The following is a 72,089-nucleotide window of genomic DNA, read 5'->3' as shown; positions in this document are numbered from 1 at the left end:
TCTTCCTAAGATTGAATCCAAAACACAAATCAGTTGTGTTAATTACTATTTTTCAAAAGAAAGTGTATTTCAGATATCCAATGCCTGCTCATGGATAATATTTACCATGCACATGTAGAAAGGGAACAAATATTCATTTCTAGACACGCTTTATAACATCATTAAATTAAATGATGGCAAGTTGCAGACTCAAGGTAAAGGCTACCCTTGCTCATATGTGCTAGTTGTTCCCGACCCTAGGGGGCATTGCTCATCTCCATTTCAAAGCCGAAGAGCCAGCACTGTCCGAAGAAGTCTCCATAGTCATGTGGCCAGCATGACTAAACACCAAAGTGCATGGAATGCTGTTACCTTCCCACCAAAGGTGGTTCCTATTTTTCTACTTGCATTTTATGTGCTTTCGAACAACAAGCTCAGTGTCTTAGCCACTGAGACACCATGTCCCTGTCCGCCCACCCAGACTGAACCTTAAACTTCTATAGCAACTAATACCCAAATACAAGAGATCTGCTGTGTAAGATTAAGGTGACCAGACGTCCCGATTTCAGCGGGATGGTCACGCTTTATAACAATTTGTCCCGTGTCCTGGAGCGTTTTTAAAAAGTCCCGATTTTCTGGCTTCATGTTGAAAGCCCAGTGGATTTGCTTAAGAAATCCTAACCGGGCAAGACAAAAGACACCCTGTCTAACTTCTCTCTCTCAGGCTCAGTACTTTCACTGAAGATATTAAAACTTTAAAGCAAGAAAACAGACACACACACCCGCGCCCCTTTTACCTCATTTTATAAGAAAAAATGACCTAGTACCATAGAGTACATAGGAAATACGTGGCTAGAGAGGTCACGAGTGTTACTTCCTGGATTTTCCAGAGGGGAGGGGAACGGAGGTTGGAGGTCGGCTCATGTGAAAAAAATGGTGGCAAAGTTTCTTTGAAAAATATTTCCCTGACTAATTTCACCATTTCAATTTGCTCAGTTCTTTGTATTAACATCTGCATCATTCTTGGTTGACTTGGAGTGCAAGCCTGCTGGTAAGTGAGCTGGGTTTTTTCCTTTTATTTTTTTAATGTATTTTAAAATAATATTTTATTTATTGGGCATAGGATTTTTTAAAATTCTGTGTGGATTCTTTTTTTAAATTGCCTTAGACTATTTAAAAAAAGATTCTATCCAAAATAAATTGAAGTGAAACCATGTTTAAAAATTCTATGCAGAATACTTTGAAATATATTCTGCATAGAAAGAATAGTTTGAAATGTTTTACTTCAATTTATTCTGTGTGGATTCTTCTTTTAAATTGTCTTAGGCTATTTAAAAAAAGATTCTATCCAAAATACCAAATACCAGCTGCAGTTATTCACTTAAGAACTGTGGCAAGAAAGGTGGTATAATGGGCTTAGTGACCAAAGTTACAATGGCATTGAAAAAGTGACTGATGATCATTTTTCACACTTAGCGATAATTTTCACACTTAGCAACCGTTGCAGCATCCTCATGGTCACGCGATCAAAATTTTGATGTTTGGCAACAGATTCGTATTTATGATGGTTTCAGTGTCCTGGGGTCATATAATCACCTTTTGACAAAGTCAAATGGGGAAACCAGATTCACTTATGTTACTAACTTATCAGCTGCAGTTATTCACTTAAGAACTGTGGCAAGAAAGGTGGTATAATGGGCTTAGTGACTAAAGTTACAATGGCATTGAAAAAAGTGACTGATGACTGTTTTTCACACTTAGCGGCCATTTTCACACTTAGCGACCATTGCAGCATCCTCATGGTCAAGTGATCAAAATTTTGATGTTTGGCAACAGTTACAATTTATATTTGTAAATTGTAGTTATGTTGAAATTAAAAAATAATTACAATACTATTTTTGCGTTATATGAAAATTTTTGTTGCTCCGTATAACATTTTTAATCAAGCCCCCCCCCCCGGGCCGGTCAAAGGTGTCCCTCTTTACCAATCTGAAAATCTGGTCACCTTATGTAAGATCCATCAGCAACAGAGCAAAAAACACCTTGCAGCTCACCAGCTCTTATAAAAGCAGAATTCAAGTCCATCTCCACCTCAGCAATTCATCAAAAAAATGAACCAGGAAACAAAATAAGACTTCCCAAGTCACCAGACATCACACTCTTGAAAAACCAGAGACTACACTCTCTGCCAACATCACACAGAGATTCAATTGTCTGGCTTGCAGCCAGTGCTATAGACAGGGCACCATTTATACTGAAGAATCACAGAATACATACCTGCAACAATGATCCAAAATCAAAAAGACCTAAAGTCACATCAGAATAGCCAGAGAATTCCTGGAATTCTGGCACTCAAATGAAGGAATTATCTAGAAATCAATAGAAATGATTCAATCTACAATCCAGTCAACCAACCAATTCAAACCATACACAAAAGACTAACATGAAGGATTAGTCAAAATAAGAGCTAACACCATACCATCAGCTGCAGTTATTCACTTAAGAACTGTGGCAAGAAAGGTGGTATAATGGGCTTAGTGACCAAAGTTACAATGGCATTGAAAAAGTGACTGATGACCATTTTTCACACTTAGCGACCATTTTCACACTTAGCGACCGTTGCAGCATCCCCCCGCCCCCCTGGTCAAAGGTGTCCCTCTTTACCAATCTGAAAATCTAGTCACCTTAGCCATGGCCAAATTGCTTTGCTTTCCCTTAGTGGGTTGAAACGTCATCAGAGCAGGAATGATTACCTTCAAATCCTTTAAATGTCCCATTTAAGCTTGTGGTTGTCATAAACTTGGGGCCTGGATTAAGATACGTTGTGGGTCAAAAAGGGTGCACTTTCGGCAAGCAATAGGAGGTCGTTGGATGCTTGTTAAGGTAATTTGTTCTTAATGGCGAACCCGTTGCTGCTTTGGATTTGCTGCTAATTTCCCTTGAATAGTTGTGAGTGGAAAGTGCTTTCTCCCTGCCACTTTGAATATTAAAGTTTTCCTTCCTTAACTGCTTTTTTTAATCTCTTGATAGTAACACTTCCTTTGCTGAATAGTGTTTTCTCTGCTTAGTTAATGGTTTCCCCTAAGTTATAATTCAGACCAATTTCTGTAGGAAAATTGTTTCAGCCTATTGACCAGGGTTAATGCCTGCCTAATTTCAACACAATCATGTATTCCTAATAGATCTTTTTTATAAATGTGTTTTTATTTTCCATTTTCATTTCGTACAGTCACATATACTGTGCATAACCGGGGCCATATAACATTAAACAATAAACACAACCATTCCTCTTGTCAACAATACCCCCAATAGAAACCCAATGTACCTCTTCGACCCTCCATACACCCGTTCTTTCCCCCCGCTCCAACTTTCCATCTTCCCTCCAACATTCCCCTCTACCTTACTTCCCCTCCCCCTCTACCACTCCTCTCTCCCAGTACACTCCCTCCCTTCCTTCTCACCCTCCCTCCCATCCTCTCCTCTCTCCCAACCTTCTCTACCCCTCTTTCTTCTATCCCTCTACTCCTCCCTTCGGTGTATTTCTACTATCTATTAATATATTCAGCTTGTCCTATTTTTACAGTGAAATTAAAGAGCAACAGTATACAAGTGCAGTTGCGTTACTTTAAAATCTAACACATACTATATATCCCCCCTCCCCCCCTCCCCCCTAACACCCCACCTCCCCCCCCCCGACTTCCCAGAGCCCGTACACGGTATAGGTTTTTAACAAATACAGTCTAAAATATATTAAGACAAAGGAAATAAAAAAAGAAGTTAATAACATCTCTGCATTAAACTCAGCTTCTTCCTGTTGCACTAACTTTAAACAGTTTAGATTATTCCTAATCTTAAGCATAGTCCCATATTTGTTTTGTATATAGTCAATCCATTTTTTCCAGTCTCGTTTATATTTCTCATTTGAATGGTCTTTAAGATATGCCGATATTTTAGCCATCTTGGCTAGGTTTGTAACTTTCAATGTCCATTCTTGAGTTGTAGGCAAGTCTTCCTTCTTCCAGTATTGCGCCACCAACAGTCTTGTTGCCGTTATTAAGTGCAGAACCAAATTAGTCTCTACCGCTGTAAAGTCAGTACATATACCTAATAAAAATAACTGAGGAGTAAACTTTATCCTTCTTTTAAAAATATTTTGCATAATCCACCACATTTTTATCCAAAATGCCTTAACCTTTTGACAAGTCCACCATATATGAAAATATGTAGCATCGAGAGAACCACATCTCCAACATTTAGGCTGTACATTCGAGTACATAGAAGCCAGCTTTTTAGGATCTAAATGCCATCTATAAAACATCTTATAAAAATTTTCTCTCAGGTTTTGTGCTTGTGTGAATTTCACATTTCTTACCCATATTCTTTCCCATGTGTCCAACTTTATTGGTTCTTCAATATTTTGAGCCCACTTTATCATACAATCTTTAACTAGTTCTGTTTCCGAATCCATCTGTATTAGTACATTATATATCCTCTTTATATGCATTAAACTTTGATCTCTTATTTGTTTAAACAAATTATCCTCAACTTGGATAAAACCAATTTTTTGATCTATTTTCCACCTGGCCTGTAATTGGCCATACTGGAACCATGTTTGAACTACCTTCTCCTCTTTCAATACCTCTAAAGATTTTAGTTGTAGAACCCCCCTTTCCAAAGTGAGAAGTTGTCTGTAGGTGGTTCTATCCTGTTTTTGTGCTATATTCATATTTTCAATTGCATGTCTAGGAATTGCCCACATGGGTAACTTGTCATTTAGTTTATATTGATATTTTTTCCAAACCCGCAGTAAAGCATTTCTTAAGATATGAGTTTTAAAATTCTTATCCAATTTTTTGTTGAATAACAAGTAAGCATGCCAACCATATACCAGATCGTGTCCCTCGATATTCAGTATTCTATCGTTGGTTAAACGGGTCCAATCACTAATTGCGGATAGCACCACTGCATCATAATATAATTTTAGGTTATGTAATTTCAAGCCTCCTCTCTCGCGTACATTTTGCATTATTTTCATCTTTACCCTCAGCTTCTTTCCTGCCCATACAAATTTGTTGATACCCTTCTGCCATTCTAAAAGATTCGCATCTTTTTTAAGTATAGGTAACATTTGAAAAAGAAATAAAATTTTTGGTAAGATGTTCATTTTCACTGCCGCTATCCTACCCAGCAAGGATAAGTGCAATTTCTCCCATTTTTTCATCTCTGTCTGTATACTCCGCCAAAGCGGTTCATAATTGTGCTTATATAATTTCCCGTTTGAGGCTAAAATATTAACCCCAAGATATTTGACTTTTTTGAGCACCTCACATCCTAGCATCCCTCCTAGTTCTTCCTTTTGTTTAGTATTCATATTTATAGCTAATATTTTTGTTTTTCCTAAATTTATTTTAAAACCAGACACTTGACCATATTGATTAATCGTATTCATTAAAACCATACTAGATTCCTGCGGTTGTCCAATATTATGACCAAATCATCCGCAAAAGCGCGGACTCTGTATTCTTGCTGCCTAATCTTGATCCCTTTTAGACCATCCAAGCCCCGTATTTTATTCAGCAATACTTCCAGTTATAATGAACAATAGTGGGGACAAAGGACAGCCCTGTCTTGTACCTTTTCCGATTTGAAAAGGGTCTGTTAAACTTCCATTGATGATGATTTGAGCTGTTTGCTGTTGGTATATTGCTTTGATTGACTCCTATCTGCATTTTTTGCAATATCTTCAACAGAAATTGCCAATTAACTCCATCAAAGGCCTTCTCAGCATCCAGAAATATGAACGCAGCAGGAATTTGGTTGTTCTTTCCCAAATATTCTAATGCATTAATAATTAGTCTAACATTACTCTTCATCTGTCTCCCTTGTATAAAACCTGTTTGGTAGGTATGTATCAATTGTTGAATAACCACCATTAACCTATTTGCTAGTATTTTAGTAAAAAATTTATAATCTACATTAAGTAATGAGATAGGTCTATAATTTTTTGGTTGGGTAGTATCTTGATCTTCTTTGGGTATCAAAGATATAAACACTGTCTTCCAAGATGGGGGCACTTTACCTTCCGTTTGAATTTTATTAAATAGTTCTCTAAGATGTTCTACCATTTCTAACTGTAAATTTTTATAGTAAACCGCTGTCAAGCCATCTGTGCCTGGCACTTTCCCTAACTTTAGTTGCTTAATTACCTGCAAGATTTCCCCTGAGGTTATTGGTTGGTTCAACTTTTGCCTGTACTCTTCTCTAACTAGGGGTATTTTCTCTTTATCTAAGTATTTGTCTATATCTAAACCCTTAATTTTATCCCCTTTATACAATTCTGTAAAAAATTCCCGAAATGCCTTTTGAATCTCCTCCTGTTGAAACACCTCCTTCCCTCTATAAATCAATTTGGTTACATTTCAAATTTTCCTTTTTTTCCTAATCTGATAAGCTAACCATCTGCCCGGTTTATTTGCGTTACAAAAAGTGTTGTGTTTTGCATATAATAAACTAGTGGCTACCTGGTCAGAGATCAACATATCAAATTGGGATTTTAATATGGTAATTGCTTCCTTAACCTTTGTATCGACTGGATTCAATGTTAACTCCAACTCTTTCCCTTTAATTTTCTCTTCCAATTCTTTTCGTTTTAGCCCTTGTTTTTGTCTATGTATTTTGTTTATATTCATCAGTACTCCTCTCATATATGCTTTGCTTGCATCCCATACAAATTCCATAGGTGTACCCTTATTCATATTCAAAACAAAGTATTCAGATAACAATTTTTTACAATCATTAATGTACTTTTCATATCTGAATAAGTTTTCATTCAGCATCCAAGACCTTCTTGCCTGCATTACCCTTCCCAATTCCATCCAAACTGGGTTATGATCTGAAAGGACCCTCGCCTCAATCTTTCTCTTCTTCACCCTAGAAAGTAAGTCATTAGTGATTAATATAAAGTCAATCCTCGAAAAGGATTGATGTCTATCAGAAAAGAAAGTGAAATCATATTCCTCTGCGTTTCTTTCTCACCAAATATCTCTCAATTCAAAGTCGTCCATCATGTCAAAAAAAGGTTTGGGTAACTCAGCTTGCATTTTAGTATTTGGGCGAGAGGCCTTCTTATCTCCTTTAGTGTCAAGCACGCCGTTCCAGTCACCCAATACTATACAAGACTTATAGTCCCACTGTACTAATTTAGCATGAAGATTTCTATAGAATCCGTCTTGCTGTTGATTAGGAGCATAAATTCCCAAAAGTAATGTCTTTTTCCCTTCTAGGATTAGGTCTAGCGTGATATATCTTCCAAAGGGATCTGCTGCAAATAGTTCAGCCTTAATGTCTTTTCTTAAGTATACAACTATACCATTTTTCTTTTCCGTAGCAGAGGTCACAAAATGTTGACCAAGTTTGGGGTTAAACAAATATTTTGATCAGTTGATTTGATATGAGTTTCTTGCAGACAAATTATATCATTCTTGAACTGTTTAAGATAGTGAAATATTTTCTTTCTCTTCTGTGGAGAATTCAGTCCATTGACATTCCATGTCAAAATCTTAGTTGTCATCTCTGGTTGCCTGAAGCTTTTTTAGAGCCTCCTGCATGGCCTGTTTAACCTTTGGCCTAGCTCCTCCCATGGCTTCTGAGCTTGTTGCTGTGACTCCTTGATCAATGGCCGGTGATTGTTGAGGTTGTTGCATTGTGGCTTGTTTTTCCATTCGTCTGGTAATCATACGGCTAGGTCTTTGTTTCATGACACCTTGCCCTTCCAGGAAGGGGAGGTGGTGCGTCTTGTCTGGTAGTTGTGTAGTTTGCTGTCTATCTTGTCCTTCTCGTGGTCTTTCTCCAGATCCAGATGGTGCAGGGTGTCCCACCTTCAGAATATGGTGATAGAAATCTCGAGCTTTCCATACAGAGTTGAGACGATATCTTTGCTTGTCAAATGTAATTATAATACCAAATGGCACATCCCATCTATACTGTATCTGACGGTTTCTGAGTTCTTCCACTAGAAAAGCATAATCTCTCCTGGCTCTTAGCATTTGAGGTGGTATTTCTTTCAAGACAATCAAATCCTGTCCGCCAATTTGAAGCCTGGTGTTATAGGACTCTTGTAGTATCATGTTTCTGAACTCTCTTGTGGCGAAGTATATAACTACATCTCGGGGGAGTTGCTTCTGTTTTGCCGCCCAAGAGTTAACGCGATAAATTTTATCAATCTGCCAGTCAAAGTTGGACCCCGGTCTTCCCACCAGACGGTCAAAAGCCTCTGAAAAAATCTGTTTCAAGTTCTCCTGTTTCATAATAATTTGTTTTTCAGCGTTTTCAACTTTTTGTTGCACCACCTCAGTTTTGGATGTCAAACTGGTGTTAGCTTCATTAAGAACCTCTAGATTATCTTCAATTCCAGAAACATGTTCTGTCAATACAGTTACAAGTCCCAGCATATCATCATTTATTTTGGCAATCCTAGTATCAAGTTTATCATATAAGTCCGCCTTAAACTCTTTTATCTCGTTCTTTATCTCCTCTCTGAATTCTCTAAAAGTTTCTAAATTCTGCTCTCTAAATTCTCTAAAAGTTTCCAAAAAAAGTTCTTTCGTTAGCAAATCTCCAGTAGGGAGCATAGAGGGTGGAAGCTGCAACTTTGTGCCAGGTATGGGGGATGTGCTTCTAGGAGGAAGTTTTGGCCCAAGATTTAATTTTGATGCCATTATGTCTTATCTTCAAGCAATTAATCAAACTCTACTGGCCCGCTGTGCAGCTTACGAGAAAAAAAAGTATTAAGTCACCCCTTTGTTAGTTCTTTAGGATTTTTCAAAAGGTTTCAGAAAGGGGCATTGTAACAAAGCAGCTCGGCATATTCAGCGCCATTTTGGATATATATTAGAAATATATATTAGCAAAGTTGGTAAGAGGAAAGTCTTGTAAACTCTTCAGAGAAGTGAAACGAATTAATAAGATACTGCTAGCCGACTGTTCCTCCCTTTTTGCAGAAAGTTTCAAAAAAATAGCATTGTAACGAAACAGTTCAGCATATTCACCTCTGTTTGGAATGTCTCTATATTAGCAAAGAGTCTTTTAAAACTTTGAAAGTGAAACTAATTAGTAAAGATCTGTTGGCCGACTGTGAGGCGAAATTCCCTCCCTTTCTTTGAAGTTTTGAGACTCCGTATAATTAGATAAACAATGTTAGTCAGCAATTCAACTGGCTCGTCGCCATTTTAGACACTTCTTTAAATAGGTAAAGTAACAGAAGAGGATTTTGTAACAAAGAAGCTAGATTTAAATAGACAATTAATGATCTCGCATACGAATTCTGCTCGTTTTGGAATCAGGTAATTCAATCTTTGAACTGAGTGGGAGGGAAGCTTACTTGGGGCTGCAAGGCAGCCGGAGATTTCCAGCGCGGAGCAGTTCTGCCTTCAGCTGGCCCCCCTTCTCTTCATAGACACAAAAGCTGCAAAGATCAGAAAGGCATTTGCTTGACAAAACTTCTCTCCTTTCCCTTCTTTTCCCGAAGAGGAAGGTGTCTGTCAGATGTCTGATGGATGATCATCTTAACAGGTAACGCCACTGGTAATACGGGAGCAGCTGTGTTTAGCTGCTACCATCAGTAAGTCCCACCCAGGAAGCCCCTAATAGATATTAAATTAATCCAGTAAGGCATGTTTTGTTACTAATACCAATCCCTGTTGTAAGGACAAACAGAAGTGAGAATATAACAGAATAATAGAGTTAGAAGGGACCTTAGAGGTCTTCTAGTCCAACCCCCTGCTCAAGTAGAAGACTTTATACTGTTCCAGACAAGTTGCTATCCAGTTTCTTCTTAAAAGTCTCTAGTGATGGAGCACCCACCACTTCTGAAGGCAAGCTTTTCCACTGGTAAATGTTCTCATTGTTAGGAAATTTCTCCTTAGTTTTAGATAGCTTCTCCTTCATTAGTTGATCAAGTGATCATGATCAAACTGATCTAAATACAAGGGAGAGCTTTACAAAGATAAGTTTAAAAAAATGCATTCTAGACTTGGCTTCTGTTCCTTTTTTACCTGACATTGGTGATAAAATATCCAATGTTTTGCACATCATACAAACCAAAGTGTGTGTGTATGTGTGTGTGTGTGTGTATCAGGGGTGGGTTCCTGCCAGTTCTAACCTCTTCTATAGAAGAGATTCCACAAATCTACAGTGCCATTTAGAACTGGTTCCAGCTCCCTCCCCTGCCCGTCCACACATCATCAAGATGAAGAGCGAGAGGAGGAATTCTGGGAGTTGAAGTCCACAGGTCTTAAAGCTATCAAGTTTGAACACCCCTGGGTTTTTTTTCTAAAGGGTTAGGGGTGCAAGGGTCTTGTAACTTGACAGCTTTAAGACTTGCATGCTTCAAATGCCAGAGTTTCTGAGCCAACATTTTGGTAAACAAGTTTCTGAGCCAACAAGTTGGTAAACAAGTTTCTGAGCCAACATTTTGGTAAACAAGAGCGTTAAGTGAGTTTCACCACATTTTACAAGTTGGCCATGCCCACCCAGTCACATGGCCGGCAAGCCACTCCCATCCGGTCACATGGCTGGCAAGCCACTCCCACAAAGCAGGCCACACAGAAGAGGTTCTAAAAATTTTTTAAACCCACCATTGGTGTGTATGTATGTGTGTGTATATATACACATACACACACACAATTATACTGATGGCAAATAAATTTGAACATGCAGTTACATGAATGCATTTCTGTAGAATACATTTGAAGATATTCTTGTTATGATTATGGCACTGGTACAGACACAGTTGGTACAACTGGTATGTGGAACTCACAGGTGGATTAACACTTTTTTGCAGGCCAAAAAGAACAATATATATTGAGATTGTTAAATACCTGCTGGATGAATAAAATGGAAAAGTGTTGGACAAAAAATCTTAAAGTTTTCATTCTATATACTAAGTCATAAAGGGCTACAATATCAGAGATGCAAAAATCCAGTTTATGGATCATAACGCAAAGGGATACAAATAATGTGAACACTCTTGTCATATAGACGTTATTAGGAATTATATAGCCTAGATACAGTAACCCTAGTTTTTCCAGGTTTATAACATACATTACATTAAACCAAAGCCATGCAAGCCACAATGGTGTAATGGGATTTTTGAACCCATTTGTACATCACAGAATTATTTTATAAACTTGGGATTTTGTAGGTGGATTTTAAGATTTTTGGTTTTGGTTTTGGTTTTATTGACATTTGTAGGCCGCCCTTTTCCCTGAGGGGACTCAGGGCGGCTCACAGAAAACCAAGGGAGGGGGAATACAACATTAAGACGACAACATATAATAAAATCAACACCATACATTCAATATTCGGGCGGGGTAACGGTCCTTATCCCCAGGCCTGACGGGCGAGCCAGCTCTTCAAGGCTATGCGGAAGGCTTGGACGGTGGAGAGGGTACGAATCTCCACGGGGAGCTCGTTCCAAAGGGTCGGGGCGACTGCTGAAAAGGCCCTCCTCCTTGTGGTTGCCAGCCGACACTGGCTGGCCGATGGAATGCGGAGGAGGCCCAGTCTATGCGATCTTATAGGTCGTAGGGAGGTAATCGGCAGAAGGCGGTCTCTCAAGTATCCAGATCCACTGCCATGTAGGGCTTTATGGGTGAGTAAAAGCACCTTGAAGCGCATCCGGAGATCGACAGGTAGCCAGCGCAGCTCGCGGAGGATAGGTGTTATGCGGGTGAATCGGGGTGCACCCGCGATCACTCGCGCGGCCGCGTTCTGCACTAACTGAAGTCGCCGGATGCTCCTCAAGGGCAGCCCCATGTAGGGCAGCCCCATGTAGAGCACATTGCAGTATTCCAGCCTAGAGATCACAAGGGCCCGAGTGACTGTTGTGAGTGCCTCCCGGTTCAGGTAGGGTCGCAACTGGCGCACCAGGCGTACCTGGGCGAATGCCCCCCAAAATTCGCAAGATGAGAATTTTGTGCAAATCTAGCCATTTGTGATTAACCATGATTGCGTAAATTGTATTAAGCTAGTTAGAACCCTCAAGTAAAACATTGTTGGTGCTAAAAAATTTACATTTTGTTACAGATTGTGCTACACACACACAAACATTTTGAACAACTGTACAAAGTTTTTCTTTGCAAGAGAGAGAGAGAGAGAGAGAGAGAGAGAGAGAGAGAGAGAGAGAGAGAGAGAGAGAGAGAGAAGTGGTGGCTAGTTTTTTCAACTGGAAAGATACAAAAGCATACATTTGTTCTTATGAATGGAAAGGTTTTGATAATTTTGTTTTTATTATGGATACTGTGCTTCCAAGTTCCTGTTCCCAGGTTATTAACCAGCTTCTGTCCCTATTGTCTTCTTCACTATGAATGGTGAGAAAGATTCAGAAAGAGAATCATCTGGTGTTGCAATTTAATGAAGGGGGTAGAATCATGTAGAGATTTGGGACCAGGGGTTCTAAGTGTGATGTGAAGTACAGAGCTGATCAAATGCCTTTTCGGGAACAATGTCTTGCACCAGAGAACACTGCTTAGTAACATGATTATGAATGAATCTATATTAAAGTCATTGTGGTAAAATTACAATGGCATCTAGATCAGGCTGCCCGATGTTCTTGGAGAGATGGAATGAAACATTATTTTGACAAGGGAGGGGAAGTCATATTTGAGTGATAGGCCTTGGTGGGGCTCCAGTTGCAGATGACAAATTGTTATCCAGATGTTATCTGTGGATGACAAATTGCAATATCATCCTGGTAGTCTAGACAAGGGAAATACAAAACAGCTTTTAACTTGCTCTTTGTAGATGTAATGTTATATCTACATACAGACTTACCTACAGTATATCAATGTCATATGTCTTTAAAATCAAGCTTAGGTCTTAATAACTAAGGTTTATTTGATAATGGCTAGGGGCTCAGTGTATGTGGACCTCTGCCCTCTATCTTATCCTTGAATGTAACATGTAACACCAAGATTGCGTGGGCCTTTTGTTTTGTGTGCTTTTTTTCCCAAATGTTTGTTAATTTTGTTTACAAAAATGAATTCTAAAATGTATTTTAAAAATAATTTTAAACATAACTATGTCCTTGCACCTTAATGAGTCAATGATAAAATCTAAAAATCTTTTGCACAATGATGAAGCCTAATTTTCCATTATCTATTGCCTCTCAACTAGAGGCTTAATGGTGAAGTCACACAGCTGAATATTGAAGAAGCAATTCTTACTTGTGAAACTTTCTCAGACTCCATTCACAAATTCCACTCCCAAGTTGAGTTGACTAAGCCAAAGACAACACATTAATCATGCATAGGCCTGTATATACAATTAACTCATTTACATGTTTGGGAAGATTCTACCTTGACTGAGTCATTTAGTATTTGATTCTGCTCAGTTTAAAATCAGGGATTACTTTGGGATAAAGTTCTAACTTGGTATATTTTGAAAGTTCTGCCTTCCTAGCTGATTAAGTTTTGGTCATTTTATCTTTTAACCACATTTAAATGCATTTAATTCTGCTTGCATTGTTTTGAAGGTTGCTTTGAGTCCTGAAAGCAAATGTACATGTCTTTATTTTCTCTGCAAAACAATGAAAGTAATCATACAGTGATTGATTGGTGATATAACCTATAAAGCATGGAGAAAGAGCATTTTTGGAAGCAGGGAGGCCACAGATATTTGCCATTGAAGGCCACATACAATAATGCCACTGAAGAGGGAAGGTCTAAAGTTTTTGACCCACTTGGAGCCAGAGGAGAAAACATTGAAAGGCAATTTCAAAGGCAAAAATAATGTTGCCTTTTAAATAGTACATAACAAAAATATCTAATAAATAACAAAACAAAGTTGAAAAGAAACTTAAAACAAAACTCAAGAATATTAACAAAATTATATATAATTCCTCCTCTCAGTTCTGTTTAATACTAAAGAGAGAAACACCAAAATTAAGCTAATGGCCTTTGAATTTTGGTGGCACAATCTTGAGTGGTGGGGAAAGGTTTGGGATGCCACAGTAATGTGAATTAGGCCTTATAGGAGACCTGCAGATTGCCTGGTCCTGTATAAAAGTGAAGCTTGAAAGCTTGCTATTATATATGAATTTCCTAATGTAAATAATGCAGCTATAAACATGCATAAAATATTGACAATATCATGACTGGTGATGCTTCATTATTTCTATTATGTTATGGAGTGTGTGTGTGTGTGTGTGCAGGATGAATTATGATGAGGAGCTCTGGTGGTGCAGTGGTTAGAATGTAGTATTGCAGGCAAATTCTGTCCACAGACTGGAGTTCAATCCTGATGGGGCTCAAGGTTGACTCAGCCTTCTTTCCTTCTGAGGTCAACGAAATGAGGACTCAGATTGATGGGAGCAATATGCTGATATTGTAAACTGCCCAGAGAGTGATGTAAAGTGCTATGGGGTGGTGTATAAGTCTAAGTGCTATTAGTATTGCTAGGATGAATCACCAGCCAAACTACTGTAATTGAATGTCTTTCAGTTGGGTTGGACCTCAGGTCCCATCTGAAGTTGGAGGAAGGTTCAGCAAATTTGGAGTGCCCCAGGGAAAGGCTGTCATTCCATTTTGAAAGGATAGGTTTATAAGGATTACCAAATACTATTCCATCAGAATCCTAGGTCAGCTAAAATCACTAAATATGAAAATTTATTTCATCATATTTATTTCCTAATTCCACTGTGTGTAATCAGTGAACTCATTACTTTTCCTTACTGGAAATTTAAAATATTATTTTAAAATACATTAAAAAAGAAAAGAAAAAAACCCAGCTCACTTACCAGCAGGCTTGCACTCCAAGTCAACCAAGAATGATGCAGATGTTAATACAAAGAACTGAGCAAATTGAAATGGTGAAATTAGTCAGGGAAATATTTTTCAAAGAAACTTTGCCACCATTTTTTTCACATGAGCCGACCTCCAACCTCCGTTCCCCTCCCCTCCGGAAAATCCAGGAAGTAACACTCGTGACCTCTCTAGCCACATATTTCCTGGAGCTCTATGGTACTAGGTCATTTTTTCTTATAAAATGAGATAAAAGGGGCGCAAGGGGGGTCCGTTTTCTTGCTTTTAAGTTTTAATATCTTCAATGAAAGTACTGAGACAGAGAGAGAGAAGTTAGACAGGGTGTCTTTTGTCTTGCCCCAGTTAGGATTTCTTAAGCAAATCCACTGGGCTTTCAACATGAAGCCAGAAAATCGGGACTTTTTAAAAACACTCCGGGACACGGGACAAATTGTTATAAAGTGTGACCGTCCCGCTGAAATCAGGACATCTGGTCACCTTAGCCATGGCCCACAAGTGTTAACCTTTGCAAGCTGCAGCTGGTACTAAAAACCATAATTTATAATCTATAATCTGAAAACGAAGCTGCCATGTTGTAAAAAAAGAAAAACTTTTATAATTCCCTTTCCTCTCTCCGTTTTCCCGGTTTGCGTGTTACACTGTTTTGAGTTCCCGACAAAGGGGAGAGGAGCATGCTTGTTTCTGGGTCAGCACCCTCTGGGCATATCATTTTCTGTGGGATCAACCGACAACACAGAGAGAGAGGGGCGGGATAGGAAAGTATGCTCAAGGCAAGCGGATAAACCTACATAAAGCAATAAGATGGCTCCAAACTCCCCATGGAGCTGAAATTCAAGGCGATTGAGGACAGGGAAGGGAAGCAATCGGGAATTCCGCCGGAACAAGAGTATAGCACAGTGGTCGCCAACGTGGGTCCCAGGCCCCACAGGGGGGCAATTCAATTTTTAATGCGGGCAATTTGAACCTTGTTTAACCAAGTTAATGGCCTTTTAGGCTTCCTCTACATGAGTACACATATTGAGTAAAGTAAGAATTATATGTCACAGGGCAGGCATCAGGATTTTAGACATGCTTAGGTGGGATATGGCCAAAAAAAAAAAGGTTGAGAACCACTGGATAGCAGGAGATCAATAGCATTTGGACTTCTTTACAGTCCTCTCTAAGCAGTTTACAGAGTGAGCATCTTGCCCCCAACAATCGAGGAAGAGTTGGCTACCGCCAAGCAGCAACAGGCCGTGCTGGAGCAAAAGGAACTCAGGTTGCATTGAAGCCTCGCACTTTATATCCAGAAAAAGGGCCGCTTTCTTTCTTTTCCCTTTCATCCTAAAAGACAAAAGTCAATCCCCACCCTCCCTCGCCCGCCCTTCTCAGTTCCGCAGAAACCTGACTCAAAGGGCGGGCGGGACTCCTGCATCCACCTGGTGTGCCCTTCCAGACCGGTATTCTCCGCCCCGCGGCTGTTCCTCTTCCTTCTCCCCCGCCCCACCTGCCGCTGGTAACCAGCCCTGTTTTCATTATTCCCCGCCAGCAGGAAAGGGGTTGGGTTAAGCCGCCACCCAGAGTCCAGGCGCTCCAAGCGGAGTCCCTTATTTCCCTTCCGGAGAGGTGAGCGGAAAGGGTTGCTGCAGTCGACCCGGAGTTCAGGACGCGAAAGTTCAGGACGCAGGGGCTGCACCATGGCTGGATACCTCGGCCTGTGGATACTCTCGGTGAGTTTGGAAGCCCACCTGTTGCTCCCGACGGTCAACTCGCTCCGGCTCTTGGGAAGGGGAGATGCCTCAGATGCCCGCCGAGGAAAGAAAAGGGGCGATAGGAAGACCCTGAGTTTGGAAAAGGAACCGCAGGAACCAGTGCGCTCTCCGCTGCGGGCGAATCGTAGGCTGAATGGGGGCGCCGGTCCGAACAGCCGCTCCTCTTTCAGCCGAGCAGCCGCGCCACGCCCTGCGAACCCAACGCCTGAACCTCAGGAGGTTCACTCGCGATGCTAATCTCGCTTATCGCAGTGTGCAAAGAGGATTTTTTAAAAGTGCCTTTCGGGGGAAAGAAACTCGCGCGAAGGTCTGGAGGTGTTTGGTATTGCGAGAAACTTGTTGAGGCTGCCATTTTATACATATATATATAATGCGCTTTCTTGGAAGCAGCTAACTTCAATCTGGACTGGCTTTTTAAGTGGTTTGGTTTGCAGGGGGAAATCTGGAAAGTTGTGCTCATAGGTTCAAGTTCTGCTTACATTTTAATAGTTTTGCTTTAGAAGATCAATTTGGATTCTAATAAGAAGGCAGGTATAATTCAGGAAGTTCTGGAGATCTGTTTCTCAATCTCAACAACTTTTAAGATATGTGGATTTTAATCCCAGAATTCCCCAGCTACCACATTGGTTGGGGAATTCTGGGAGTTGAAGTCCACCCAATTTAAAGATTCTGAGATTGAGAAACACTGCTCCAGAGAATGGTTGTTCCTTGCTCTGGGGATGACAAGAGAGATTGGCCACCAGACTTCCAGCCCTTGAATCGGCTGCTAGAACTCCCCCTTCTACCAAGACTGTCAGGCTGCACTGGGATCTGGTGCCCTCTAGATGACTGGGGAAGAGAATTCCCAGAATCTTTTGTGGTATGGTTGTTGGAGTAATATTTCAAATACACCCCAGTAATCCTAGGCTGACTTGTGATAAAACCATGCAAAATATGTCAAAGTAATAGTGGAAAGGGTGATAGATAGAATGTGACAATTGGCATGAAATTGTATTTATAAATAAGGTGAGATCATCCTGATAGGAAGGATATACACACACACATATTGAAAGCAGAATTAACTCTAGCCTTCTTCTTTATAGGGGACAGCTGTTTTTGATTCCTCTTGGCAGTTTTTGAAGGTTTCTATCCACCCTGGTTTGGCAGGGCTGCTATTGCGATTAAGAAACTTCTGTGTGGGATGGCAGCCAATAGAATTTTTGTAGAATTACCAGACAGTTGTAAAGATAATTGGTGACAAAACTTTCCGTGATAATAAGGTGCAGACAGGTTCATTACCTGTTATTTTCCATTGTGGTAACATCTCCATCCCCAGGGAAAGAGACATAATGCTTCATTTATATTGACAAGTAGAATTTTCCCAATCTTTCAAACAGCAGGCATTTTCAAAGAAATAGTATCCTTCCTTCAGCATTGTTTTGATCAACCTTCCCCCCCCCTGAGTGCCATTCAGATTTTGGCCTTCATGCCCAGCATATCTGTCCCAGAAAGATCAGTGTTTCTCAACCTTGGTAACTAAATTTTTTTAAAGTGTCCATGACATTAAAAGTTAAGAAAGAGAAAAATTTGTGGCAAGTCACCAATTTTTGTTCCCCCCTCCTTTTTTCTCTGTGACACTGCCTGTCCTTCTCTTCTAGCTAATAATTACCTTTTTTTCTTTAAAAAAAAGCTGATCAACGAAAGCTATTGTGGGCTTATTAGAGAAATTTTATCATCAGTCATTTTCATTTCCTTCTCATATTTTTATGCCATCATGAAGATCTGCAATTAAAATTTTTTATGAAACTCACAGCAATGAAAAAAGAATAATTCTATGTTAAATTCTATTGCAGAAGTTTAATTTCCAAAATGTAAAAGTTGCTGAGTTAAAAGCTAACACTTTATATTTAAATAGAAAGACCAAAATTTGACCAAAGGAAAATGTCTTATTGTTTCAGACTCTGAACGGAGTTGAGTAGATTTTCAGTTAGCTCACTGAGAGCATCCAATCTATGAGGATTGCCTACTGAGATTTGATTGTGTCTACTTGCATATACCTTGACTCGTAGTTATGGTGGGTTTTTTTTTCATTGTTGTGTTTTTAACTGTTGTAAGATGCCCAAAGTCACAATGATGAATTGGGCAGCCGTATAACTTGAATAAATATATGGAATTGCATTGTCTGTGAACAAAACAAGCAAATTTAATGCAAGTTACAAATAAAATTAAGAGAATTGTTTTCAGAGAATCTCAAAACAAAAGGAACAACAAAAGATTTAGAAAAAGAATAACTCCTTTATGAGGAAACTCACTTTATTAAGAAAAAGATCTGAGTAGTACCTCACAGTAGTCTGCCTAATTTTGAATCCTCCAAGACAGTCTAAAATATTTTTAGTATGCTAGCAGAGCTATACCAAAAATAATGGGATATATTATAATCCAATACAGTGAATGGAACAGATCAAGGAAGCTAATAATTTATTTAAGTTGCATGCCACCCAACTCTCAATAACTCTGGGAGGAATATATAAAAGCCATATACAATATGAAGAAAGATGGCTTCTTATCATTACTACAGCTCCTTCTCACGGTACTAGAATTTTCACTCTTTCCATGAAACTGACTGGTAGTAAATTCAGGAGAGACAGAAAGGAATGCTTCTTTACACAACATAGACATTTTGGAATGTGCTACTATGGGGTATGGTGTCAACTTTTCCCTTAAAAGGAATTTAAAGTGAATCAGTTGAATTAATGGAGAATCAGCTCTATCAGGGATATTCGTCATGGCAGCTAAATAAAATGCATTAAGGAGCAATGTTTCTCAAGGTTATTTGAGGGGCAACAAAAGCATTAGTGGACTAACGCAAAGCATCTGAGTAGCCACCTTTATAAAATAGTTATTAGACCAGATGGATGCTAAGTTTTGGAAGGTCTTCGAAAGTCCTGAAATGCAACTGACTTGAGTCCTATTCAGATATTTTCAGTCTAACTTCAGCATTAAGAAGTGAAGAGATAGAGTGATCATCCCATATTGGTTTCCTTGTTTGTTTTAATTTAGAGTAATATCTGAAATGGGGAACCAGTTGTGAAGGTATTTTGCAAAATGTTGAAATCCAGATTCAGCATTACACAGGGAGCCTTCTACATTCAGAAGAGGCTTCTAGCTTCATTTTGAACATGCAAGAGCCATTGAAATAGCTAGAAAGATAGAACCATTTTGCTAGTTCTTGTCCTCCTTGCATGTTTTTATGAGCAAAATTAATATCAACTGTAGATGATTTTTACCTAAAAGTTGAACTATATATTACTCAGTTATAACTTTTTGTTATTGAAAGTCCCTCCTTATAAGCAGCATTTAATCTTGTTGGGGGAAAAAGATAGAGCTAAAAGTATGTGTGTGCGCGCGTGCGCGTGTGAGAGAGAGAGAGAGAGAGAGAGAATGGGTAGGATTTTAATAGAAAAATGGCATAAGGGTTAAGCCCATTGTTTCCCCAGTACAAAATTCAGTTGCCTTTAAGATGTATTACCTCTTTATCAAGCATTTTCCTAATTCCTGAATAGATAAAGAAGCTAGTAGAAAACTTCTTTTAGATTCACCAATTCTTTACACATTGTTTGCTGATCAATATCTTTTGTTTCTAGAATATCTCAGGTTTTGGGGGTCTTACTGGTTGCTACTTTTCAACACCTAGTATACTAAAGGAACTCTTGGTTGGGAATTTGAAATGTTTTAACTTCATTTTTGCCTTCAGAAGTTGTGGGAGCTTTATCACTGGAGGCTTCTCACATCTGTTAATGTTAGAAATTGGAAAACAAAAAACAGAAGTCCAGATTTTTCTTCCCTGAGTTCAAAGGGTTGTTAATTTCATTATATTGTCTTTGCCAGCCTTGTTAGATCCAAGGATGATTAATTTTGTTTTGGATAAAGAATACTTTTCCATAATACTCCTGAAGGAATGAAACTCCGCCTTAATCTAATTATACTTCCTCCTCTCATGCTTGAGCCCCAGATTTTTCCACACTAAAGGTTATCACTGCATATAAATAAACAAGGCTTGTTTTTTCCTCATATTGCAAACTTTTTCTTCAGAACCAACTGAAATAGGAAAACCAAATGGTGTGACGAGTGGGGAATTTTAAACTGAGGGTGCAAATATATGATTTCTTTTTAGTCTCAGTTCCCCTCCTCTGACTTGTTTTGTTTTGTATTCTGCTTCCCATTCTTTCCATCTGTTCACTGCTATTAAATAATATATATAGTTGCCATAGGCAGTTTACACACTGATCTACATACTTATTCTCTCTGACTTAAATAGGACTTATTTCCAAAACAAGCATATGGAGAAATGCAATTTAAGCCATTTTTCAAATTCAGAGCTATAGGAGTAATTATCTAGAATTACAAAGGTATTCCTGTCTCTCGGAATGCTTGGAGATATTTTGAATCTTTTAGTGGTAATGACTGCCCATTGTAAAGAAGTGCCACCATGTATTTAGACTTAAATGAAAACACCTGCAAATGTGAATTAATTTCCTGAACTGCTGGGTCACTTAGGAACTATGGTCAAACAAGTTCTACCAGTCTCAGAAGCCTACCAGAGTATTTTTATTTTGCCTGCTTTTTGTCACAGAGGATAATATAGAATATCTGCACCGAACAGCTTTCACTCTCCATTGGAAGCTGTTCTTGGAAATGCCCACCCTGGAAGAGAGGGAAAGACACTCTTTATGCAAATACATGTAGAGACATGAACAAGATGACTGCAGAAAAAAATGATTGCACACTGCAGTGTGCTTCCTTGCTTCAAAGTGAAGTCACTGCGGATAACAAGGACTTCATGTATGTGACCCGTCAAAACCGCGGTCCACAAAAGCGCGATCGACGAAAGCGCGCATTTGACGTCATCACAGCGCGACGAAAAAAATTAAAAATTGAAATAACAATAAAATTAAAGCAAGCCGATTCACATAAAGGTAAGGTTTAGGGTTAGGGTTAGGGTTAAGTTAAGGGTTAGGGTTAGGTTTAGAGCGTTAGGGTTACGTTAAATTTTACGTTAAAGGTTAGCGTTAGGTTTAGCGTTAGGTTAAGGGTTAGGTTTAGGGTTAGATATAGGCTTAGGTTTAGGGTTAGGTTTGGGGGGGTTAGGGTAAGGTTTTCGCTTTATTTTTACATTTTTCCATCACAGCGCGATGTTTTCGTCGCGCTGTGATGACGTCAAATGCGCGCTTTCGTCGACCGCGATTTTGTCGTCCGCGGTTTTGTGGTGGAACCTTCATGTATCCTACCTTACATAAAGGAAATTGGGCTAAATAGATCTGTCCATATGCATAATACTTCAATATGCATTGAATTCAAGGACCTTGTCACAGCGTGACCATGCATAGGCTTATGGATCATTGGCCTGGATTTCTGGATCATTGTTTTCTCTATGTAAGTGTGTTTTGGACACATGTAAATAAATCGTTTGTGAAAAGAAAATGGTTTGTATCTATAAGTAGATGCGATCGTTTTCAGAATAGGCTAAATATTTCAGGAAATTAATTTTAATCATTCATTGTATCAAGTTTGTTTTTGAAAACAACATCTAGCCAATGAATGGATTGGTACATGGATGTACCAATGCAATTTGGCGTTCTAATTACCTTTCCTTTGAAGGTGGCTGTCTTTCATACGTGATTGTTTTCATTATGTTTAATTATGGTAGTACATGTTATTGTCTTGGTGAAGTATTAGAATTCTCTCCAAGCTGCAAAGAAATTATGAATATTTCTGTTATATTTTTAATCATTTTCACAATCATGCTATAAAGCATACGGTATTTGGTTGTGGAGCACCTTATATTTGTTCATCTGTGGAATTTATTGATTTTTTTGTAGTCATCTCATGTTGTTTTTTAATTGTACCTCCATAAACTTTTTTTTTTATTTGTAAGCCACTTAAAGCAATTTTTGGCAGAACTCTGAATGACCACTAGCTAATAGCAGATACAGAAACCTGAATCTTTCCCACTATTCTTTGGCAACCTGAAGTTTTTCAGCTCTACATTTTAGACAAACATTCTCAACCTGATGGCTTCTAACCAATGAAAACTAAGTTTTCCACACACTGTATTTGAAGAACACCACACTGAAGAAAGTTAGTTTAAGAGGTATTTGTGATGAGTCAGTTGACTGTGTTCAGTAAGATCTATGACTTCCATGCATTGCAGAAGTAATGATATCACTGTTTTCCAGCCTGGTGCCTTCTAGAAATATTGGGTGGTCAGTCCCAATGTAATAGTCTGCATGCCCAAAGGAATTTTAGTTGCAACATCAACTATAGGGAGTTCATTGGGTTCAGAGATGGATGGCTACATGATTCATTGCAAATACACACTTAAGCTTCAGAATTGAATATAACTAGGATGTATTAACAAGGGGAAAGTGCATACCTATTTCTACTTTTCCTTAAGTGGGAGCATCACATCTGCACATAGGAGGATGCTATTTTCATAGGGGATTGGAACTATATTTGCAACACAGAGAAAGATATTTCAGCTCTATTGATTCTATAAGGCACATACTGGGTGAATGCTTAGCTGGATGCACATCAAACTCTTAAGTAGAAGGACCTGGAGTATTAGGAGAATGAACATATATACATTGTTGTTTCTTATTTGATTGGAAAGCCTAAATAATGTGTTCATTTTTGGGAGCATCTTTCCTGCAGTATTTATCTAGCCAATTTATTTGGCAAGTTGTGCTCTGGGTTCTTTCATGTAAGCAGTGCCATCTATCAGAATGACCCCAGAAGTAAACCTTCTCTATCACGTAGCTGTACCCTGGAATGAAGTCTCCCCCCCCCCCCAAGTTCAAAATGGCCCCCAGCTTGCTGGTTGTTTCAAAGGGCCTGAAGTCGTTGCTCTTGATTGGCATTACTGAAGCTATATTAACCCCTATATCTTTCTAAACAAGTAATACCAACTGAGGTCATGCAAAATATGAATACATTTGGACAGTACATATGAGGAAATTTACCTTCCCCCCGCTCTCCTGCAACAATCCTTATATTCCTGTTAAGTGGGGTGGGGGTCCGTCTTCTAAAAGCCAGTAACAATTTAAGTCAGCGGTCCCCAACCTCCGATCTTTGGCCACCTACCGGTTCATTGGGAACTAGGTTGCACAAGCAGAAGAGAGGGCATGAAACTCCATTTGCACAAGCAGCAGGTGCACACATGAAATCATCATGCACATTCCGGTTTGGGCACTTGGTGCCAAAAAGGTTCACCATCACTGGGCTACTACATGCCCGGATCATCTTTGAAAATTTGTATTTGCTTTTCTATTCTATTAGCACTTACCTAAAAGGCAAACCCAACAACATTGACACATTAATGCCGATTTAATTGTTTTCATGTTTCGTTTGTATTCACATCTATGAAATTCCAGCGTTTACTCCATTTTCTGACCATATTAAATGTGAAAACCTAACGCTGATTTGGTTTTATACATGCATCCATTTCATTATTTTAAAAATAATTAAGTATGCTTAATGTTGTCTGGGTGGAGTAACGTGCACTATTTTAACCAAATTTCACTGATGCCAAAATACTGCTGTGTTTTAATTTTTTTAGTGCTTTATATTGGGAGGCTAGATATATTTTTAATTTTGTATCTGTTTATTGCAGAGTTATATAATCTTTGGAAACGGACTTCATTGGGAGGTAAGAGACTATCAATTTTAAGGGATTTTCTGTTTATGTATATTACTAAGAAGGTTTTTAAAGGTTTAAGCAAAATGTTCCTAAGTAATTTATTTCCAACATTTGTCAAGTGTATATATGACATATAGAATGTGTATGGAGATTCTCAGTCATCCAGGAAATGTGCTTTTTGAAGAAGCAACTAGGACTTTCTATTTTTTCTTTGAAGGCATTTCTCTTCTTATCCAAGAAGCTTCTTCGGCTCTGACTGGATGGTGTGGAATGGAAGGGTTTATACTCATGACAAATGACCAGCTGTGTGCAAGGAGTATAATTCCTTCTATTCCACATCATCCAGTCAGAGCTGACGAAACTTCTTGGATAAGAATCCAAACATCTTAAAAGAAAAATCAAAAAGTCCAGTTGCTTCTTGAAAAAGTACCTTTTTCAGCAAATAGTAAAATGTTGCAGAAATCATAGATTAAAACAATTTTTTTTACAATTTCCTAGATGAAATAGGGACAGTGCCATAGGATCAACAAGAATTTTTTCCTTCCTATAAGTGCTTATGGTTTTTCAGAGCATACATTTTGTATTAGAAATAATGATAGTCCTTATTATGCAAATATTGTGCTGTTGCTTATGTTGAAACTTGCCATTGTATTTTCTGTTACGAATCCCACTAGGAGAGGGGTGGCTGGCTGGGGAATTCTGGGAGTTGAAGTCCACAAGTCTTAAAGTTCCCAAGTTTGGACACCCCTGCACTAGGATATTTATATGAAAAATAAGAATGCATTTAAAAGGGTCGGCTTCCCGATTTTGGTTTGCCAGTATGGCAATAAGAAAGTGTTGCAAATAAAACTGAATTTCCTCACAGATTCTTGGCGGAAGGCAAGAGCAAGTATTCCATCAGAAGAGCCTAATCAGGCAAAAGCGAGAATGGATTGTCCCACCTTCCGAGATCTGGGAAGAGCGTGACAATTCCCAGAAGAACCCAATTGCTAAGGTAAGTCAGGCTTGAAAACAAATATGTCTTTTGTTTTGTCCTTAATAGCTTTCCTCAACTTGGACTGGAGTTGCAATCCTGTCAAGCATAGAAACTGTCAGATTGAGTAAAACGGCCATATAATATCGGTTGTACAATTCTGGTTCATTACTGGAAAAAATCAAAATGGCAATAATTATTATTTAGTATAACTAAATTATAATACAGTAATCTTATTAAAGAGATTCAATGTATTTGCCATTTTCAAAAATTTTGACAAAATCGAGCTTAACTAAAAATATTTTTGCCTACCTCTATGACAGTGATGGCTAACCTTTTTGTTGTCACTTGCCGAAAGCGTGCATGCCCCGCACCCATAATGCAATGTGTGTGCGACACACCCCCTTGCACATCACTTCCTTGCACATGAGTGCATGACACACACACACACACACCATTTTGGACCTAGTAGGCATCCCTGCAGCCTCCTGGGAGCAAAAACAGGCTGCAGGAGGACCATGCCATACCCCCTGTGCCCCACTTGTGCTCCCCCCTGCCTTCTACACATGCTCACGTGACTGCCCTGCCCCCTGAGAATGCACACACATCTCCCACATGCGCCCTGTGCATGCATGTCAGAGATCTGAAAATCAGCTGGCCGGTAGGAGGTGCATGCGCAGTGGAACCAAGCAAGGGCGACAGCTCGCATGCGCAGTGGAGCCAAGCAGGGGCGACAGCTCGCATGCTTGCAGTGAGGGCTCTGCATGCCACCAGTGCCATAGGTTCACCATCAAGGCTCTATGAGAATCAGAAATGTAATTATTTAGCTAGATTATTTATTTCATTTCATTATTAGCTAGATCCTGAATAGTAGATCACAAGAGAACATCAGTACATAGGCAAATTTATACTATTTCATTTGAGACTCTCTGTTTTGCACATGCACAAAGGAGGCTCCATGAGATTCTTTGTGTTCTCCATTTAGTTTTGTGGGCAGCCATTATATATTTTCTACATGTAATGATCCATCTATTGGAGAATAAGCTGTGACTTTTGTTTCCTGGTTAGATCTATTGCATATAGTTTTAAATTTCTGCCTATCAAAGTATTGTATACTTTAAGTTTATAAAGGCTGGTTCATACAAACACTTAGCTTGGGTATGGAATTAAGTCATTTTTTATATTTGTATAATTTATTGATTTGGTAATTAAGTACTCCACATCCAGAGCAATGCAAAGCACTTCTTCCAGAAGATTTACATTCAGGTAATTGCTGGACCAACCTTGAAGTGAATAGATTGGGATGGTCCAGAGGAAAAACAAAGTTTTTCTCGGAATGTTACATTCCCAGAATAAAAAGTTTTGCACATCTTTACTTAAAGATTTATGTCATTTTAGTTTTCTTGATAATTATTTTTTTTAAAGATTAAAACACATTTGTTTTCAGTTTCAGAGACAATAAATATTGTTTCTTCTCTCCTATTCCATATAGATTCGGTCTGACAAAGATGTTGAACCAGGAGAAATTATTACTTACACCATTTCTGGCCAAGGAGTCACAGAACCACCATATCATTTATTCGTGATTAATGGGAAAACTGGAGAATTGAACATAACAGGAATAGTCGATCGGGAACAAACACCAATGTTTCATGTAAGCAGATGAAAGTGATAGATTCATATCCGTTATCGGCTCTTGATTTTTATGTTTATAGAAATTTATTTTTCTTAATGAGCCAGCGGAAAAGAGTAAACAGCATCATTCAGGATAATTATTTATATTCTTCTATTAATTGAATGAATTGAATGAAATTAATCATGTGGACTTCTCGTTAATATTCTTTCAGCTGAAAGGCTATGCCATGAATCAAAGAGGTGAAAATCTGGAAAGGCCACTGGATTTGCGGATTAAAGTTCGGGATATAAATGACAATAGCCCAGTGTTTTCACAAACAGGTTTTAGTGGTTCTGTTGAAGAATTGTGTGAAGTGGGTACGTTCTAGACAGTTATGTATGTTTTCATTCAGATTTAGCATTCATATTCTTTTCCCTATACAATTATTTTGAATCCATTCCTTCCCCCCTGTTGCCTCTGGGCCCTTGTCACAAATATTTGTGTAGTATTTTATTGATTAAATATTCTATTGATTAAAATATTACAATAGAGTAGAAATATCATAGACTTTTACTTTATAGTATTGTTGGGGTGGGATATTAGAAAATCTAATTAAATACTTGTGAATCCATGTTTTATTGACAGCCAAAATATAAGGTCTAGGAGCCAAAAAATATCTTGGTTTTAATTTTATGATAATTTCAAAATAGTCTGGATTAGAGACAACATGTACTTTACCCCATAACTTTGTTCTCCTTACTATGTAGTAATTAAAAAGGCAAAATATTGCAGTGAATTTGGGTAGAATCATAACAGTTTGATGTAAATTTCTGCTTAGGATAATTTTTTATGGTGATCACCACCTCTATTATTGGGATGGTATAAACATACCTTCCCTTTCCATGTATTTCGTGTGCCTATTCTGCCACTGAATATTTGTTTGGGTTTATATAATCTGCTTTTCATTTAGGAACTTGCAGTGATATGCATCACATCAACACTGGTAGTCCTCAACTTACAATAGTTCATTCCGTCACTATTCGAAGTTATGCTTATGACCATTTTTTAAAAGCAGGATAGTTAGTGAGTGGTCAGGAAGAAAATGTGCATTCTTGGTTGTTGCTGTTTGATATGCCCTTGTAAAATGCTTACTCTTCTTAGGTACTCTTGTGCTGAAGGTAAATGCAACTGATGCAGATGAGCCCAATACACTCAACTCCAAAATTGCTTTTAGGATTGTTTCCCAAGAACCTAATGACCCTAATGCATTTGTCATTAAGCAAGAAACAGGTGAAGTTAAGACAGCAACATTCCAGCTTGACAGAGAGGTACTTCCTTCTCTCATCATATTCTTTCAAGGGTTTCTTATTTATCTAGTTTCTTATTGAGTTAGTAAAAGGATGGAAGATGCTAAGATTTCATGAACATTTCTTTATGAAACGAGAGGAGCAACCATTCTCCATTAATCCCCTTCTTCTCTTCCTGGCCCGGATTATCTTCCAGTTCCAAGGAACAGTTTTTCAGGAAGTTGGGAATGCTGCATGTAAAAGGAGAAATTGCAATTGCCTTCTTGGTCATTCCCAGTAAGCTAAATGTCACTCACTATCTTACCTTCAGTTTAAAAATAAATAATCTAAAGATATAGAAACTGTTAATAAGCCAATACATCATATTAGTACTGGTAGTCCTTGACTTATAACCATTTGTTTAGTGACCACTCCAAGTTACAACAGTGCTTTAAAAAGTGATTGTGACAGTTGCACTGTTCTGGGATCATGTGATTACCATTTGAAACTTCCCAGCCAACCTCTAACAAGCAAAGTCAATGGGGGAAGCCAGATTCGCTTAACGACTGCACGATTCACTTAACAATTGCAGTGATTTGCTTAACAATTGTGGCAAACAAAGATCATTTGTTGAGTCATAACTCAATAACTGCCTTGCTTGTTTTCGGCTTTGTGTTTGTGTGAGTAAAGTGTGGTTGGAGCTGCCATCTTTCTTAAAACTTGGTGGGGGTGTGTGGAGTGCTGGCTTTGGTTCAGTAAGTGGATTGATTGGCTGTGTGCTTGTATCATGTCCTGTAGCTTTAAGGTGCTGGAAAATGGAGGAAGTTTTTTCTGTCCTATGTATGTTGCAGGGCAGATTTTGCATGGTATTTCGTACATACATAGGGCAGACTAATAGGAGAATAAATGCATGCATCGCAGAACACAAGAGCGCAGTAAGAAAAAAAGAAAAAAACTTCCTCCCTTTTCCAGCACCTTAAAGCTACAGGACATGAAATTAATTTTGAAGGAACCAAATTAATCTCCAAAACTGAACACTTCAACAAGAGAATAATTATGGAAGCTATCGAAATAGAGAAACACTCCCACAACACGAATAAATGTGATGATACCTCCCGCCTACCAGACATCTGGAAACCAGCCCTAGTCAACAAACGAGCCCCACCCACCACCCAGGCTGTTACAACGCAAAACAACAATGGACACACAGCCAGCACCAATCAGCACCAATCTACCAATCATGATACAACCACACAGCCAATCAATCCACTTACTGAAACAAAGCCAGCAGTCCACACCCACCCACCAAGATTTATAGAAAGATGGCAGCTCTGACCACGCTTTACTCACACAAACACGAAGCCGAAAACACCAGCCTGAAGATGGCAAGTGAGACCTCGCCGAAACGTTGCCAAGACAATCTCAATCTTACACGGGAAAAGACCCGAATTCAATAAGACCAGCATACCTACACCCGTGAAAATCTACGAAAACGTGTGTGTGTGTGTGTGTGTGTGTGTGTGTGTGTGTGTGTGTGTGTATGTATGCATACACAAACATGCATAATCTAATATTGGTATATTTTTTCAAAACCTCATTTCATTTTGGCTGGATCTAGGCTCTTAGGAGCATACTGAATGTTTATGAAATATTTATACATAGTGGAGATGCAGTCTTTTATGATAGACTTGTATTGTCACTCTCCTGCAAAGTCTCAATATGGTTGAGAGCCTTTTTTTTATTTCGGATGGTTAGAAAAAGACAATGTCCTTATCTTATCTTGAAACCCACAATGTATCAATGGCTTACACTTTTGCATCTTTGTTTCTCTGACCTTCTGCTTTCTAGTCTTCTGCTTTTCGCTACTGCGGTTCAGAATACTCCAATTACCTCCACTCTCAGGCACCATGATTTTCTCTGTGTGTTCTGGCAGAAAGTAGGAGGTGTTAAGTTTCTGCACTTCCCACCATAAGCTTCAAAAACAATGCGTAAGAAAAGTGTGGCCTCCAAATGTGGCCAGAAGTTACAGATACTGGTAGTTGTAATTCAGCAATCTCTGGGATGATATTGGGTCCTACTCACTCTTTAAGGTTCCCCAGGTTGGGGGTACAATTCTTTTTGCAGCTATAGGGGATAGCATTCAACCTTTTGTTGTTTTTCTATATCCCAACTTTCATGCTATTTGACTATTCTGCAGCTACATAGTGGTTATTCCTTGGTTGTGGAAGCAAAAGACTGTGATTTAAAAGAATATGGGAATCGTCAAGTGACTACTGTACAGATCAAGATTCTGGATGTTAATGACAACATCCCTAAACTCAACAAGACTGTGGTGAGTAAAAAGTGTGCTTGCTATTATTTGTGCGGGTTTCTTCAATTATGATCAGAAAGATGTATCATTATAAAAGGCTTATTTATTTACAGTATGAAGGAAGTGTAAAGGAAAATATAGCTAATGTGGAAATCATGCGCCTGGACGTCTTTGATGCCGATGAACAATTTACTGATAACTGGCTGGCAAACTTTAGGATTGTATCTGGCAATGAAGGAGGCTACTTCCGTATAGAAACAGATTCACGAACCAACCAAGGAATTCTTACTCTGATTAAGGTTAGTGGATGGGGAGAGGCAGTATGCATGCCACATTGACCTCAATCCAGTGACGGTACCTAGCAAAAGAAGAGAACAGTGACAGCATACAGCACAATGGCACGCTGATGTGTTCTGTATGAGTATTTCTGCACAGATTCCTATCATCTCATTGTAACCACCTCTCTGCCCTGTTTCCATTATGATGAGATTTTATAGTATGGTAGAATGTTTTGCACATAAAACAGTTGCATTCTGCACGCCCACCTACAACACATACCCACAAAGATCATCCATTAGTTCAGCTTCTCGTACTTCATAATAATTTTAAACAATTTGTTCTCTGTTCCACAAATTGCATTACAATCATTGTTTTACTTTAAAACTGTGGGATAATATAACATCAGGCTTTTTTTATAACCATTGTCAAGCTGAGTCAGTTAACAAGAGGTTGAGACATGCCCTGTTTTCGTATGCCCAAGAATGAGGGTGAATAAAGGTTCCTAACTCAATTGCTTGATGTATCTGTTTTGTTTTGTTTTTAATTCAAAGTTTTATTTCTTTTAAAACACAAATATTTCATCATTCCTCAATCAGTAAAACATCGAAGTACAATTTTTTATATGCCCCTCCCTCCCTCCACCCCCCCCAACCCCCCTCCTCCTTCCCCCCCCCGACTTCCCAGAACCCGTACACGGTATGGATTTTTAACAAACACAGTCTAAAATCTATTGAGAAAAAAGAAACAAAGAAATTAATGACATTCTGCATTGACCTTAGCTTCTTCTTGCTGAGCTAACTTTAAACAATTTAAATCATTTCTGATCTTAAGCATAGGCTAACTGGAATTCCTTGGTCCCGTATTTATTTTGTATATAGTCAATCCATTTTTTCCAGTCTCGTTTATATCTCTCATTTGAATGATCTTTAAGATATGCCGATATTTTAGCCATCTCGGCTAAATTTGTGACTTTCAATGTCCATTCTTGAGTTGTAGGCAAGTCTTCCTTCTTCCAGTATTGCGCCACCAACAGTCTTTCTGCCGTTATTAGGTGCAGAATCAAGTTAGTCTCTACCACTGTAAAGTCAGTACATATACCTAGTAAAAATAACTGAGGAGTAAACTTTATCCTTCTTTTAAAGATATTTTGCATAATCCACCATATTTTTATCCAAAATGCCTTAACCTTTTGGCAGGTCCACCATATATGATAATATGTAGCATCGAGAGAAGCACACCTCCAACATTTAGGCTGTACATTCGGATACATAGAAGCCAGCTTTTTAGGATCTAAATGCCATCTATAGAACATCTTATAAAATTTTTCTCTCAGATTTTGAGCTTGTGTGAATTTCACATTTGTTACCCATATTCTTTCCCATGTAGCCAACATTATTGGTTCTTCAATATTTTGAGCCCACTTTATCATACAATCTTTAACTAATTCTGTTTCCGAATCCATCTGTATTAGAACATTGTATATCCTCTTTATATGCATTAAGCCTTGATCTCTTATTTGTTTAAACAAATTATCTTCAGCTTGAATAAAACCAATTTTTTGATCTATTTTCCACCTGGCCTGTAATTGCCCATACTGGAACCATGTTTGAACTACCTTCTCCTCTTTTAATACCTCCAAAGATTTTAGTTGTAGTACCCCCCCTTTCCAAAATGAGAAGCTGTCTATAGGTAGTTCTATCCTGTTTTTGTGCTATGTTCATATTTTCAATTGTATGTCTAGGAATTGCCCACATGGGTATTTTGTCATTTAATTTATATTGTTATTTTTTCCAGACCCGCAGTAAAGCATTTCTTAAAATATGACTTTTAAACTTCCTATCCAATTTTTTGTTGAACAACAAGTAAGCATGCCAACCATATACCAGATCGTATCCCTCGATATTCAATATTCTATCATTAGTTAAATGAGTCCAATCACTAATTACAGATAGCGCCACTGCATCATAATATAATTTTAGGTTAGGTAATTTCAAGCCTCCTCTCTCCCATGCATCTTGCATTATTTTCATCTTTACCCTCGGCTTCTTTCCTGCCCATACAAATTTGTTGATACCCTTCTGCCATTCTAAAAGATTCGCATCTTTTTTAAGTATAGGTAACATTTGAAAGAGAAATAAAAATTTTGGTAAGATGTTCATTTTCACTGCTGCTATCCTGCCCAGCAAAGATAAGTGCAATTTCTCCCATTTTTTTCATCTCTATCTGTATACTATGCCAAAGTGGTTCATAATTATGCTTATATAATTTTCCGTTTGGGGTTAAAATATTGACTCCAAGATATTTAACTTTTTTGACCACTTCACATCCTAGTGTCCCTCCTAGTTCTTCCTTTTGTTTAGTATTCATATTTATAGCCAATATTTTAGTTTTTCCTAAATTTATTTTAAAACCAGATACTTGACCATATTGATTAATCGTATTCATTAAAATCCTACTGGATTCTTGCGGTTGTTCCAATATTATGACCAAATCATCCGCAAAAGCGCGCACTCTGTATTCTTGCTGCCTAATCTTGATCCCTTTTAGACCATCCAAGCCCCGTATTTTATTCAACAATACTTCCAAAGTTATAATAAACAATAGCGGGGACAAAGGACAGCCCTGTCTTGTACCTTTTCCAATTTGAAAGGAGTCTGTTAAACTTCCATTGACTATAATTTGTGCTGTTTGCTGTTGATATATTACTTTATTTGACTGTAAAAAATTATCTCCTATCTGCATTTTTTGCAGTATCTTCAACAGAAATAGCCAATTAACTCGATCAAAGGCCTTCTCAGCATCCAGGAATATGAACGCAGCAGGGATCTGGTTGTTCTTTCCCAAATATTCTAATGCATTAATAATTAATCTGACATTACTTTTCATCTGTCTCCCCTGTATAAAACCTGTTTGGTCAGTGTGTATCAATTGTTGAATAACCAGCATTAACCTATTTGCTAGTATTTTAGTAAAAATTTTATAATCTACATTAAGTAATGAGATAGGTCTATAATTTTTTGGTTGGGTAGTATCTTGATCTTCTTTTGGTATCAAAGATATGAACGCTGTCTTCCAGGATGGAGGCACTTTACCTTCCGTTTGAATCTTATTAAATAATTCTCTAAGAGGCTCTACCATTTCTAACTGTAAATTTTTATAGTAAACCGCTGTCAAACCATCTGTATCTGGTGCTTTCCCTAACTTTAGTTGCTTAATTACCTGCAAGATTTCCCCCGAGGTTATTGGTTGATTCAATTTTTGCCTGTGCTCTTCTCTAACTGAAGGTATTTTCTCTTTATCTAAATATTTGTCTATATCTAGACCATTAATTTTATCCCCTTTATACAATTCTGTAAAAAATTCCCGAAATACCTTTTGAATCTCTTCCTGTTGAAACACCTCCTTCCCTCTGTAAATCAGTTTAGATATATTTCGAGTTTTCCTTTTTTTCCTAATCTGATAAGCTAACCATCTGCCAGGTTTGTTTGCGTTACAAAAGGTATTGTGTTTTGCATATAATAAATTAGTAGCTACCTGGTCAGAGATCAACATGTCAAATTGAGATTTTAATATGGTGATAGCTTCCTTAACCTTTGTATCGCCTGGATTCATTGTTAACTCCAACTCTTTTCTCTTAATTTCCTCTTCCAGTTCTGTTCATTTTAACCCTTGTTTATATCTATGTGTTTTATTTATATTCATCAGCACTCCTCTCATATACGCTTTGCTTGCATCCCATACGAATTCCATAGATGTACCCTTATTCATATTCAAAACGAAATATTCTGATAACAATTTTTTACAATCATTAATATACTTTTCATATCTAAATAAGTTTTCATTCAATCTCCAAGACCTTCTTGCCTGCACTACCCTTCCCAATTCCATCCAAACTGGGTTATGGTCCGAAAGGACCCTAGCCGCAATCTTTGTCTTCTTGACCCTAGAAAGCAAATCATTATTGATTAGTATAAAATCAATCCTTGAAAGGGATTGATGCCTATCAGAGAAGAAAGTGAAATCATGTTCCTCTGCATTTCTTTCTCGCCAAATATCTCTCAATTCAAAGTCATCCATGATGTCAAAAAAGGGTTTGGGTAACTTTGCTCGCATCTTAGTATTTGGGCGAGAAGTCTTCTTATCTCTCTTAGTGTCTATCACTCCATTCCAATCACCCAATAGTATACAGGAACTATAGTCCCACTGTACTAATTTGGCATGAAGATTTCTGTAGAATCCATCTTGCTGTTGATTAGGGGCATAAATTCCCAAAAGTAATGTCTTTTTCCCTTCTAGGATTAGGTCTAAAGCAATATATCTTCCGAAGGGATCTGCTTCAATTAATTCAGCTTTCATGTCTTTTCTTAAGTATACAACTATACCATTCTTCTTTTCCATAGCAGAAGCTACAAAATGTTGACCAAGTTTTGAGTTAATCAAATATTTTTGATCAGTTGATTTGATATGAGTTTCTTGCAAACAAATTATGTCATTCTTAAACTGTTTGAGATAGTGAAATATTTTCTTTCTCTTCTGTGGGGAATTCAGTCCATTGACATTCCATGTTAAAATCTTAGTTGTCATCTTTGGTTGGCTGAAGCATTTTTAGAGCTTCCTGCATGTCCTGTTTAACCTTAGGCCTAGCTCCTCCCACTGCTTCCAGACTTGTTATTGTAGCTCCTTGATCGATGGCCGGTGATTGTTGATGTTGTTGCTTTTTAGCTTGTTTCTCCATTCGTCTAGTAATCATGCGTCCAGATCTTTGTTCCATAACACCTTGCGCTTCTAGAAGAGAGAGATGCTCCATCTTATCTAGTGGTTGTGTAATTTGCTGTCTGTCCTGTCCTTCTTGTGGTCTTTCTCCAGGTCCAGATGATGCAGGATATCCAGCCTTCAAAATATTATGATAAAAATCTCGGGCTTTCCATACAGAGTTGAGGCGATATCTTTGCCTATCAAATGTAAATATAATGCCAAATGGTGTGTCCCATCTATACTGTATCTGACGATTTCTGAGTTCTTCAACTAAAAAAGCGTAGTCTCTCCTGGCTCTTAACATTTGAGGTGGTATCTCTTTCAAAACAATGAGATCCTGACCGCCAATTTGAAGCTTAGTGTTATAAGACTCTTGTAGTACCATATTTCTAAGCTCTCTTGTAGTGAAGTATATAACGATGTCTCGAGGAAGTTGCTTCTGCTTTGCCACCCAAGAGTTAACGCGATAAACTTTGTCAATTTGCCAGTCGAGATTGGTCCCTGGTCTTCCCACCAAGCGGTCAAAGACTTCTGATAGAATCTGTTTCAGGTTCTCCTGTTTCTCCTCACTCAGCCCCCTTACTCTTAATGCGAACTCCATTTGTCTATACTGTTATCATAATAATTTTTCAGCATTTTCCACTTTTTGTTCCACCGCCTCTGTTTTCAATGTCAGGTTGGTATTGGCCTCATTAAGATCCTCTAGAGTAGACTATCTTCAATTCCGGAAACATGTTCTGTCAATACAGTTACAAGTCTCAGCATTTCATCTTTAATTTTAACAACCCTGGCATCGATTTTCACATACAACTCCTGTTTAAGTCCTTTTATTTCACCTTTAATTTCCTCTTTTATTTCTTTTATTTCCTCTTTTCTCTCCTCTTTTCTCTCCTGTTTTATCTCCTCCTTAAGATCTCTAAGTTTATCTTCCATTTTAATTGTCTGTGCATTAAGAGCCATACTTAGTTCATTCAAGAAGAATTCTTTCGTTAACAAATCCCCAGCAGGGGGCGTAGGGAGCGGAGGCTGCAACCTTGTGGCAGGCACTGGGGATGGGCCCCTGGGAATAGAGGGCGACGGTTTCAAATTAGGATTTGGTTTTGAGGCCATTCCAAAATTTATCTCCCAGCAATTAATAAAACTCTGCTGTCTGACTATACAGCTATAAGTTAAGACGCTGAATTTCTCCCTTTACTTTGAAATTTGAGGCTTGGCAAAACTTTCAGAAAGTAAGCATTGTAACAAGACAGTTCAGCAGATTCATCACCATTTAAATTCCAGATAAGCAACATTAATGAGAGAATGGAAGTCTTGTAAAAGTGAAACTAATTAGAAAGCTTCTGCTGGCCGATTGTAAAACAGGTGATAAGGACGCTCCTTTGAAATTTTAGAGTTCTGTAGCATTTAACAAAAAGTTTAAGAAAATAATCATTATTACCAGAGAGTCCCGCCTGCTTGGCGCCATCTTAAAAGAGAGCCTTTTCAGTAGTAGCTCCGACCCTTTGGAACGATCTCCCCGTGGAGATTCGTACCCTCACCACCCTCCAGACCTTCCGCACAGCCCTTAAGACCTGGCTAGCCCGTCAGGCCTGGGGATAAAGATAATCTGGCCCCACCCGAATGATGAATGAATGTTGTTTACTATTTTACCTTTATGTACTATTTTGTGTCTATTGTCTTATGTAAGCCGCCCTGAGTCCCCTCAGGGAAAAGGGCGGCCTATAAATATTAATAAAATCACTAAAATCACTAAATCACTAAAAGCCTCTAAGTAAATAGATTTTCAGAGGAAGCTCTTGTAAAAAAACAAAAGGAGCTAAAATCTTGGTAAGCAATTAATTTCCACGTGGACGGATTCAACTCGTGATAAAATCAAATAAATCAAAGCTTTTTTTTTTCATGTTTATTTTTTATTTTTTATTACATAGACAACAATGGGAAAAGGAGAAGAAGAAAAAAAGGGGGGGAAACCCCATCATCACATACAATATGTCATTTGATTACAGGTGCATCCCTACTACGTTTATACATCCCATATCTCTCTGTTGTATATTTAATAAACACCACAATAAGCTAGGGTTTAAAAAAAGGGGGGGGAAGGAGGGGGAAGCCAAAAAGGACAAAAAAGACAAAAAAGACAAAAAGGACAAAAAAGTCCAAAAAAGAAGGGGGGAAAAAAAAGAAACCATCATCACATGCAGCATGTCGTTTGGTTACAGTTGTTTTAACATCTGCATCTTCAAATAATATTTACCGTCTCAGATATTTCATCTAATATAACTAAAGGCCTCATTTTCATTCTACAATATATATTCAGTTAACATTAGCATTATTTTCCCCCAGAAAGTATACTTCTATTCATTGTTAACCTTGCATTTCATACCTTCAAACAGAGATCTTATTCCTTCATTTTTCAACAAGGCGTCGCTGCCTATATATACCAGTTTTCATTTGTTCCCCCATTAGAATTGCTTTATCAGCAGCGAAATATATAAATCAAAGCTTTGAACTGAGGGAGGGAGACCTACTTTGTACCACACAAGGCAGTTTGAAGTTCCCAGCACGGACGCCGTTCTGCTTTGGGCTGGCCCCCCTCTCTCTGCAGACACAAAAGCTGCAAAAATCGAAGGGCATTTGCCAGCAAAACTATTCTTCTTTCCTTCTTGCCTGAAGGATAAGAAAACCTGTTAAGACGTCAGATGAATGATCATCTAAACAGGTACGTAACCAGGAATTCGGGGACAGCTAATTTTTAAGCTGCCACCATCAGCAGGCTCCTCCCAGGAAGTCCTGGTTACGTACCTGTTTAGATGATCAGATGTATCTGTTTTTTAACATAGGATCTTGATATTTTGTGTCCTCTTCTGTGCCTCGATCTCCATTTGATACAGTGACATGAAAACTCAAGAGTCTCTTCTGCTCTCTTTTTTTTATTGACAGGACTCTTGACTCTGAATGGATTTTCAAGGATATTTCATAGCATATAATATTGAAGTTGCAATAGTAACCTTCCATCAAGAGTCCAGAAAGATATGCAAGTGGGTAAATTGAAATTGCATTCTAAATTACGATTTTTTTTTATTCTCTCTGCAGAAAATAAATTATGAAGAATTACAGACAATGGACTTGAAGATAGTAGTTTCTAACAAAGCAGCGTATCACAAATCAATTATCAGTCAAGTTTCCCAAGTAAAACCAATTTCCGTCAAAATTAATGTGGAAAATGTGAGGGAAGGCCCCGTATTTAAGCCCCAAACGTTAGTGATTAAGACAATGGAAACAATGAAAATAAACCAGATTATTGGAAGCTATCAAGCTTATGATGAAGACACTCAAAAAATAGCACAACGCATCACGTAAGACTTTGTGTGTGTTTGTTTGTTTGTTTATTAGTAAACTTACAGGCCTCTCAACTTCCAATGACTCTGGGCAGCTCACTACAGTCAAGGTTACTGTTCCCATGTGGTGTCAATATGCCAGACACATAGATTCACTATTGTCATGTTCCAACATTGCTCATCCTTTAGTTTATGCCGAAAAGAGAGATGCAATTTATGCCTTATACTTTCCAGTGCCTTTTGTTTTAAATGTGTTTGCAGTGACAGCTTTGGATAATAATAATATTGGCATGGTGCTCAAGAAACAACTTACATCTAAATACAAGTAAGACTAGATTTAGTCTAGATAATACTAGATTTCCGGAAGCACAGAGAGGAACCTGCCCCACTGTATATTGAGGGGGACTGTGTGGAGAGGGTTTCCTCTTTTAAATTCTAGGGAGTGCTTATTAGTCAAGATCTCACCTGCAAAAACAACACGCCTCTGGTGATTGGAGAGGCCCAGCAGAGACTTCATTTCCTTAAAGTCCTGCGAAAAAATCAGGTGGAACAATGGCTGATGACCTCTTTCTATCGGTCCATCATAGAACGTGTCCTCACATATTCCATTACAGTATGGTATGCTGGTTTAACAGCTGCGGACAGGAACGCACTATAGAGAGTGATCAATTCGGTACCAGAAACCATTGGTTGCCTCTGACACCACTGGATGACATCGCCAGATCTCGCTGCTTTAGTAGAGTAAGGAAGATACTCAGAGATGATTCACACCCTGGTCAATGTCTCTTTGCACTACTACCATCGGGCAGAAGACATCAAAGTATATCCAGCAAACAAATAGGTTTAAATAGGTTTCTATCCTTGAGCTGTCAGACTTTTAAATTCAACCACAATCACTCATGCACACGCTAGTTTTTTTCTTTTTCTTTCTTTTTTTCGTTTCTGCTATAATTTTGCACCAGTGAGGTTAAAACCAATTTCATTGTATTTAAGTACAATGACAATAAAGATTATACTTATACTTATAAACATTCAGTATCAATATGACGTAGGTATATGCATATTTATATGGCTTCCCAGAGTTGCTTCTTGTGAAATGGGTAGCTATATAAGTATGATTTGATAAATAAATACTGGAAACGTTGATGTTCACATGTCATCTTAAAGCATGGTTTTGCACATTGTTTGTTGAACAAACTATAATAGTGCAAAGGAACAATTCAGAAATGATTTATTGGGCCAACCTCTGATAGGTTTTCCAATTAAACTGTCCTTGTTATGTGGATTGGCCAGAGATTTGAACAGGGCACAACTAGAAATACACCAAGAATAAATGTATTAAAATGTGACTGTTATTTATTAACAATTATTTGACTGTTATTTATTAACTATGAATAGAAATATAGTATGTAGATGTATAAAAAGTTTTTATGTCTCTTACGAAGTATATAATTTCCATATGTATGCTTGATCTCAGATTTGTATGTTCATTTTCACATATATTTAAATTTTACACAGGTATGCCAAAGGAAGCGATACTGCAAATTGGTTGATAATAGATGCTAAAACAGCTGAGATCAGACTACGTAAAGTCCTAGACTATGAATCACACTATGTCATCAATGGTACTTACACTGCAACAATTTTGGCCATAAGTACTGGTATGTAGTGAATATTTTTGTTGTACTTTATAATGGTTCTTAATTACCAAGAGTTGTAAGATCTGGTGGAATACACAATAAATAATTTAACTACATTTTTCTATTTTTTCTTGAAAAGTATCACCATGTCACTCATGCCAAATTCACATCAGTTCATTTTTATTAAATTCCAGAATCCACCAAAACTGCTTGCAATAGTTAGAAAGCAAGTAGGAGACTATATCTTTTAATGATCAATAGTACCCCGTATTCTTGTCTAGCTACTTGCAGAGAAATCAATGCTTAGAGTGATTTGCAGTATGAAATTTCTTCAAGCTTTCCATTTCTTTTATGAGCATTTTTTTCTTTCCATTCTTGGTGAATATGTAGATTTCTAAATAAATAAGTGCAGAAAATGATTGAGAAAAATATAAATGCCACTCTCCATCTATGCTGTGTCTCATGCCATCCAGTGTCCACAAAAGAGGCAAGGATGCTGGCAGAATAACTATTGTCTTACAAACAAGGCAGGTTTGGAGTTTATTGGTCATCTGCCACTGCGTTACCAGGTGAATCCCTTCCGTGAGGACCACAGCAGACTGGTTTTTCACATCATGCACAATCAGGATCACAATATTTTGCTTATTGGAACGCCAAGATATTTTTCCTTTTGAATAAATCCATAATGCAGTCATATACCTTTTATGTTATGTGGAATATCTGGCACGTTCTTGGTACTAAGTGGATGCAGGAGCAGAGGCTGTAGTAAAGCTTGTGCATTATACAGTGAGAGCTACAAATCTAACACTGACCACAATCCAATCTGATTTTTGACTAATTGTCTGATTAACGACAGAGACTCAAGAGTAAAGTAACATTGCAGGTATGATTAGTCACTTAATAGACATTTGAGTTTACAACAACCCCCTCCCCCCCAAAAGCTACATACAATCCTGTTTCAAACCTACTGTGGCTGAAGTACCCCTGCGGTCATTCATCCTTATGAATGTTAAGCAAAGTCCATTAAGGAACGCTGCCTCACTTAACGGGTGTCACCATTTGCAGGCTCCATTACAGTCAGTGGCAGATTAAGGCTCATTGGTGCCCTAAGCATTGACAAATCTTGGTGCCCCTCCTTTGTACATACTGTACAAATCTTCATTAGGTTTTTTTTTCTTTCTCAACTTTGTGGTGCCCCCTTTGGGCCTGGTGCCCTAAGCACATGCTTAGTCTGCTTAATGGTTATAATACACCACTGATTACAGTCATAGGTTGAAGACTACTTGTACAGCAGTGACCCCCAAAATGTTCATGGGTATGAATTGTATTTTACATTCAATTCAAATACATGCAAACTAACAAATTGTAAACTTCTCATAATTCAACCACCAAGTTCACATTTAAAATCTTGTGCGTGCTTAAAGAAAGGGACATGGTGGCTCAGTGGCTAAGACGCTGAGCTTGTCAATCAAAAAGGTCGGCAGTTCGAATCCCTAGCGCCGCGTAATGGAGGCAGCTCCCATTACTTGTCCCAACTTTTGCCAACCTAGCAGTTCAAAAGCATGTAAAAATACAAATAGAAAAATAGGAAACACCTTTGGTGGGACGGTAACAGCGTTCCGTGTGCCTTCGGCATTTAGTCATGTCGGCCACATGTTCACAGAGACGTCTTGGACAGTGATGGCTCTTTGGCTTTGAAATGGAGATGGGCACCGCCCCTTAGAGACAGGAACAATTAGCACATATGTGCAAGGAGAACCTTTACCTTACATGCTTAAAGAAGCAAACAAGTTTCCAATTAATCAGCAGTTTGTATAAAAATAGATATGACTTCTGTGCTTTGCAGACTACCCTCCAAAAACAGCTACAGGTACCATCGTTATTCAGATTGAAGACAAGAATGATTACTGCCCAATTCTGGTGAATCAAAAAACAAATGTCTGTACTGATACAAAGTATATTAATATCACTGTTGAGGATCGAGATAGACATCCAAATGGTGGTCCTTTCACTTTCAAGATCATTGATGAACCTGAAAGAATATCAGACAAATGGAGAATTGGCCTGATAGTTGGTAAGTATAAGTCATGCCACATATTATAGAGATTGGAATAGCTCTGAAGCTACAGATTTTATGAGAGCAGAGCTTGTGGTTTGGTTTCTGCTTCAATTCTTGGTTTCAAGAATTAGCAGTCAAAGTCAGGGGAGAAATATGGTGCTGCTTCATTGTTGATTAGATCAGATTCAATTGCAAACAAGTGGAGGGATTGTTTCTAATATATATGAATGAAATGGGGTAACATGTTTAGCACCAGTTGCAAAATAAAATGGAAGTAGGCTTAGGGGAAGGGACGTGGTGTCTCAGTGCTAAGACGGTGATCTTGTCAATCAGAAAGGTCGGCAGTTTAAATCCCTAGTGCCACGTAATAGAGTGAGCTCCTGTTACTTGTCCAAGCTTCTGCCAACCTAGGAGTTCGAAAGCATGTAAAAATGCAAATAGAAAAAGAAAGACCATCTTGATGGAAAGGTAACAGTACTCCATGCACTTTTGGCATTTAGTCATGCCGGCCACATGACCATGGAGACGTCTTGGATAGCACTGGCTCTTTGGCTTTGAAACAGAGATGAGCATTGCCCCCTAGAGTCGGGAACGACTAGCACATATGTGTGAGGGAAACCTTTACCTTTAGGCTTAGGAGGGCAGCCCAAAACCTTCAAGCTCCACAGCTAGGAAATCTAAACTCCTCTTGATTAACTGAATTGCCTTAAATAGATTGAACTACCATCAATATATTGTGGCAGTGGGATTACCAAGTAATGTGTCAATGTCCTAGAGAATTCTTGCTTTGTTCAGAATGTGCAGTTTTCCAAAACATTGTGCAATCGTGACAGACACTAGAAATATAGAATTGTCTCCTAATAAGAATGCTTTCTTTTAAAGGAGCCTCTTCTAATTTGGGTGTGTTTTAGATCAGCTCCCAGAATTCCTATCAATGGTCAGGAATCCCGGGAGTTAAAGTCTTGCAAGGTTGGGGAAGACTGCTTTAACTATCAGAATGGTAACCCTAAAAGTAGCAAGGCTTCTGATTTCATTCCTTTCCTTGCTGAACGTTGTTGTTGTTTTTCTTCTTCCCTACAAAGGATCCAGAGCTCAGCTGATACTCGAGGATGTGACACCTGGCATATACAGAATTCCTCTTTTAATAAAAGATAAACAAGGTTTCAGCTGTCCTGACCAACAAGTACTGGAAGTGAACGTTTGTGATTGCAAGGATGGCACTGGTTGCCAGGGTAGAATTGTCAACTCCTCTGTTTTCCTGGGACCCGCTGCAGTTGCGCTCATGATCTTGGCATTGTTGCTGCTACTCCGTAAGCTTTTAACGTTATTTCATAATGTCTAGAACTGGGTGTCCAACCTGCTCTACTGTTGAGAGCAAGACTGTTCAACCTTGACAACTTTAAGACTTGGGGACTTCAACTCCCAGAATTCACCATGGTGACTCGGGAATTCTCAGAGTTAAAGGCCACAAGGAAGTTGCCAAGGTTGGACACCCCTGATCTAAAGGCATGATTGGCACTAAGCAGAACTCTGACACAAAGTCTCCTTCAGATGAGAGGTTGCAAATCGTTCACTTCATTTGAAAAAGAAAGACTGTAGACATTATCCAACCATAATTAATTTCTACTGAAATAATTTTTTTTAAGAAATTCAAATTTTTAATGTGTTGCATATAATGTGGAAGGAAACATTTAAAAGGGCATTAAAATATTAGGGGGGTTGGGTGTTTTTCTTCTTCTACCTGTCTGTTTAGGAGCTGGTATTCCACTTTCACTTTGCTTGTTGTTCAAATTTTCCATGGCTTTCTTCTTAAGTTACTGGCAGTTAAGAAGCTTCCAAACTTCCATAGGTCAGGTTAGGGTAGAATGTGTTTAAGTATACATGTATATACACCAGTGATGGGGTTCAAAATTTTTTACTGCTGGTTCTGTGGCCGTGGCTTGGTGGGCATGACATGGCTTGGTGGGTGTGGCAGAGGAAGGATATTGTAAAATCTCCATTCCCTCCACACTCCAGGGGAAAGTTACTGCACAATCCCCATTCCCCAGTCCCTCAGCTGGGACTCAGGAGGCAGAGAATAGATGGGAGTGGGGCCAGTCAGAGGTGGTATTTACCGGTTCTCTGAATTACTCAAAATTTCCGCTACCAGTGCTGAATACCACCTCTGATATACACACTCAGGCCTGACCTAATCTTGCTACTACTAAATATAAATATATTTACTTACTTTTTGAAAACATTAGGGCTTCAAGGTGCTTGTTTTTACACTTAGCAACATATTCTATATCTTACCCTTTTGGAACGTGTGCAAAGCTGAATATATAAAACTCACTTAAAAACAAGCAAGATAAAAAATAGAGGTTTTTTTCTGATAATAGTGCTTGATGTTCTGTTCTCATTGGAATGTTAAAAATTGTTGAATTGGTAGAAAAGAAAGATCAGGGTTGAGCTGGAAAGCTGCCTGTTTATCATGTGCTGAACTTATTGATCAGAAAGGTTGGCAGTTCAGCAGTTCGAATCCCTCGTGCCACGTAACAGATGAGTTCCACTTACTTGTTCCAGTTTCTGCCAACCTAGAAGTTCAAAAGCATATAAAAAATACAAGTAGAAAAACAGTAGTAAAAATCTTTGGTGGGTAGGTAATAGCGTTCCATGCACCTTCGGCGTTTAGTCATGCCGGCCACATGACCACAGAGACATCTTCGGACAGCACTGGCACTTCAGCTTTGAAACAGAGATGAGCACCACCCCCTAGAGTTGGGAATGACTAGCACATATGTGCAAAGGGAACCTTTACCTTTTAAATGACCTATCTCTCCGGGGAAATTGTAATAATTTTGTTCTGATTGTGAAATATTTGAGATGGATCAGATTGCAGATGCAGAAGACCTCAATATTTTTTCCCATAGCATTTGATCTTTGTTGCTTACTGTTGCACTGTATTCCTTTGCAGTCGTGCCTCTCTTACTGCTGGCCTGTGGCTTTGGGTCAGGCTTTGGATCAAGTGGTGGAAAAGGATTTGTAGCTATACCTGATAACAGTGAAGAAATGTTGCGTAACTGGAACAGTGAAGGAGCAGCACCTGAAAATAAGGTATATTGTATTTTGCCTTTTCTTTTCCTTACTTCAGTTTCCCATTCCTTGTGAACAGGAAGAGGAAATTAAAAGGATTAATACATCTAGGGCAGTTTTTTTCAAAGTCAGCATCTTTAAGATGTGTGGACTTCAATTCCCAGAATTCCTCAGCCAGCATCTTAAGGTTGCCAAGATTGAAAAACCTACTGAGCTAGAGCAATGTGAATTTCCCAGGCCTGCAGCCATAAATGTGTTGACCAAGTCCCATTTAAATCACTGGATTTAGATTGTAGCCATAATCACACTTATTGGGAACTCAAATCAAATCAATCTTACTGCTGAATCATGATGTATAAGAATGTCCTATTGGTTTCAGATCAACATATAAGCAGCATGTGAGAAAGTGATTCTCTCTTTTTTTCAGGAGTACCTTCAAAAAGGTGTGCTTTTCCAAAACAAAAAATCTTTCTGCTATTCTCCAAACATGGTTTTAGAAGGGGCTTTAGAGGAACACATAATATAGGGTATTCTTTAAGTGTTATTGGATGCACAAGGAATTTGTCTACAATGCGTAAGCTCTCAGTATACATACATACAAGCAACAAAATAATAAATCATGAGATGCAATCATAAATCATAAAATGCAACCAATAAAGTGATAGTGATAAGATACCAACAGGAGTAAGTAATACCGCAGGAAAGATGTGAAGGATAATGGTAATACAGTTCTCCTGCATATTAGTAATACAATAATAAAATAGTAATACAGTCCTACATTGTAGCCACAGTTTAAAATCCTGAATTTCCTGCTGGTGTATTATAAACGTTTCCTGTTTCTCAGTGTAACAAGTACCAACCCATGTAAATATCAAATTCACCTAGCAATCCAGCAAAGCTATTTCTGTTATGATTTCAGTGCTGCTTCTTCAACGCCCATCTTTGCTTTTTAATTGTCACCTTTGATATTAGGCAATCCTGGACCTCCTTACTTCCTCCGGATCAGAAAAATATATGAGCAGTGGAGAAGTAGTCGTGGGAGCAGGAACAGCAGCAGCAGCAGCAGCAGCAGCAGGGAACAGCTTCTCCTGTACAATCAAGGAGCAGAACATGAGCAGCAACACGATCTCGAGATGGCGAGAAGACCGAGAAGCTCTTTTTTCTGAGGCAGAATTTATAAATGCCTCAGCCCCAGGGGTGGGCTTGACAGCAGGTGGGACAATGCTGCTAGGAGCTGGCAGAACTTTAGCCATGGATACTGGCATGATCATGAATGAAGAATTTTTACGGGGTTACTTCAATGAAGTAAGAGTCTACTTTTTGAATTAACTCTATTGATCAACACTTTCTATCCTTTGATGCTATATAGTCGCATGGATGTTATTAATCTTGTGGAATTTATCATTATAGATTTTGAGTATGTACTGTTGCAGGGAGAGGCGTCTTCTTTCCATTTGGGAAACTGTAAGCCAATTCCTGAGGGAGGCCAGCTGGATTCATTAAGAAATCTGTTTGGGAAGACAGAGAGAGGGTGGGGAAGGATGAGGAATGGGCTTGAAACATTCAGCCTGGCTTTGCATGCTTTTGAGGAAGTGGGGAGCAAGAGGATAATTAGGGCTGGTGGCGGCATTTCTTTCCCCTTTGTAGTGTAACTATTTTGCTGCATATGCTGGAGGACACTTTCATGGATTTTCAAAAGAGTTACAGTTCTCCATATTTCCAGAAAGCAATCAGTGTAACTATATCAGACACATACTGATATACACGAATATACAAATCCCAATATACAAATCCTGCCTCCATTGCCTTTGATTCATTTCTTTTTATAACAATAACTTTAGTTGCAATTGTAACTGTCAGTATTTCTCCTAAAGATATATCAGTTGTTCATTTTTTCTCCCATATTGCCTTATTTCAAACAATCTTTAAAAGCCAATTTTTTAAAAAAAATACAAACTGGGAACAAGAAGAAAAATATATACATGGTATATATTTATCAGTAGTCTCTGGGGTACTAATGAACTCAATATTATAATATAAACACAAAATCACACATATTGCCACGTCTTCTGATTGGTTGAAAGTATTGCCTTTTCCAAAATAGTTCACAAATTTCTGGACTTCAAGGAGAAAAATGGTAAACCAAAAACAGCTACATTAAAAGTGGAACCAGTGGGCCTTCATTAATCCTCTCCAGATAGGAGAGGACTTGAGATCCCCCACAAGTGATCCAGACAGTTCCTCCACACAAGAAGACTGCAAAGCCGTAGTCTCCAATGAATTCAGAGCTCTGAGACACAAGTGAATAGCCATTTTGGACACTGGATTCACTTACTTCCTTTTCTAATCACTTTTGGAAATTGCTTGATAACTGCTTTTTAGCTAACAGCAACCTTTAAATAAACAAGTGTGGAAAAAACAGGTATTTTCTTAAATCTTTGGCAAAAAGATGTTTTAAACACAGGTTTAAGATATTTTGGAACATTTTGGGCTAATAAACAACAAAATGATAATTAGATCTTTGATGTTAGATAGTTACAAATGAATTAAATGTCCAGAGAAATTTGAAATAAGATTTTGGAATTAATTATAAGAATACTCCCTATGAAAAAATGTTTTTGTTTTGAATTATTTGATAGGATGAATTTTTGAGGGTTGGACATTAGAAGGAACCAGAAGGAACTAAAGATTAAAATTGAAGGAAAAGAACACTTAAATTTGATTTATTAATACAGAATGAAGCAAAATAGTTTAACATTGTACATATTGAAGGGCATGTTTGAACAACAAAAGTTGTTGTTAAAGTTAAAAGTTAATTTGAAGTTAAAGGTGTCTACTCTATACATAGACTGTTTAAAAGTTGTATGGAAGAGGAACAAGCTTTACCAGCAAGACGGACACTTATCTGAAAGGGGATTTAAACATCACATCTACACAAATGATACCAAAAAAGATGCTACACTAAACATATAAAAGAAATCAGATGACGTCAAAATAATTAAAAGAGATATAGATATAAAAATCAAAAACCTGGATAATTATCCTTTGTTATATTTACAAAAGAGGCAGATTAAGCCTCTTGTTAAAGCTTATCAAATTTCCAATTTCTCCCCTCATGTTTCATACAACCATAATTCCTTATAATTCAAATCGTAAAGCTTTGATCCAGTAATTATTTTTCTTCAACAGTTAACCAAGTAATTCTGAGAGGGCTCAAGATGGGTATGAAGTTTTTGCTATTCTTTATTGTTGGCAGCTATGTACATCTGAGGTGTACTGCATGTAAATCTGTCTCTCCCCTCCATGTCTTACTCCAGTATTTTTAAATGGTTTTTGATTGCCCGCTGTTTTTATCATTTTGAGTTCAGTTAGAAAATTAACATAAACATGTCCAAAATTCATGGTTTTCTCAGTAGTCTTACTCTGTCCAGCATTGGATAGAGACCAAAATGAATGTTTGAGTTCTGTAGGCATAGGAATCCCACTCTTCTTGTCGCTCCTCAACTCTTCTAGTTGTCAAGTTCTTCAGGTTTCTACAACAACCACTCCATGGTCTTTTCAGCCACTTTTTCCTGTTTATCATACTTGGTGGTCTCCCATTGATCTTTCTAACTAGGTCAGGTCAGAGTAGTAGCCCAAAGCATTTGAACAAAATCAAGCTGAAGGAGCCTCTCAAAGCATTCTCTTCCCCCCTCATCTCCAAAATAATAATAATCACTGATTATTATGATTACCAGAAATATTTTAGACATATAAAATAAAGGCAACTTACTAATTAATGTTTTGTTGATTATAGATGAGTAAAATTTACCATGTTTTCCTGAAAATAAGACGGGTCTTATTTTCTTTTGACCCCCAAAAGCGCTTGGCCTTATTTTCGGGGAGGTCTTATTATTTTTGAGATGCAGGAGGCAATGAGCATGGTCACCTCATGACTGCTGCTGTGTTGCAATATTTTCAGGGAGGGCTTATTTTCAGGAGAGGGCTTATTTTAGCGCATGGGCTCAAAAGCCCAAGTGGGCTTATTATCTGAGGATGTCTTATTTTCAGGAAAACAGAATACTACATTTCAGTCCTAAAACTTCCACTATCACCAGCCTAATATATGTTCTACCATTAATACATCTAAGGAGATTGCTTGAGGGGAAAAAGAGGGAAAGCTTATGAGGTAATGATGCAAGGGACTAAAGCTGATCTTTTTAAACCTACTGTCCTGGATTTCTGCTACCAAAATATGAATGTGGAGAACCTTGTTCTTTTCATCCACATAGAATAGCTCTGGGTTAAAGTGTTCAGCTTATGAATGTTAGCAGCTCTGTAATATGAAAATATTATGTAATTCTAATGTAATATGGTATAAACACTTTAGATTAAAAAAATGGTAACTTCTGAAATGTGAGTGTTCATTACTATTCTTTTCTTCCATATTTTAGAAAGCTGATGCTTTTGCTGATGAGGATGAAGTGCATCTTGCCAAAGATTGCCTACTCATTTACTCCCAGGAGGAAGAGCACGATTCCCCTCATGGTTCAGTTGGCTGCTGTAGCTTTATTGATGGTGACTTTGATGAACATTTCTTGGATGACTTGGGAGACAAATTTAAAACTCTGGCTGAGATCTGTATGGGCAAACCCACAGGCCTAAAAACAGAGCAGTTCAGCTCTCATACCCAGAAAGATACAACTAATCGTTCAATGAATGGATCCGGTCTGCCATACTCCCAACAGCAGAATGTGGTGAATGCCGAACATACTTATTCATCAGGGGCTGCCTACAACCTATCTGAACCTGTGAAAGGTTTTGGTTCAGAAACAATGACTGAGAAAACAATAACTGAGTCAACTGTTACATCTAAGTCTAACCTCCAGCCAGTGAAGCGAATCCCAGACCCCATGATTAGCAGCAGCAGCAGCAGCAATGTTGTAGTGACAGAAACATCATATGGGACGGTACCATCAACAGTCATCCGTGAACCTCAGATTAAGGAGAATGTGGTAGTGACAGAAAGGGTCCTTGCACCTGCTTCTAGCTTGCATGACATGTTAGACATGCCGGCTGGTGTCTTCCCAGACCTCCCAGATTCAAAATACATTGTTGTGAGGGAAAGGGAGCGAGTCCTTGTCCCTAGTTCTGACTTAAAGGCTTCTGTAAGCATCCCCAATCTGTCAGAAGAACAGAATATAATGATAACAGAGAGAGTAGTGACACCAACTCCTGTTAGGCGGGCCACAACTGAAGCAGGCACTTTTCCTAACAATGAGAGGCAGGAACAGATTTTAATTTCTGACTCATTCTTTAACCAAAGTAGCCCACAAGAAGTGCTTCCCACAGGTTCAACCTTAAGCAAGTCCTCAACGGTCAAACAAAAATATAGTACTGTACAATATACACGCTCATAGGTGGATTTCCACCCATCACTTCATATATACTATTTAGCAAGGGAGGATTTATTGATTGCCTTCTCAAGAGCTTGAATATGGTGTTTCACTTTCCTAACTGCTTTTTAACAATCCACAAGAGTGCAACTTTAAAACCATATACTAGGTGCAATTCCTCATTGTGTAATTGTGTAAAGCAGGATTTATTTTTGAGAAATTATTCATGAGATAGCTCTGTTAAAGAGTTCCTGAAAGAAACTCCCCAAGCTTACACAGATAGAAAATAATATTGTTTATTGAAAGGGCAACATATTTTTTTCTATGACTCCAAAATCAATATATTTTTAGTCTGGTTGCTAATCCAATTGAAGTTAGCTCAGTATTCATTATGCAGCAAATTCTACTGGCTTGCACCATGAACCTAAATAGATTTTTTTAATGAATTCATGGGGTTTATTGTTTCAACAATACTGTGTGTGTGTGTGTGTGTGTGTATCAACAAATTTGAATATATTTCAATTTAGTAAAATTGACTTCAGAAATGTATTTTTAAGAGTGCAGTATTCGCTATCAGTGGGGTTTATTCTTCAGTTAGTACAGTCGGGATACAGCCTTAAAACTACAATTTTAACTGGTGTGTTATTCATTGTATACATAGGGAGCATTCCAAGTCTTTAAAAGAATGGATATCATTTCATTTTTAAAAAAATAAGTTCTATAGATTTTTATAAATTCTTTACTAATAGAAACTGAATGAAACAGGGTTTTATTTCTTGTATTTATATATCCTTTTCGAGATGAATTAGTTTATCCGCGTGGTTTGTTCAGATATTGTATTTGAACAAGGTAATATATTTCGCAAGGCAGAATTCCATCTAGTGTGTTTTTTTCACCAGATGTCAGATATCATACAACCATAACATAAAAAAATTAACATTTGTGTTATCTCAAAATTTCTGGCATTCAAAAAAATAAATAAATTTACTTTTTTTAAAAAAAATAAGGTTCTGCATTCTGAGTTGCCTTTTCTGTCCAACAATCTGTTGGGATTCCACACCCCATTGGACAGGCCCAGTCTGTTTTGTGAAAGGGGGAATTCCCTAAAGATGATTCCCAAGGGTTTTCTTCCAGTCTGCTGATCCCTCCCTCTTGGGAAGTATGGTTTTATTAGATAAGAATCAGCCTGTGGAATACACTTGTAAGATATGGAAATCATCTTTTGCTTTCTTTGCATGTGAAATGGGTTCCTGTGTTGAGCCATCGTCTTTCCCCGAAAGTAAGATCGGGTCTTATATTAATTTTTGCTCTAAAAGATGCATTAGGACTTATTTTCTGGTTTGGTCTTCAGGGAAATACAGTACTAAATGTGTCCGTCTGGCTGATGATCTTAACTGGGGCTTATTTTGGGAGCAGGGCTTATATTACAAGCATCCTGAAAAACCATGCTAGCGCTTATTTTCCAGTTGGGTCTTATTTTCAGAGAAACATGGTAAGCCACTGGAGACTGATTAAATTTTAAAAAATGTACCCAACATTTTTGGGTCTTGAGAGAAGGAGAGAATTCAATTCTTTGATACTTTTGTACCTTAGATATATTTTTTGTTTCATAAACTTTGTAAAGGCTTAATCTAAATAATGACCATAACATATTTGAATAGGCTATTCTTGTACATACGTCTATTGAATAATATGAGGGGAAACTATAAACACATATGTTTACGTTTTGGGAGTGAATAAGGCATACATGTAAAAGGAATTAGATATCTGCTTATTTTACATTTTCTCTTTCCTTAAATCCATGGTTTTGTCTATGGCTGTTGTATATGATCCTGTATTATAGTGAATTTAAGCCACTTCAGTAGTCCACAATGGACTTAAGGTTATTGCCATATTTTTCTCATCTGGTATGGGAATGCAACCTGCTTGATTTTGAAATAGAATAATGATTTCGGGATTCTTAGCTGTCATTTTATATAATAACTTTGCTGTTTAAATACTAGTTTTGTAGTCAAGGAATGGGCTGGATATTGCTGGCATTTTTTAATGGAATTTGAAATAAAACAAAAAAAACTATGTGCTTTGCAATTCTTTTAACTCATAGGGTTAGTATGCACATTAAATCCAATTTTTTGTCAATATTTGCCAATTATTAGTAAGCTCTGTAAGTTGGTAAGCTTCAGTGGTAAGGTGCTACTAAAAGTTTTGTATTGAAACATAGCCTACATGCTAGATGGTGGTGATTCAGAAATCAATGGCATAGATCAATGGCATTTCCCCACTGGTGTGGGCATGTATTGTTTAAGAAACAAAAATTATTATTACCATTATCTTTTTTTTTAAATAATAATTATAGTCAAATGAAAATGGATATATGATGATGGTGACATGTATGAATATTTGAGTTAAAATGCTCGAGCTAACATGAACTATGTTTCTTGACTGTGGAAGAGATGCGCAAAAGTCTATTTGTAACCAACTGATACACTTTCTATAGCATGTAAAGAAGGATGTTGTATTTGTTTTAAATTAAAAATTAAAAAAACTTTAATTAAAAAAAAAAGAAATCAATGGCATAGAGCAGGGGTTCCCAAACCCCAGGTCATGGCCTATTCAGAATTGGGCCACACAAGTGGCTGTCTGGAGCATGCGCATGCACACGCACGCAGCTTGACTTCTGTGAGCGGGCACGTGCATGTGCACAACAGCCCACTACTCTGCATGTGTATGCACTGGCCTGCTACTCATGCAAGAGTTGCAAGTACATGTGCGTGTTGGCCCGCCATTCACATGCCCCAGTTCTCCTCTTCCTCCCCTGCCAGGCCACCAAGCCACACAGGTTGGAGATCACTGGCATTGAGTAAGCAATGTAAATTTGCTTCAAATAAATGAGTTTAGGACAGTATCCTTAAACAGGTTTTTGTCACATATATTTGCATTCTGTTATAGAGAGAAGACTTTTTTTCATGAGAAACAAACTATATTGAACACCTGGTTAATGAATAATGAAAGGGTTGAGACATGGAGTTGAATGCACAGTGATGAATTTAGGATGACAAAGTGGATGCTGGGACAGGAAAATTTCACATGAATTATATGATGTAATAGATATTTATTTGAACCTAAACCCTACTATTTTAATTGGGGTACAAAGTTAGGAGTAAATACAATGGATAGTTAAAGATAAAGGTTCCCCTCACACATATGTGCTAGTTGTTCCTGTCTCTAGGGGGCGGTGCCATCTCCATTTCAAAGCCAAAGAGCCATCACTGTCCGAAGAAGTTCTCCGTGGTCATGTGGCTGGCATGACTAAACACTGAAGGCACATGGAGCGCTGTTACTGTCAGCTGCGACTTCACTTAGTAATCAGGAAAGAAACCACTCAACTCCATTTGTTTGAAATTAAGTGTACTTTTACTAATTATAAACGAACAGTAGCAAAGCTAAACTGAATCTGGTTAATTAGGCGTGAAAGTAAATAATATCATGTATAATTCAATCCCCTCCCCTTGGCACCCAAGTCCATAGTCCAATTATAATGCACCCAACTGTCAGGTGGGCGATAACTTCAAAAGTCATCACCAGGATGGAATGCTGGACAGTTAACCTTGGCGGGAAATTCCCTTCCTCCACATGCGCAGTAAGATGGTCAGGTCTGCGTCTAGAATCTTCCTCCAGCACATCATGATTCCCCTCCCAAATACCAGGGCCCCCCCTCCCCATTTCAATGGCAGCCAAAGCAGCAGCAAAGCAGAGGCTGACATCTGGCCCTCCTCCAGAAAAGGGTGGTCAGACCTGCAGAAACGAAAAGAACACAAACAGACAAATAACAATACATTAAAGAGGGAAAAGGGAAGGGAAAAAAAACAAAAGAAAAGGAAAATTAGGAGATTGTCCAAAATCAGGGCTTGTCAGGATAAGCAGAGTAGAACGAGGTGCTCAAACATGGGACCCGTTAACCCATTCAGTGTGAGAAGGGGGAAAATGCTTCCAAGCCACCAGGTACTGGACACGATTTTGCTGTCTACGACAGTGTTTTTCAACCACTGTGCTGCGGCACACTAGTGTGCCGTGACATAGTGTAAGGTGTGCCGTGGGAAAAACACCCACCGGGTGTTTTTGCCTCGGGACATCTCTGATATCTCTGACATCTCTAACCGTTAAGGGAGAAAGGGCGACAATGAAAGGAGAAGGGAGGGGGAGGACAGCACCCGAACCGCGATAGCAGAGAACCGATACGCTTAAGTCAAATGAGAGGTGCGCGGTACGATTTCACCCCCCCCCCCAAATCGTTTTTAAAATGCGCTTTCTGAACTCGGCCTCTGTTGTCTTGGGAGCCTTCGGGGCGAATTCGCTTAATCTCCCGCTGCCGTGGCGAAACTAAAAGTCGAGGAAAAGCACTTCGTCCCTTTTACCCGAACCAGAGCTAGGGCAAGCCCCGTGGCCGTTGCACACGTGCGCGATCCTATTTTCTCCAGGGGACGACGAGCCCGAGGAAGAGGGAGCCGCACAAGGCTGGTGCATTGTTCCAACTTCAGGGTGGGGCTTGTCATTGCAGGCTCTGGGCTGATCCTGCCTGAGAGCAGCTGCAGCTGCAAGCCAAGAGAAATTGAGAGAGAGGGAATGTGCACGTTGCGCGTGTTAGTGTCAGGGAGGGATGCATGTCGTCACCTTCTCTGACCCAGGGTGGGCTTCCTTCCCGCAAACGCGCCACGCTCTCCAGAAGGGCTAGGAGCGGGTCCGGCGGCTAAGCAATGCGCGGCCTTCGCCGGGACTGACAGCCGTGGCGAAAGCAGCCCCCGCCGGCCAGCCCTCGCTTTTGTCTGCTGGGTAGTGAAGGCGGCGGCGGAGGAGGAGGAAGCAGCCTGGCGTCGCTGCTCGCCACGCACTCCCTCGCTCGCGGACGGGCTTTGGTCCCGCCTTTCCCGCTCTGTGCGTGGGAGAATATATGTGTGTGTGTGTGTGTGTGTGAGAGAGAGAGAGAGAGAGAGAGAGGTAATTCATAAAATCCCTTCCCCCTCCAGCCATTCTTCCCCTTTCCTACAACTGACATTTCTGCCACTGCATGGTTTTTTTTTTAAAAAAAATTGTGGCGGAGGCTGTTTGCTTCAACGTGGCTTGCCTCGTCTTTTGGGGCGGGAGGAGGGCTCTGCCTTAAGCAAGAATTGCATTAAAGACCAGAGCAACAGGTATTTCCTTATTTGCCTATTGGATGGGGTTTTATACAGCTTTATAACGTGGAGTAACGTACACGCACACAGCCGCTGGTAGCCCTTTGATAAAAAATGGAGATAGATAATTCCTAGGGATACTTGCCATGTTCTTTCATCACCATGGTGATCTTATTTTTTTGAGCTAAATGTATTTTTTCAGTTTGAATTGGGCATAATCTTTTTTTATTGATCCACTGTCAGGAAGAGGGATTATAATTTAAAACAGATGATTTCAGTGGCATCTTTTTTTATTAATTTAAATTTCTTTCCGTTCTCCATACCCATCTTCTTGTATCAAATAATAGCTGTGGATTCATTGGTATTAAGTGTATATGTTTGAAGCAGTGCAGGAAATCTTTAAAACTTATGAATTTCTCTCCCCTCTGTGGCATTAGGCCTTAGTATCTGATTTGCTATATAACACCTTGTGTTATATATAGTCAATATAGGCACAGAGTTAATTTTTTTAAACATTTTCTAATGATGGTGTGCCTCGTGATTTTTTTCATGAAAAAAGTGTGCCTTTGCACAAAAAAGATTGAAAAACACTGGTCTACGAGAGTCCAAAGTTTCACGGATTTCGAAATGTTGCTCACCCTCAATCAAAAGCGGAGCGGGTGGAGGAGGGAGAGGTGGTCTAAAAGAAGAAGTGCAGACAGGCTTCAGGAGGTTAACATGAAAAACAGGGTAAAGAGATGCTTAGGCAACTGGAGCCGGACAGAAACAGGGTTGATGATCTTGACAATGGGAAACGGGCCAACATATTTGGGCCCCAATTTCTTCGACTTTTGGGGTGTTTGAAGAAATCTAGTAGACAAATAAACTTGATCACCAACTTTGTACTCATAGGGTTTAGTCCGTTTTTTATCAGCCTGTTTCTTATGAGCGCGGTGCGCAGCATCCAGTGTTTGGAGAGCCAAAGGCCAAATGTCCAGAAGGCGATCACTCCACTTGGACAACGACGACACTTGCGGTTGCTTGCGAGGAATCTCAGGAATCCTGGCCGTACACCACATGAAAAGTGGTAAAACCAGTGCTGCTGTGAACGGAATTATTGTAAGCTACCTCAGCATGAGGCAACAAATCCACCCAATCATCCTGTTGGTAGTTGATGAAACAACGTAAATATTGTTCTAGTACAGAATTAATCCTCTCACAAGCCCCATTAGTCTGAGTGTGGTGGGAGGAGCTTAACCCCTGGGCAGAGCCAATCCGCTTCAGAAACTCTTTCCAGAAGAGGGAGGTGAACTGAACACCCCTGTCCGAAATGATGCGGTCGGGCACCCCATGCAAGCAGTAAATATGGGAGATGAACATCTTAGCAAGAGATTTAGCAGAGGGAATCTTGGAGCAAGGGATGAAATGGACTTGTTTGGAGAACAAGTCGGTAACAACCCAGATAACAGTGTGTCCCTGACTCTCAGGAAGTTCGACAATGAAATCCATGGAGATCTCCTTCCATGGGGCCACTGGGCGAGCCACCGCCTGGAGTAACCCCTGGGACTTACCCAGAGGGCGTTTAGCAGCAGCACAAATGGGACAACTGGCAACATATTTCTCAATGTCCTTTTTCAAAGAGGGCGACCAAAATTGCCGCTTGACGAGGTGGAGAGTCTTGACGAATCCAAAATGCCCTGCCATCCGGGAGTCATGCACCCGTTGAAGAACAATGGTTCTAAGGGACGCAGGAACGTATAACTTCGTCCCAATCCAAGGCAACTCATCTCTCATACTGCATTCATTCATGTGCTGTCGGAACCAGTCATCTCCAGTAAGGGCCTTTTTTAGGTTAGAAAGAAAGTCCTGAGTGACCTCTACCTTAGAAGTTGCTTGACTTCTAGTAACAACAGGAGCAGCGAGGCTTGTCGCAGGAATGACAGGCTGGACCACACTGAGCTTAGAACAGTTGTATTGGGGAAGCCTGGATAAAGCATCAGCCATAAAAAATTTCCCACCTGGAATGTATTTCAAGGTAAAATTAAATCTATTGAAATGCTGAGCCCAGCGCATCTGCTTAGGAGAAAGTTTTCTGGGTGTTCTCAAAGCTTCCAAATTTTTATGGTCAGTCCATACCTCGAAAGGGTGTTTGGCGCCCTCCAGAAAATGGCGCCATGTGGCCAAAGCCCAGCAAACAGCAAAAGCTTCTTTCTCCCAAATGGCCCAACGTCTCTCCGTGTCGGTTAGTTTGCGAGAGGTGTAAGCGCAGGGTTGTAATTTTCCTTGGCTATTAGCTTGAAGTAATACAGCTCCCACAGCCACGTCACTGGCGTCAGCTTGGACCACAAAAGGTGCGTCCATGTCCGGGTGTTTGAGGACTGGTTCTTCTGCAAAAAGCCGCTTTAACTTCTCGAAAGCAGCTTGCCAGTCCATAGTCCAATCTAGAGGCTTGCTAGGTTTGGGTTTCGCCCCACCTTTAGACTTAAGGAGGTTAGTTATTGGGAGAGCTATCTTAGCAAAGGAGGGAATAAATTGACGTTAGAAATTAGCAAAATCCAAAAACTTCTGCAATTGCTTGCTTGTACAAGGGGCCTCCCACTCGGTGACCGCCTTGACCTTAGCAGGGTCCATTTCAATACCCTTGTGGGAGATGCGATAGCCCAGGTAATCAACCTTCTCCTGATGGAGCTCACACTTGGATAATTTGGCATAGAGTTTAGCTGCCCGGAGTTTCTTCAGCACTGTATGAACCAGATTCACGTGTTCTTCACGTGTTTCCGTGTTAATAAGGATATCATCTAAATAGACGATAACGCCTTTGTAAAGATGGTCACGTAAAACCTCATTAATCAGCTGCATGAAAACTGCTGGCGCCCCTGTAGGCCAATCGGCATTACACGAAATTGGAAACAACCAAGGGGACAGTTGAAAGCAGTTTTCCATTCGTCCCCCTCTTTAATTCTGACTCTATAATACGCTTCTCTCAAGTCCAACTTAGTGAAAATATGGCCCCTCCCCAGTTGGGCCAGCATTTCCTTCATCAGTGGCAATGGGTAGAGGTTCTGAGCTGAGATTGCGTTCAAATTTTTGAAGTTCACACGTAATCTGAGGGAGCCATCTTTCTTTTCTCTGAACAATATGGGAGCTGCTGCCTTGGGTCTTGCTGGCTCAATGAAACCCCTTTCCAAGTTCTTATCAATGAATTTCCTCATTTCCTCCATTTCTCTAGGGGACATTGAATATATCTGGGGCTTTGGAAGCTTTACTCCAGGTAAAATATCAATGGTGCAGTCTGTGAGTCTGTGGGGGGTAATTTATCAGAAGATTTCTCACTAAAAACATCCCTGAGGTCCCAATATTCCTTTGGAATTCTTTCCTCCCTCTCAATTCTCTCCTGCCCCATGGCTGCCAATGTGGGGGTATTAGTATCAGAGTCTGGAGTTTCAACTTTCTCCTCAGGGGGTGTGGTTGTTCAAATACATAACCAACCCTCTCTCCAGTTAATGCGTGGGTTCCATCTACGGAGCCAGGGGAGTCCCAAAATAAGGGGCCGGTCCATCCCAGGCGCCACAATAAAAGTTGTTAATTCCTGGTGGGTACCCATCCTCATTTCTATGGGTTCTGTGGAAAAATGAGCAGGGCCACCTCCCGCAATAGAACCATCAATTTGGCAAAAAACAATAGGGATTTTCAAAGTCCTCAATTTCAAGCCCAGTTTCTCCACCATTTCAGGGCTTACCATGCATCGGGAACACCCAGAATCTAACAGAGCTAAAAGTTTCTCTGTTGCACCAGAAGAGGGCACCCTAAGGTCAATTGGGATAAGCATAGGGTCAGCTCGGGAACTTATCCAGCGATGAGAATTTTCATCATCAGATTCGTCAGACGAGCTGGGGCTTACGCCTCCCTCCTCCTCTGGCTTGAAGCGTCGGGAAACATTCTCAGCAGCAAAAGCAGCTTCCCTCATCTTGCTTGGAGTTCTCTCCGGTTTCCCCTCCCTCCGGGGGGTGGAGCGGGTTGAGCCAATTTGACGCGGCAATACACAGCACGATGCCCCTTTCCACAGCAGAAACAAGTGAAAGGCTTGGCTTTGCCTGCAAAACCTCCCCTGCCCTCACTCCTGGGGTGGGGGTGGGGGTTTAGGAAGTGCTGGGGGGGATTTCTCAACATCTCCCTCTCTCATGCAATGAAGCCTGGCTAAATCCAATTCCACGTCTGCAGCGTTTTCATACCAAACTGCTAAACGACGGGGAAGGTGTCTGTTTATGCATTGCTGGTAAACATCCTTATCCAAGCCATCAGCGAACTGATCCAGCAAGGCCTCTTCCAACCACCCCCTCATATAGGCTGATAATTCCTGAAATTCTTGCACATAATCCGGCACAGTTTTCTTTCCCTGTTTAAGAGCCGTAAATTTCAGCCGAGCGCGATGCTCAGTCAAAGGGTCATCGAACCTTCTTCTCATGGCTGCCATAAATTCATCAAAATTCCTCAGGAGAGGGGAATTACATTTATGTAGCCCGACCATCCATTCGGCTGCTTTCTTCTCCAAGGCCATTAACACCATTCTTACTTTAGTTGCATCTGTCTCTAATTCAGGTCCATATATTTCCATATAATTCCAGACCTGAATTATAAACAATCCAAGGCTTTTGGGGTCTCCATCATATTTTACGCTTAAGGGTGGAACCTTTGCCATCCAGCGTCACCTCCCCCCCCCCCGCTCTTTGAATGTCTCTAGCCACAGGGGGGGAGGCTGGTTCTGGGTTTTCTTGCACACAACCCCCCTCGGCCCCTCCACTTTCCCTTAAGCTATGCATTGAGTACCTTTTCTCCAACTCCTCTGTCGGCTCTCTTTCCACTGCTCTCTCTCGAATTCGACGTTCAGTCCATGCTTCTTCAAGGAACCTCGTGGGAGATCTTGTAGTCTTCTTCTCCAGTGCCACTCCAATCAGCCGCTGGTTTTTTCTTTGGCCTCCTTCTCGTGACTCCAGCTTGTAATTCCTCAGGTTCCTCTTTCTGTACCACACCCCAAGTCCATCTGGGACGGACGGCAGGTTCTTCCACTCTCAGTTCAGCCAATCTTTCTGTTAGAGATGGTCCTGCCGCTGCCCCCACTTCTTCCTCCTGGTCGCTTTCATGTAAAGACATTTATTTTCTTCTTGTGAGGGCACCCCCCTCGGTAGTTGTTAGCTCCGGGATGGGTGCGATTGAGATTCAGCTTATTGTCAGCTGCGACTTCATTTAGTAATCAGGAAAGAAACCACTCAACTCCATTTGTTTGAAATTAAGTGTACTTTTACTAATTATAAACGAACAGTAGCAAAGCTAAGCTGAATATGGTTAATTAGGCGCGAAAGCGAATAATATCATGTATAATTCAATCCCCTCCCCTTGGCACCACAGTCCATAGTCCAATTATAATGCACCCAACTGTCAGGTGGGAGATAACTTCAAAAGTCATCACCAGGATGGAAAGCTGGACAGTTAATTTTGGCAGGAAACTCCCTTCCTCCACATGCGCAGTAAGATGGTCAGGTCAGCGTCTAGAATCTTCCTCCAGCACATCATGATTCCCCTCCCAAATACCAGCCCCCCCTCCCTGTTTCAATGGCAGCCGAAGCAGCAGCAAACCAGAGGCTGACAGTTACCTTCCCACCAAAGTGGTCCCTATTTTTCTACTTGCATTTTTACATGCTTTTGAACTGCTAGATTGGCAGAAGCTGAGACAAGTAACGGGCGCTCACTCTTTTAAGTATTGACGGAGGGACAACGCACAGCCAGGGTTTCAAACAAGAAGAACTCTTTATTCGGTTGAAGGCGATTCAAGGGACGGGAAACTCCCGCCAAGGTATTTATATTCTAGTTTAACCAATCACAGGCCGGGGACGCGACAGCAACTGCTGACGTCAGTCCCTCGGCCAATCAACAATAACAGTGTGTCGGCAACACCCTCTGGAGCTCTCAGCCAATCAGAGAGCTCAGAGGATGTTACTGACAGTCAGAACAATTCAACAATATTTAACACCCCTTTCCCCCAGTTCTGCGCATGCCCGAAACAGAGCATGCGTAGTCCTTAAGATATGCTGGGCGGCGCCGGACCCGCCCAGATCTTCTCATTGCAGGAGAAGTCGTCGGCGGAGGAGGACCTCCTCGTGGTAGCTCCTCCCCGAAGGGAGTGTAGCTCCGAGGCACGCCCTTTCGGGAAGGCCCAGAAGGCGGGCTCAACTGCAACGGTAAGTGTAGCCGTGGGGGCGCGTCACTTGTCGTGGGGGGAATTCTCTGTGCGTCCTCGGCTTGAGTTGTTGGATTGGCGTCCCTTTGGGCGGCGCTTGGGTAAGCAGGGCCTGGTGTGGCGAAGGCCCCCGGTTGCGGACTGCCGGATTGAGGACGCTGTTGTTGAAACAGGAGGGGGCCTGGTGTGGCAAAGGCCCTTGGATGTGGTTTCTCGGATTGAGGGTTTTGTGCTTGGTGCAGGTTGAGGCCTGGAGTGGCGAAGGCTTCACATTGCAACCCCGGGGCTGCGGTGTTGTCCCTCAGGGGTTCGCGGCCACCAGCCTGCGACGGGAGACGCCTCCTCAATTGATCCAGGTGGCGTCTCCATTGGGTTCCATCTGCCAACTGGACCCTGAAAGAACATGGGCCAGTCAGGGCAACGATAGCACCCGGCACCCATTTTGGTTCCCCCGTAAACGACCGAGCCCACACTGGATCCCCTAGCTTAAAGGACCGGGGAGGGAGGACCCCCAGATTGCTCGGCTGATCCCCTGAATAGAGCGGGTGAAGCCTATCCAGGGGAGTCCGCAGGCGCCTGCCCATCAAGAGCTCCGCGGGGCTTTTGTTGGTAGTTGGGCAGGGGGTGGAATGTTGGCTTAGCAGGTAAGCCGCCACCCTCGCCTGCCAGTCGCCCCGGTCCATGCGGCTCAGTGCCTCCTTAGCTGAGCGGACCGCCCGTTCCGCCCGGCCATTGCTGGCCGGGTGGTACGGGGCTATGGGCGCATGCCGGATCCCTTGCTCGGCCAAGAACTCCTGGAAGGTGGTGGACGTGAACTGTGGCCCATTGTCCGAGACCACCACGTCCGGCAACCCGTGGGTTGCGAACATCGTTCGCAGGGCCCTGACCGTACTCTCGGCTGTGGTGGAGCCCATGAGGACTAGCTCCACCCATCGAGAGTAGGCGTCCACCACTACCAGGAAGTTTTGGCCGTGGAAGGGACCGGCGAAATCGATGTGGAGGCGAGACCATGGGCCTCTCGGAGCCTCCCACTCACGAGCAGGCCCGGCTGGGGGGTTGGGCCTGGATAATTGACAGGTCGTGCAGCGGCCCACATGGGCCGCTATTTCTGTGTCCAGCAAGGGCCACCAGACATAGCTACGGGCCAATGCCTTCATTCGTGCTATGCCCGGGTGGTCCTTGTGGAGCAGATCCAAAACCAGTGGCCGGAGTGCGGTGGGGATCAGCACCCGATCCCCCCAGATGAGACAACCCCCGTGGAGGGAGATCTCAGCCTGGCGATTTTTAAAGGGCTGGAAGCCCTCTGCCACTTTGTCTGCTGGCCATCCCCTTAGAACCCAGGAAGAGACCTGGGACAAGATCGGATCGGCCTTCGTGTGGGCTGCCACGTCCGCGGCAGAGAGTGGGAACCCGGAGGCGGCAATGGAAAGGACTGAGAGAGAGGGCACTGGGGCGGTGTCCGTCTCCGGGAGTGGGCAACGGCTGAGGGCATCTGCATGCCCTAGCTGTTTGCCTGGACGGTACAGCAACGTATACGAATACGCTGCGAGGAACTCCGTCCAGCGAGTCATGCGGGGGGATAAAATGGAGGGGGTCGGCTTGTCCCCCGCCAAAAGCCCAAGGAGTGGCTTATGGTCGGTGACAAGGGTAAAGTGCCGACCGTAGAGGTAATCGTGGAACCTCTTAATCCCGGACACTGCAGCCAGAGCCTCCTTGTCGATCTGGCTGTAATTGCGCTCCGCCGAGGAGAGTGTCCGAGAATAAAAGGCCACAGGGGCTTCTGAGCCATTAGGGAGGATATGGCTCAGGACAGCCCCTACTCCAAATGGGGAGGCGTCACACGCCAACGTCAGAGGCAACCCATCATGATATTGAATGAGGACTGCCGATGACGTCAGCGTCTCTTTGACAGCCGCGAACGCATGCGCTTCGCGGCTTCCCCAGCGCCAGGCCGCGGATCGGTCGAGCAACCGATGCAGCGGCTCGGCTAGTGACGCCTTGTGAGGAATAAAGGGGGCGTAAAAATTGAGCAGCCCTAGGAACGCCTGTAGCTCCGCCCTGGAGGTGGGAGCAGGGGCGTTCCTAATGGCGGCAATCTTAGAAGGTGTAGGGTGAATGCCTTGGGCATCTATTAAGAAGCCCAAGAATTCTACCCTAGGGACAGCAAATGAGCATTTGCTGCTCTTTAATTTTAATCCCGCGCCCCTGAAACGACAGAGGACCTTCCTTAATACTTCGATGAGTTCTGAGCGGCTTGTAGCAGCGATCAGAACGTCATCGAAATATGGCACTACCCCCGGAAGTCCATGGAGCAGGCGCTCCATGAGACTTTGGAAGATCCCCGGGGCCACGGATACGCCGAATTGCAGGCGGCGACAACGAAAAGCCCCACGATGAGTGACGATGGTCTGGGCAGCCGCCGCATCGTCATCCACCGGGAGCTGTTGATAGGCTTGCGCCATATCCAGTTTGGCAAATATGCAACCCTGCCCCAGGGAATGGAGCAGGTGTTGCACAACAGGGACTGGATAGGGGTTTGCCTGAAGGGCCAAGTTGATCGTCGACTTGTAGTCGGCGCAGATTCTCACCGAGCCATCCGGCTTGACCGGAAGAACTATGGGAGTCTCCCATGGAGCATGATCGACTGGCTCGATGACACCCTGCGCCAATAATTTGTCCAGTTCGGCGTCAACTTTGGCCCTTAAGGCAAAAGGCACCCTGCGGGCTTTCAGCCTAATAGGAGCAATCTGAGGATCTAAGCTAAGGGAGATGGGGGTTCCCTTATAACACCCTAGCTGTCCATCAAACACATCAGAGAACTCCTGCAGGACGTCCTCTATTGTCGCAGTTTTAACTTGGTGGACCCCCCCGATGGACAGTCCCAGTGTCTTAAACCAGTCAAGGCCAAGAAGAGCCGGTAAATTGTGTTTTACAATTATGATTGGCAGCTCTCCCTTGAAATTGCCATATCTAACAGGGATAGGAAAGGATCCCAGAACAGGGATCAACTTCCCTTGGTAGTCCCTTAAGAGTACCCGGGATGGGGCTAACTTATTTTGGGGAACTGTAGGGCAGAGGGTTGAGAACATGTCCCAAGATAATAACGATCGGGAGGAACCCGAGTCCACCTCCATCTGGCAAGGCTGACCTGCCAGGTGGACATTGGCCGTGATTTTGCGGTTGCCTGAGGAGGCCTGGTTGATGGAGGTTTCCACTTCCTGCGGCTCGGAAACAGTGTGGCAGTCATCTCCTCTGCGAGCTGGTCTCTGCTGGCGGCGCTGTTGCTGCTTGGTCCTCTCAGAAGTTTGGAAGAAGGCAGGGGCCGGCAAGGAGGCTCGGCACACTTGGGCGAGGTGCCCCTGCCTCTGACAGCGGCGGCAGATCGCATTCTTGAATTGGCACGTTTGGCGGTCGTGGCGGCCTCCGCAGCTAAGGCAAGGCACCCTGGCGTTTTGCGGTGCGGCTGTGGATTGAGCAGGTGGCTTCCGCCGTGGTTGTGCGCGGACTTGATCGATGTTGTCTGGCTCCCGGTCCTCACAAGGGATTATATCATCATAGTCAATGTCATGCACTTGTGAGGCCGGTGCCGGGTTAGTTGACAGCTGTAGCCGCTCCAGATCGGCGGTCGATTGCTCCGAGAGCTCAGCTGCTCTTGCGATCTCGACTGCTTGGAGCAGCGTAATGTCATGGTGGCGGAACATGCGGCTTCTTAAGTGTACATCCCGCACACCACACACAAACTGCTCGACTAGGTTTTCTTCTAAGTTCGAAAAATCGCACTGGGCCGCCACAGTGCGCAGGGCTTCCAAAAATTGACTGATCGTCTCCCCCGGCTTCTGTACCCGCCTTCTGAATGCGAAACTGCGGGCAATCTTGGATGGCGTTGGGGCATAGTGCCCCTTTAACTTGGCCATCAAGTTGTCCCAGCCCAATTTGTATGCGGGTCTGGGAGCAGCCATGGCTCTGGCTGAGGCAAACATTGAGGGTTCGCAGCATGATAAGAAAAAGCTGCACTTCTCCTCATCCGTTTGAGCCTGATTTTTAGTTGCGATTAGATATGTTTCAAAGCGCTCCATGAATCCTTCCCAGGATTCGCCGGCGGAGCCGAAAGGAGCGAAAGGCGGCAATGAATTCATACTGGCTCAACTGACTGTGAGGAGCGGATGGACTGAAGTCGTGACAGGAAAAATTTTCCTCAGCGTTCGGTGCTGGCGCGGACAGCGACTTACAGCAGCTAGCTGGAATAAACTCTCTGTCTTTAAACCTAGGCTTGCGTGGAATCGCCGAATCCCACCTTCGTCGCCAGTTTTAAGTATTGACGGAGGGACAACGCACAGCCAGGGTTTCAAACAAGAAGAACTCTTTATTCGGTTGAAGGCGATTCAAGGGACGGGAAACTCCCGCCAAGGTATTTATATTCTAGTTTAACCAATCACAGGCCGGGGACGCGACAGCAACTGCTGACGTCAGTCCCTCGGCCAATCAACAATAACAGTGTGTCGGCAACACCCTCTGGAGCTCTCAGCCAATCAGAGAGCTCAGAGGATGTTACTGACAGTCAGAACAATTCAACAATATTTAACACACTCCGTTACGTGGCGCTAGGGATTCAAACCACCAAACTGCTGACCTTTCTAATCGACAAGCTCAGCGTCTTAGCCACTGAGCCACCGCGTCCCTTGGACAGTTACAGAATGTTTATTTCTGATGAATGTGAAAGGATTGCTTGTTTGAGAATTGCCCTTGTGGGGTTTTTTTCAGTCATGGTTTTTGTCACATTCCTAGAAACTAGATGATTAGAGGAAGAAATAAAGGTTTGGAGTTAACAATAGCCAGAAGGTGAGCACAGATCCATTCAATACATCAAGATAGGCTCAAGATCCAGAAGGCATTGGGTCCTATGGAACAAGTTTAGTGGTGAGAAGAGTGAAGTTCTTAGACAGGAAAAACGAAATATATTGATATAGAATAGATGGTATTTGGCTCAACGTATTAACTATGAGAGTGATCTAGGTGTTTTAATGGACCACCACATAAGTATGAATCAGTAGTGTGTTGCATCTGCCAAAAAAGCCAGTGCATCCTAGGATACATCAACAGAGGGATAGTGTCAAGACGATGAGATGTGATAGTACTACTTTACACGATGCTAGGGAGAACACACTTGGAATACTATATCCAGTTCTGATCTAAGGATGTTGAGGGTCTGGAGAATAAATGATGAACAGTGAAGGGACCTAGGTATGTCTCAATACAGGTATGTATTTAAGAGAAGGATCAAGGAAACATAACTCTTTTTCAATACGGGAAAGGATGTCAGAAAAAAGAGGGGTTTGACAATTCTCTAAGGCACCAGAGAGGAGGACAAGAAATAATGAGTGGAAACTTTTCAAAGAGAGATACAACTAAAAGTAAGGAGAATTGTTTTGACAGTAAGAGCAATTAATCAATAGAATTAGGCAGTGGTGGGATTCAAAAAAAATTACTACCGGTTCTGTGGGTGTGGCTTTGTGGGCGTAGCAGGGGAAGGATACTGCAAAATCCCCATTCCCTCCCCACCCCACTAACCTGCTTTCCAGCTCCGTTCTCCAGTGCAACAAAAGATTAGCTGGGATGCAGTGGGGGCGGGGTCAGCCTATTTGCCGGTTCTCTGAACTACTCAAAATTTCTGCTACCGGTTCTTCAGAACTTGTCAGAACTGGCTGAAATACCACTTCTGCTCCTGGAGTTGTGAGTGATCCATCACTGGAGGTTTTCAAAAATAGACAACCATTTGAGATTGGTATAAGACTCGTGTCTTAAAGACACAGTGGGAATAGAAGGCTTCCAAGTTCCCTTGCAGGCCTATGATTCTCTGGTTCAAAAATAATCTGTTGTCTAGAGGTATAACAAAGGGAGAAACTGTGTATCAGAAGATAAAGAACTGTCAGTCTGAACTGGGATAGGGAAAGGTGTAATTTTTCATATATATTTTTCTATCACGTAGATACAAATAGCAATAGCAATAGCAGTTAGACATATACTGCTTCATAGGGCTTTCAGCCCTCTCTAAGCGGTTTACAGAGTCAGCATATTGCCCCCAACAATCTCATCTTGGAAGGATGGAAGGCTGAGTCAACCTTGAGCTGGTGAGATTTGAACCGCCAAACTGCAACTAACAGTCAGCTGAAGTAGCCTGCAGTGCTGCACTCTAACCACTGCGCCACCTTGGCTCTGCAAATGCAGAGGGGGACCTAGTTATGAATATACCTAAATAGAAATGTTTATACACAACTCTGTGGTTAAAAATATGCTGCATCATTGGCACAGTCATTTTGTAGGAAAACAAAGTCTTTCAATTGGATCTCATCTTAGTCTTCTGAAATCAGTGGAGGTGCTGTAAGCACGACCTTTGTATTGTGCTTACTGATTTACAATTGCTGTCAACCAAGGGGATGATAAGTTGAAAGGTTCCTTGTGTTAGTTAATCATTAATATCAGGAATTGCTGGAAATACCGTCTCCTGGGCCTTTTATATCAGTCACTGTTGTTAATGCTCATACATCAAAAACTGAAAAACATTCAAACGAGATGCGGATGACAGCACAAATTATTTTTATTTAATTGATTATTTCTATTCCAACTTTTTATTTTTTATAAATACTCCAAGTGGTGAACATATCCAACACATCTTCCTCCTATTTTTCCCACAATAAAAACCCTGTGAGGTGAGTTGGTTTAAGAGAGGATGTCCCTCCAAAGCGGGACTTGAACTCAAGGTTTCTTGTTTTCAGGCCTCGTGTCTTAACCACTAGATCTATTATAAAACATAATTCTGTTTTATTGAAAACTGCTTATATAGTTTCCAGTCTAATCGTAATCTCTATACGGATCACATTGGTGTTTCTTATTTTATACCACCAGATGGAGCAATTATCATACTTGTGAAAATATTGTTACTGCAAACTGACTTGAAAGCCTCTTTTTATTTCAGCATTCAGTATACAGCTGTAAAAAATGTCTGTGGAGATTCTCAATCATCCAGGTCATGGTTTTCCCAAAGGTGCTTTTTCAAGAAGCAACTGGACTTTCTGGTTTTTCTTTGAAGACATTTTGCTTCTCATCCAAGAAGCTTCTGGAACAGCTGAGGAAGCTTCTTGAATGAGAAGCAAAACCAGAAGTGGTATTCAGTCAGTTCTAACACATTCTGGAGAACAAGAAAGTTGAAATTTTGAGTAGTTCAGAGAACCGGCAAATACAGGGCACGACTTGGAGAGAGTGCTCCAGGAGAGGAGGGAACGGGAGGACCCAGAGTCCACCTCCATCGTACATGGAACCTCCTCAATAAGCACTGAGACTGAAATCTTTGCGTCAGCCAAAGCCTTGCTGACTGAGACGGTAGGGGTGTCGTGGTGCTTGTCAATGGCGTAGCAGTGATCTCTCTGCAGCATCAGCCAGCGTTGTTGGCGGGTGGGGACCGGTCGGTAGTTAGTTTGAGGCATAGATGGTAAGGTAGCATGGCAGACATGAGCAAGGTGACCCTTCTTATTGCAGCAGCAGCAAGTAGCCGCTTTAAAAGTTGCCCGAGTGTGGTTGCCGCTGCTACCCACGCAGCCGGACACTTAAGAACGGGCAGAGGCTGGGATAGTTACCCCTCCCGAATGATGAATGTATGTTGCCTACTATTTTATTATATGTCTTCTATCTTGATGTTTGTGTTCCCCCCTTCCCAGTTTTATGTGAGCCGCCCTGAGTCCCCTCAGGGAAAAGGGCGGCCTACAAATTCTAATAAAACTAAAAAACTAAACTAAACTAAAACAAGCAGCCTTCTGGGTTGTGCCCTGAGGTGGTCAACCTGGTCCTCATCTAGGTCATCCAACATAGCTAGTTCATCAATGAGGCAGGTTCGTTGGGGGGCACAATCAGCTGCTGGCAGCATTGAATCTCGAATCTTGGATCGGTCTGACAGTTCTGCGGCTCTGGCCTCCTCCACTGCCTGCTGTAGGGTGATATCAGCCCGAGCTAGCAACTTCCGCTTGAGGCAGACATCACGTACCCCGCAAACAAATTGATCGACTAGCAAGTCATCCAGGTCGATGAACTTGCACTGGATGGCCGCCGTACGGAGGAAATGTAAAAATTGGCTTACAGTCTCCGTGTCCTTCTGCACGCACTGACAGAAGGCATATCAACGGGCTATGCAAGAGGGTGTAGGCATATAATGATTTTTCAATTTAACAATCAAAGTGTCCCAAGTCAAAGCGTGGACTGGCAGAGGCAAGGCTAGGGCTCTGGCAGTATTAAACATCTCTGGCCTGCATGAACTGAGAAAAAAACCTACATTTTCTGTCCTCAGGCAGCTGATGATAATTGTTAGCAATTAGAAAACATTCGAAACATTCGAGAAACCTGGCCCACGATTCAGAGACCGAGCCAAAAGGCGCAAATTGCAGCAGCGAAGCCATAGCTACTATCAACACTGAGGTAAAAAAAAAATTCAAGAAGAGGAATTTTAAAAAAAAAATTCCTTCTTCTTGCAACTGTTCTAGCCAAAGACCTTCAGCATCCTATCCTCGTCGCCAGTGTTGAATGCTGAGAGGGACAGATGAGTGGAGCGGCTGAGGTAAATTAGAACAGCTTTATTTTAACAGAACAAGAGTCAACAACAACTATATACAATTCAGCACCTTGCCCTGCTTGGCAGCTATTTATACTAGAGCTGTTTAGAAGGGAAACCAATAATATCAACAGAAACAGCCCACGCTCAGCCAGCCGCACCTTAGCCAATCAGGCACGGCTCAGCAGTTGCCGGCTGTCAATCATATGTCGAGGACCTGAGGCCGGTCGTAAGTCAAGGACTTAAGACCAGTCGCAAGTCAAGAACATAACACCACCTCTGGCTGGCCCTGCCCCCAACCTATTTGCTGCCTCCCTGAGTCCTAGCTGATTGGGGATTTTGCAGTATCCTTCCCCTGCCATGCCCAGCAAGCCACGTCCAAAGAACTGGTAGTAAAAAAAATTGAATCCCACCACCAAACAAAACTTTTTCAAAGAAAAACCAGAAAGTCCAGTTGCCTCTTGAAAAAGCACCTTTGGGACATATGTAAGAAATGTGAAAAGTAAAAAGAAACTAAAGGACTGCACTAATACCTTGCTTTGTTTCCACAACTTTTGAGAGGGAAAGAGAACAACAGTTCCTTTTAAAAACAGAGAATACTTGAAATAAGGAGACTCCAAACTTTTAACTGGAGTCTGAAAACAGCAGTTTAAGTATAGGTAGTCCTCGACTTACAACTATTCATTTAGTGACTGGTCAAAGCTTCCATAGCACTGAAAAAGTGACTTATGACCATTTTTCACACTTGCGGCAGTTGCAGCATCCCCATGGTCACGTGATCAAAATTCAGATGCTTGGCCGCTGGTTCATGAGGGTTGCAATGTTCTGGGATCATGTGACCCCCTTTTGCAACTTTCTGATAAGCAATGGGGAAGCCAGACTCACTTAGCGACCTGCAGTGGTCGTTAACTTAACCACTGCAGTGATTCACTTCACAACTATGGCAAGAAAGATCATAAAATGGGGCAAAACTCATTTAACCACTATCTTGCTTAGCGACAGAAATTTTGGGCTCAGTTGTGTTCATAAGTCAAGGACTACCTGTATCTACATATTGGGGCCAGGCTCTTTTAAACTGTTGCTTATATATTTAAAACACTGTATCACAGTGCTCTAACATATTGTGAGAGAGACAGTGTCAGAACCTCTCCATTAGATAATTAGGAAAGAAGACCACGAGA

At 40.8% G+C, this 72,089-nt stretch overlaps 1 protein-coding gene and 1 long non-coding RNA gene across 2 annotated transcripts; both read left to right on the top strand.

Moving 5' to 3' along the window:
• The first annotated feature begins 16,385 nt into the window (after window positions 1-16,385).
• On the top strand, window positions 16,386-53,003 carry DSG2 (desmoglein 2). Its single transcript, XM_087707131.1, has 15 exons — window positions 16,386-16,507; window positions 24,198-24,233; window positions 25,090-25,218; window positions 26,690-26,851; window positions 27,045-27,189; window positions 27,974-28,140; window positions 30,296-30,430; window positions 30,523-30,708; window positions 38,537-38,799; window positions 40,300-40,442; window positions 42,268-42,495; window positions 43,563-43,790; window positions 45,434-45,573; window positions 46,525-46,857; window positions 49,986-53,003. Exons 1-15 carry the CDS (start codon window positions 16,475-16,477, stop codon window positions 50,949-50,951), a joined length of 3,294 nt encoding a protein of 1,097 aa, XP_087563257.1. The 5' UTR covers window positions 16,386-16,474; the 3' UTR covers window positions 50,952-53,003.
• An 8,858-nt stretch (window positions 53,004-61,861) lies between these two features.
• LOC148049218 (uncharacterized) lies at window positions 61,862-66,654 on the top strand. The gene is made up of 3 exons (XR_015695393.1): window positions 61,862-61,928; window positions 62,188-62,313; window positions 66,581-66,654. It is a non-coding gene; the product is annotated as an uncharacterized LOC148049218 (long non-coding RNA).
• The last annotated feature ends 5,435 nt before the right edge of the window (window positions 66,655-72,089 follow it).

Source organism: Thamnophis sirtalis, unplaced genomic scaffold (genome assembly GCF_051295495.1).
Source record: "Thamnophis sirtalis isolate CommonGarterSnake01/CBP01778 unplaced genomic scaffold, rThaSir2_p1.2 scaffold_2, whole genome shotgun sequence".
NCBI lineage: Eukaryota > Metazoa > Chordata > Lepidosauria > Squamata > Natricidae > Thamnophis > Thamnophis sirtalis.
Note: the sequence above shows the minus strand (reverse complement) of the source record. Positions and strands in the feature narration are given on the sequence as shown.

Coding starts and splice junctions, on each gene's coding strand:
- DSG2 (XM_087707131.1), top strand. CDS start 16,475: ATGGCTGGATACCTCGGCCTGTGGATACTCTCG. Junction 26,852..27,044: donor AACAAACACCAATGTTTCAT/GTAAGCAGATGA, acceptor ATATTCTTTCAG/CTGAAAGGCTATGCCATGAA. Junction 27,190..27,973: donor TGAAGAATTGTGTGAAGTGG/GTACGTTCTAGA, acceptor TACTCTTCTTAG/GTACTCTTGTGCTGAAGGTA.